The 72,089-nt window shown below is 37.5% G+C and overlaps 1 long non-coding RNA gene across 4 annotated transcripts; it reads left to right on the forward strand.

Annotated features, from left to right (window-relative positions):
• The first annotated feature begins 2,458 nt into the window (after positions 1-2,458).
• Positions 2,459-41,912, forward strand: LOC125326704. Of its 4 annotated transcripts, none has more exons than XR_007203953.1 (8): positions 2,459-2,868; positions 7,289-7,426; positions 12,842-12,921; positions 13,742-13,979; positions 29,539-29,647; positions 29,733-29,817; positions 32,700-32,893; positions 36,596-41,912. It is a non-coding gene; the product is annotated as an uncharacterized LOC125326704 (long non-coding RNA). The 4 variants fall into 4 exon arrangements; XR_007203952.1 differs by having other exon boundaries at positions 13,742-13,923; XR_007203954.1 differs by having other exon boundaries at positions 13,742-13,923; positions 38,218-41,912.
• The last annotated feature ends 30,177 nt before the right edge of the window (positions 41,913-72,089 follow it).

A 72,089-nucleotide genomic window follows, 5' to 3' on the forward strand; every position in this document is an offset into this window, starting at 1 on the left:
CAGTAGTGATCGATAGAGGAAATTTGTGAAGATCCTTCCAGTGTCCCTTAGGAAGCATCTCTTATTAGTCCATGCCGTAGGAAATGTTACAATCAAGATGTGACTGCCATAAAAATATGATGCCAGATCATTTACAGGCTTTTGGAAGATCTCAATATTAATTAAAAAAAAAAAAAAGGATAAAAAGTTCTTAAATAATATCTGTGTAATACAGATCCCCTCTCCATTCTGTAGCTTGTGAACATACGTAACACAGGAAATACATGAAACACATGTAAGATATAAACCCAAGAATTTATTAAAAATATTTTAACTGAAACATTAATACTCTACTGAAAGAATCATAATGAGTTCAGATATAATTAGAAGTGAACAGGGAAGAACATATCCATGCAGAATATATTTCAGAAATTTAGTTTGTACCCCTTTACCTGGTGCTATGCTCATCCTTCTCCAGCTCCTCTGAGCCATAATGTCGGGGGTTTCATGCTGGTAGACAGCAACAAGAAAGGAACACATGAAGGGAACACATGAGGTTCTTCACTATGATGCATATGATGTGCATGTCAAGGAATTGTTCTTCCTCCCTTTGGGATAATTTTCTGATATTCATTAACTTGCTTTTGCACCTACCTCTTTCTTCATTTGTCCACAGCTCTACATAACACCCAAATTTACTATATATGTTGCCTTGTACTTATATTGATATTTCTTTGTTCCCTTTGTTGTCCCTAAAGCCAGGTGTGTCCAGGTCTAGGTGTGCACGGGGAGTTGTTTACAGCCAAGGGATCTCCCATGCCTGCACTCTGTGCTGTGTTCTGTGTCCCCATGTCCCAAGGCTGACCTCTTGTGTTTCTCTGCACTACCTCAGTGCATCAGGGCCTTTAATATCCCACACTATGCAGAATAACTTGTTGCTGCTGGCTGCAGTTTTTGGACATTTGTACAGCTTGTGGGTAGCTGGAGGACAGCACTAACACAGTACAGTGTAGGTGTAGGAATAGAAAAGAAGCTGCATGCCTGAGGTAGATAGTGTGCATTTTTGTTACACATCTTCACAGCCTAGTGCTTGGGCGTCATCAGCCCATATACCAGGCAAAACTGCATTGAATGTTTGACAGATATTTTAATGGAGGGCAGCACAAAAAGGCTGAGGGGACCTGCTGTAGGCATTATACACATTGGTGAGTATAATATACGAGTCTGTAACCAAAGGGAGGGGAAAGCACGCACTCCGCTCCAGAGTACTCACACAAAAGAATTTACAGCACACAAAAGTGATCGTATACACCAAGACATTTATGTCAAGGCAAGATTTAATTTTGCAGTCTCAGTGATGTATACAAAGATTGAAAGAAGACTGAGAGAAAAGGATGAGCTTAGACTCGGTGTTTGAGTCATAAACATTAATACTGTGATTTACCAGTATCTGGTCTTTAAGGTTAGGTACTTAAGTACATGTTTTCTTGGTCTGTGTCTCTTAATTTTTTTTCACAATTTTTTTCCATCAGTGATTTAAGGACCTATACTGGCTTTGAAACCCCTACCATAGAGTGAAAACCAGAAATCTTTAAGAATACTTAAAAAATAACCTGAATGACTATTCATTTTAGAGACCACAGTGATTCTTGTAAGGTTTTAATCTCTTGTGTAACTAGGGATGGCATACACTATGAGTTCTTGTATTTGGATAATAAGGAATTATTTAAGGGTTAACAAAAATTGAAAGTAAAATTAATGATCTAATGTAGAATTATAGAAGATAGGAAACAATGCCTAAGCTCAAATTACTGTTTTGACTAAGGCAGATTCTAAAATCCTTCAAATTTGTGATCTCAAAGAAAGAAAACAAATTAAGAACCTATTCCACCTTTATTTTTAATCTGCTTATACCCTTAGGTATAATCTTCCTTGCGTTGTTTTGGTTTTAAATATTGATAGATATCCTAGTGATTTGGAATTAAATACTGCTGCTTAAAAAACCCCATAGCTTTGTCTTAGTCCAGATAGCGTTGCTGATATTAACATTGCATTCTTTATAAAGCTACATATTGATTTAGAAAAAGTGGAAGGAAGCAACACAAATTCCAATTCTTTCTTTCAGTCTTGAGCACTCCTTCTACCTGCTAAAGTCAACAAAAATGTTCCTCTTTACTTGCAGGAAGCTAAAGTGGAGTTAAGGCTGGAAAAACACGGAATGTTTTTGTGCAGCCTTTCTTTCATCTGTCACGTAAGTGATTGTGTCAGTGACACCTAAACAGGAAACTACATGCCCAGTAAACACCCACATTTTCTCAAAAGCATGAAACAGAAGAAATTTGTGTGAGAAGGCTCATGATCTTCAAAGAGCCTAATAAGAGAAAGGCTTCAAAAGTGCTTTTTCATTATGACTGCTCGAAACCTGAAAAACTCCAAAAATGCCTCGTCATTTTGTCTGCTTATCATTATACAGGCAATTTGGACCGTGGGTAGCCCGCCTAGAGGCCCATATAAAGGAAGGCGAAACGGGTGCAAGTCGGAGAGAAAAGCGAAGGGCAGAGTCCCTGACCTTTGCCTTCCCCCCCCTCCACCACCACCATCGCCCTGCTACGAGACACTCTGAGGCCTCCGGGAGCTGATACTGCCCGCCTGAGGAGAACCCCCCTGGTCCTGCACCCCGGACCGGAGTCACGGGTGAGTTGTAGATCCCCTACCCGTGCTGAGAGCACCGTGAGTGGGCCAAGGCTCGGCTGCAGCGAGCGGGCACCGCGCCTGACACTCGGAGGACGGGCGGCCGCATTGCAGCCAAAGTGCTCCCGAGATCGGAGAAGGCAGATCAGACGCTTCAAACGGCTTCGCTCCCCCCACCCCATCTCGGCGGCACTAAAGGTAGCACAGTGTGCTGGTGACCTATCCTATGCTTTTCAAGTAACCTCGGCTTTTTCTAACTTTTCTCTACTTTTCTCTTTCCTTCTCTTTTCCTCTTTCACTATTAAATAAAATACATCAATTTTTTGGCATCAACATTTAATCTCGTTAGGTTTTAATCTCGTTTCTGGGAATATTTTGAAGCTTCTAAGTTCTTTCTGGTTTATGCAGAGACTTAGCTTTCTTTGTTTTTCTGGGTTTAAACCGGATCGTAACAGATCTGTCACACTTTAAACTTCTGAACTGGTAATTGGAGTATTTCTGCTGCAGACAACCTCTTTTCCTAAGATTGTGAGTATTTGGGATGTTTGTTTAAAACTTTCTACTATATATTGCAAAATAGCTTCAATTGCAGAGTCAAAAGCTTTTGATTCTTTAATGTACTTCATTTTGTCTAGCTCTTTACAGTAATTCTGCTACTGTCTTTCTAAAACTGATGGTCAGTGCTTCAGGGCAAACATTTGTGGCCTCTTAGTTACATTGAGGCAACCAGAAGAGTTTGAGATAATTGGCTGAAAACATTATGACAAATGGGGCTGGTGATAGCTTCACTATCAGGTCGAGATTATCAGTATTTTGGGGCCAATTTAAAGTTAAGACAGTTGGAGATCTCCTGTATTAACGATCTGCATTTGGTTACAGACATTAATGAGAAATCTTTATCTATCAGGTGAAACTCGCAAACACATTTGCCCCTGCTGTTTGAAAACAGCAAGAAATGACTGATAAGAGTTGGGAGGAGTTTGCTGGCCTTTTGAATATGTGCTAATGGAACATTTATTTCATATTTGCCCTTTTTTCCCCAAAATATATTTATTTGCACTCTAGGAATAAACTTCTATGGTATCTGCATGGTACCTGCTATCTGCAACAGCTGCACTGTAACAAAGGTTTGTATCTTGAAATCAGAGAGGCCTTTGCAGCTTTCACTTGAGAAAAAGGCTCTGATTGAGCACTGACAAATTTTTTCTCTCTACATCAGTCATAGAGGGTGATATGCAATGGGGGTCTTTTTGGTCTTGTTAAAAAATTGTTGATTTTTTGCCAAAAGGTGGGGAATTAAATCAGGTAGTCTGGAAAGGACCATGTCATAGAATTGGAATTTTTGAGGTTAAAAAAACCCCTCTAAGATCATTGAACCCAACCATTAACCCAGCACTGCAAAGCCCACCACTAAGCCACGTCCCTAAGTGCCACATATCTATGTATTTTAAATATCATCGTGGATGGTGACTCCACCACATCCCTAGGCAGCCTCTTCCAATCCTTGACAACCCTTTCAATGATTAATTTTTTCTTAATATCTAATCTAAACCTATATGGTGCAATTTGAGGCTGTTTCCTCTCATTCTATCACTTCACAACTTTATTTTTAATTTGAAAATGTTTAATTATTTCTTATAAATAAGAAAATTATAGAAGTCCCATTTTAAAAGGGAAATACCCTTAACCAAAATAATTTTAATCAATTTACCCACAATGAAATAATGACATATTGGAGAACAGTATTTTGCTGCTTCAATGTGGTTTAACTTTATATTCAGATACTCCTTTACTTTCTATGTTGTTTAAAATACCTACCTTTTAACTGTTGCTCTTCTGTTACCTTTGCACTTTAAAACCCGATTCTGCTCAAATTGAACCAGCTCAAAGACCTGAGTTCTGCAGTTTTTACTGAGCACCTGAAATACTGGAAAGGAAAACTTAAGCTTGGACTGAGTATATGCTATTTAAGTTACTTAAATAGCTTAGGTTTATTAATAGCTTAGGTTTCCTCTCTCTTCTGCTATATTTAATCAAAAAAGTTTCTCATTAAAGTGTGACAGTGCTTTATATTGCCTGTACATAAAACCTCCATGGTTATTATACAAAAAGAAAAGGCAAATGACAGTTGGTGTCAACACTAAACAGCTTGGGGAAAACTATTTCCTCAATACGTATGTAATTTAATTGAAATGCAATATTTCATGAATATTAGAAAGTGAGGGTTTATTAAGAATGGCAAGGAAAGTGAAAGCATGACTGTTTAGAGTAACAAGCAGCACAAATTTATTCATTCAATACATCACTGAATTATTTAAAACTCAGCAAAGCACAAGGTCATGGAATAATTTTGGCAAGTACGCACTTTTGCGTGATGCATTTCCATAATTCCACTACATCTATAAAGTTAATCACAGCTTTGGCATGCAAGCCTGCTTCATGTACTAAGCTGAGCCAGAGAAAGGCTCTGAATTAAAACTTAGGAACAAACCAAACAACTGACACTACAAATGATTTGTGATAGTTGAAAGCAGATGTGAGCTCCATAATGCTAGCAATTCTTACAAATATTTCATTTACTAAATCCTATATTTACTTGCAATACACATTTACAAGTGAAAACCTGTCATTGGTCTGGAGACATATCCAAATTAGTATGCACACACACAGTTTGGTGTCACAAGTCTTCTTGCGGACGTAATCATTCTGTAACAAGTGAGAGCTGACAAGAGGTGTCCTTTGGACCATGGGGACGAGAGTGGTTGAGATATCCTTGGAAAAAATCCATGGAAATTTAGTCAATTTTCTATTGTGGGAATTAGTACTCACCTGTCCTGAGTGCAGACTGACTGCTAACAACTCCTGCAGACTACTAAACCAGAGGGGCTCAATGTATGCAATTTTCAGAATTGCATTGTCATTTCTATGCTCCCAGAATGACAATGATATGTGGGAATTGCATAAGGCTTAAGGCTTCTTCTCAGAGTGTATTTGAGATTCTAAGACAAAACTGAGGGTATTTTGAATTTTGCAATTGAGTTTTTGCCTTCAGGATTTTGCATCCTGTTTCCATCTGCCTCCATCAATTGATGAAGGCATGAGTTTGAGTATGATTTCAAGGACTCCCATAATCACGATCATGCAGTACTAGCTTGAAGACAGTCTGTTTTATATGGACTCTGATATATAGCTAATTTGTATCTAAGTAGCATTATAATTGTCTTGATAAATGTGTCTGAATTCTAGGAAGAGGATTTACTAATATAACAAAAAGCAATCTACACACAGTAATATCATTTTCCTCTGTGCATGTTTTGAAAGACCTCTATGCTAGCTTGGAGCTGCTGAATGTATTTGTTGTTTCCCCTACACTGCGTTCACAGACACACAGTAAGTTATGGATCAACCAGACTTTCAAAGAAGAACATGATTTTCATTTGAAGGCTTGGTGGACCTAATTTTAATTTTCAATAATTTGCTCAATTTATTTATTGTTCAGCTCAGCTTTTTACAAATTAGTCTTGAAATAGATGTAATTTATCTCAATAGACTCTAAGACAAGTGCAGAAGTGACATGAAAGATACAGCATCTAAATTTTGAATATTTGCAATATACTGAGCGTATTTTTTCAGCACCTTTTATCTTAATTGTTTGATTGTATTTAAAGAAGAATGAAATATTTAAAGTTGCAATTTTTAAAACAGTACCCTGGTTCTATACAGATTGTTTATTATTTGATTGACTTCCGAAGAATTCTCAGTTCTACTTTTCAAAAAGTAAGTATTTTAATCTTGGTACCCTGTTCTGCCCTTAAAGTGGCAGTCAGTGAGTTTCTGCTGAGGTAATGCATATAGGTAACTTATCCAATCACTTTACTGCCTTTAAGAGGAATTGCCTTATAAATAGTTTTGGACCTCTCTGATTAATAAGAAAAATCAATGAGATTTTTATTTTGTATGTAGATCCCAAAAACTGTATTGTATATAAAATTGCAAATGTTTTAATAGTTACAAATTGATAATCAAATCTGGAAATAATTAACATCTTTAGAAATTGCTGAAAGTTTCCTTTTGTTGTTAAATCTTGAAATAGTTTTCTTGCTGGAGAAGAAAACAGGTAAAATGCTAGAAAGTTAAGAAGAGCTTTAGAGTATTTATTGAAAATAATAAGCAGTCATTTCTTTCACATTTTTGCATGTATTTGCATGTATTGAACATTGTCACTCAAGAAAATAAATACATTAGTCAATAACTTTAAGTGTTTTGTGTGTTGACTTCATTATAAATTTCATATCACTATAAATTTGCCATTTATTCAAAACTGAAATAGAAACTGCTTGAGCACAGTGTCAAACGGCAAGAAGTTGCCATTTGATTTGGTGAATTTGTCCAGAGACAAGCTATTCATATTCATCAGTTTCTAACTAGTTCTACAGAGGACAAGTTGCAAAATGACTTATAACCCTGCAGATGATTATATTTGTGTAAGCAGAGAAGATACATACCAATGATCTAAAAGGCTTGCCTTAATATTTTAAGGATATTAAAGGATATTTAATATTTTAGGATATTTGATATTTCAAGGTGTTACCAGTTTTATCAGAAATTATATATTCAGTTCCAGGGCCCTATTTTCAGAAGCCAGCAGGACTGGATTTATTAGACCCTGCTGCACACAGAATGTCCTGAGTTGGATTCCCTTTGGATGAAGATTCACTGGGAGGTAACTCTTGTGGCCACATCAGTGTATGCACAGGTGGGGGAAAAAAAACCAGCAAAAAACATCTTTGCATTTTTAGTTTCTAATTTTAACATTTAGAACTAAGAAAAACAACCTGTACAATTGAAACTCGATATTGGCAGTCCAAAGAGTATTGTTGGAGCTCTAGCATGATTTTTAGTAGGAATTATTTGTGTCTTAGAAATGTCAAAAGTGCAACTGTGTCAGATCTTTGGAAGGGTTAAATGGATATAATCTTTTGTCTAAATCTGTGATCAGTTTATTGAAGATGATAGCTGAGCACCTTACGCATACAGTTCCATATCATGATAAAGAAGAATATTCGGTAAGATAATACCCATGTATTATATTATTTTTCTCCCTGTCAATCTAATCAAAACATCAGCACTTTTGAAAGGCTTGGCAGTGTTGTTCTAAGTACCACGGTCACAACAATTAGTATGTTTATTGTATCATATCATTCTGGTTTAAGACACATGAATAACAATTATAGAAAATTATTATTAAAAAAAAGTCACTATATAAAACCTCACTCAACGTTGGAAGACAAAGCTCAACAAAATTCTGTGGAACATAAAAAGAGTTAGTCTTGATTGATCCTTAACTGCATTACATGTGTGCCTTATTTGTCGGCATTTAAAAATACTGATTTGGAACTTTATGAGAGGACAGCAAACATCTTCTGTTAGCTTTCAGCCTAACAGTTTGTTGTTTCCTTTCTGTATTAATTTAGCTGTAAGTACAAAGAAACTGTCACTCTGATGTGACATTCTGACTTCAGATGTTAGAAAAACAGCAAATTATGTCTACCAAATATGCAGAGCGTTTAGATAATGCATAAGTTATGCATTATCTCAAGACAGGTTCTTTTAACTGTGTGGTTTCAATAGGAAATCTCACTGCAAAGACAGCTCTATAAGAATCTAATATATAAATCATGGTTATCTGATTTTATTTCCCCTTTTACTCATGAGTCTTGCAAGCCAGTTTGCAGGAAAGGGATCTTTCAGATAAAAGATCTGAAAAGGTTTTATTGTTTTTCTAAATTACTCTTCGGCTATGCTTAAGGGAGTTTGTCTTATCCTTAAGCAACTGGTTTGATGTTGTTCCCTGAAAGTTCTGCTAAAGTGGTTCTTGTGACCACTTTAGTGACCTAACAGATAATAGTGCTGGGGTTTTGAGATGCCTGTTCTTCTCACCCATAATTCAAGCAGTCTTAGGAGGAGCACAAACTGTGCTTTTAATGTATTTAGTGAAAGCCTCTTTTTAAAGGTGAATCACAAACAGTCCAGATACTCTATCTCAGATCATATCACCAGCAATTTATTTGTGTGTCTTCCTAACAGTAATTACCACTGTAGCAATTAACCCAGATAACCACCCTCCAGAATCAAAGCTGTGTTCTGTTAGCTCCATTTACCTGTTTTTCCAGGCTCTGCAGATCCCCAGATAAAAGAAAAACACAAAGAGAAAGAATAATAGGGCTGGTCTCAGAGGAGAAATCATCATTGTCCTTCAAAACCAGACTTTGGGTGACAAGGATGGTAGATTTTTCTACAGAGCTGTACCACCTGTGCTCAGGTACAGGCCCTCTGAGTGGGCTATTGATGGCACAGGTCTGAAAAACCTGTCACTACTTTGAACTGATAATGCTGGAACAGAAGCCCCTGTAGATTACTTTGATCTCAGACTCCTGGAAAATGAATTCCTTTGGGGAATGGAACTTGCTGCCTCCCTTGCCACAGAAGTGAAGTTTTTCCCCAGAAGGGTCATGTTTCTTAAGATTCGTTCACATGTTTTTACGGAGCCTTGCCCACAGAGCTGCCATTCCCATGGATAATGACCAAGGAGTACTTCTGGGAGTGAAGTTGTGAAATACTGGGAACTTCTGGGGAAACACAGCAGTTCTGTTACTGAATGATGGACAGGTCCATGGACTTCACTGTCTAATCTGAAGAATGTTCCTGTAAAGGCTTGTAAGCAACTTCACAACAGAACAAAGGTGTGATTTTAGAGTATTGAATGCAATGCAATCCTCAGTGTGCCTGTATATTAAATATGACATCTAGTGAATGCTGCTATATTTAGTTCTGCAACAAAATCCTACACATTAGTGAAAACAAGCAATAGATTAATAGATTTTATGGTTTTGTGCCAGCACAGAGTTGTTTTGCACATAGGTTTGCTGGACTCTATGATATTATTAAAAGCTGCTCATGTTAAATGCCTCTCCAGATATTCTGAAGCTACAGATATTTCTGTGAGATAAAATATTACAAGAACAAAACAGGGATAGAGGCTAGTCTTGCTTGTTAAAATGTTATGGAAGATTAAGCTGTGAAAATCCTTTCTGTGACCTTGCTTTATGAATAAAACACTGCTTATTCCACTGGTGGGTGAAATTAGAAAATGCAGAACAAAGTAAAATGACAGCTATCGGTCCTTATGAAGTTATGTCCCCGTTGCAAGCTCTGTGGGACAAATTGTAAACCATGTTATCCAAATGAAGACCATTTCAATTCTAATCACCACTATTAATATGCAAATTTTCTAAATAAAAATATTCCCACTACAGTAAAGTACACATTTACTTCGGAAAGTAACAGACATCCCATTTTTTAAAACTTATTTTTACCACTTGTACCTCAAAGGCCCTACATTATAGTCCTTACGCTTACTAGTAGTTTTAAAAATAGATTGATTTCTCCCTGAGCCTGTCAATGACACTGCTTTAGTCAGCAAGATTTTGGATTCCCATTAGTGCTCTATTTCCCTCCTTAGGGATCTATGACCTCCTTGGCACTTGCTGCTCTCTGTTTGTGGCTCCCCATTAGGCACTACATTGTGCTACCACTAGACCATGGTTCAAGTTTGGCTTATGATCATTTTACTCTCCATCATATGGATTTTATGTCATTACAAAGCATTAATGCTCTTAATATTTTCACCTTCTATATAGCTAAGCTAGTTCATTGTTCTGTGAATTTGTTTAGAGCTTGCTTCCTTGATGGGATTTGGGTATTCTCAAGAGCCAAATGGAAAGAAAGTGTATTTAAATGTCATGGGCACCCCAGTGGCTGCCACAATGCAGTGAAGGAATGTAAGGAAATGGAGTTATCTTTTACACCATTTTACCTGCAGCTCTGTTTATGGTGAATGGAGGTGATGGCATATCTGTATTTTAAGTGAGAGTATTGAACAGATGTATTACAACCTCATTATATGATATTCTAATAACCCTGTAATTGTTTTTAAAGGGACAATTGCCTTTCTTACTATTGTGTTACACAGAAAATTGAGACAAGCCACAGAGGAATTAGCTATTTTACTAAATACTGCTCTACGTGAAAATTCGCCACAAAAAACCCCAAAACTTTCAAAAAATACCCAAATTTTCTACTTTCTCTGCTCTATACAAACAAAAGTGAATCAGAGAGAACTAATCAAGGATATTGCTTCTCAAACAATCTGTCAATTTAATGTTTAACATAATAATATTTCATCAGAGACTGCGCTCCTGTTTTATTAGCATTAGCTACAATCTTGGAGTCTTAAAAATGTCTTAGGGTTTCTATGTCTGTGTCACCTAAGCATTTTACTTTGTTAATAAATTTAATAGCACTCCAAGCATGACATTTTTATTTTAGCTACAGTAAAGCTCTTCTGCAAAATCTGGGGGTTAAAGCTAATTGACCTTCTGTCTAGAACTATTCTTCAGCCCTTTCCTTTGTTAGAAAGGAAAATGGTGGTAAATACCTGGAAGATTCAACTGTAGGCTTGGGTAAATTTTCTAAATATCATTTCTTGAGGGCATTATAAAGTTATGCTGCCTAATGTAATGTAGATCAGTCAGCAAGATATTGTTGTTATCAATAATGGTGCCATCATATGCAGTATCTAAAAGATGTCTGATACACTTCCCACAGGAGTTAAAGAGGGCTATCAACAGTCATAGAAGAGAAAATATGATTTTTTTGTTGTTGTTGTTTTTTACACAATAGTTCTTGAAGATGTGCAAAAAGTGAAGATTTTTTAAAATTTGGCTTTTTATAAATTTAGATAATTTGTGAGATTACACAAACTACACAACAGCATTGAATTTGTGAAAACCTTTTTCTTCAACAACTTTCATCAACTTTGTCCCACAAATATGACAGTAACTGGAGGACCTGTAAGGGAGATTCAAGTGACTGTGAGAGTGGGTTTGAATCCTGAAGTGTTTCGGGCCAGATGTTACAAAACTGTGGCAGGGACTGAGCAATCTTTAAACTAGACCCATCTTCTAAGAAGTCTCTGAAAGCCCCTTTACCCTCAGTGTGTTCTCAAATATAAAACTGCATAGTAAGGAGTTAGTTTGGAACTATATAAAAGTCAACTTTACTAATAAAGTCTTCTCTGCACCTTTCTTCCTTTCTGTTCCCACATCTGAAGGTGTTCAGATGAACATGGTGAACAATGTTCACAGCATTGTTTTGTCTTCAAAGATTTTAACAGAGTAATAGAAAGATATTCATACAGATGCCAGAAAATTCCTTGCAGGTGCTGACATATGGATAGAATTTATCTCTCTGGGGTTTTTCACTAGGGGTCCTCATCCAAATACATACTCTCATCTAGAAATTACATTTTCAAATACTTATGGTTGCATCATTTTCAGGAAAAAGAAATAGTTATAAATCTCCATTGTACCTATAGGATTTTTTTACCAGTAATCACACCTTGGTGGCAGGAAGATAGAGACAAATATGTTATCAGTTATTATGTAAGTTACCAAAAGTCTTGAAGTAGAGAATTTCTTAGAGAAAATGCTTCAGCAGACTGGAAAATATATTTACTTCTCACTGGATTTTTGAAAATAATTTTGCCAATGGAATTTAGAACATAATAATAAGTTGATTCTTTTAACATTGAAAAAATATTTTATAGTATGAAATTAAAACCTCAGGAGGAAAAAAAGGGGATCTAAGCCATACTGGGATAAGACCATGCTTGATCTGGAGAACGTGCTTGAGGCATCCATCAGTTTGAGTCTTGCAGTGAGCTGGAGAAGTCAGCTGTATGCTGCTTCCTTCAATAGATCTGGTTAGCTGAATTCATGGCACACTGAGTCAGAACGAGCTCTCTTTCCTGCCCCCAAGAGGAAAGTTCAGAAGTTTGGCAAGCACTGTCTACCTAATACTAGAACAATACAATAACCTGTCTATGTAAATACTTAGTTGGAACTGGTATGAATAATATATAAACATAATTTCTTAAACTGGCTAACATGTATTATGAGCAGCAATTCCTTTTTTTCCTCCAGAACCACTTAGTGGGAGAAATGTCTGTGTGTTCACAAGCTTGACATGGTAAGAAGGATGTTTTAATTATTTTATTTTCATTTATTTTATCACCAAGTAAGAGTTGATGCCTTGTTTTTTTATGTTTCAGGGTTTTTTTTCATGAGCTGAAAAAGTGGGCAGCCTTTTTATATTATTGTACTGAGAGAAGGATCAAAAAGAAAGCAGTAGGTAAGGTCCTTGTTTAATATATGGCTGTAAAACACTGATTCCCTGTTAAATTCTGGCATTTGATAAGTATCATAATGGCTATTACTCATTAAAAATTATAATATTGCAGGAAAAATTAGTTCACTTAGCAGTTTTTAATAATACATTTGTAAATATGGATATTTTATAGTATCACTTAAATTCTTCTGAATTATCCAGAAGGTTCCAGGCTGTGTTGTGGAATTATCTCAAATTAAAAGATCTGAAAAGTTTCCAACTTACAAAGACAAAAAAAGTTGAAATGTTTTTTTCTCCGTTTATATCTGAATGAAAGTTGACTATTTCTATGTCATATACGTTATTCTACTTCTTAAATGATTGTATTTTCTACAGAAATGTTTTTGAAGTTAGAAGTACCAACCATGAGGTCCCTTGGCATCAATTAAAGCTATCTACTTGCTCTAGAATGTATGAAATGCACTAAAATTCATGTAGCTGTTCTTAGTGGGAGTTTGTAAAAAAGTAGATGTGACTGAGAAGAGTATTAGGTTTCTGTTGTGATATTTGATTAGGTGGAACTCTCTGTTCTTCTCCAAGAAATTGTACTCCTCCGTAAAGAAGAGACAATATCAGTAAATAATAGAAGTTGGAGAGAGAAACTGGGTGCTGTTTTGAGAGCATTTCTTGAGCTAGAAGAAGGGAAGGCAACCCTAGACAGAAGAGACTGTGTTAAACATTGGTGAAAGATGGTACCAGGTGTTTTCATGCCTCAACATGCAGGGGGGCTGAGGAGGATAAAAAAAGGTGTAAATGCCTTTGTTTGTCACTTCCTTATTACCAGATAAATTTCAGAAGCAGTCACCAACCCAGCTGAACTGTCACTTCAGCTCTGTACTTCAGGGGAGGGCTGCAAACATGAGGTGGTTGCCAGTCTGAGTGGAAGAGGAGCCAGTGGGAATTGGAGTGTCAGCACTCACAGGATCATCCTGCATTTGCTTCCCCTCATGGCCAGTAAAGTACTGTGTGAGTACCATAAACTCTTTCCTTGCAAGTTTCTGGTTTTGGAAGGAAGCTTTGAGGTAAGTGGAAAAACATCAATGAAGATATTTTGCTGCTGTCTGTCCTCAACAGGATTGTACCCCTGTGGAAGAAGATAAATTGGGGTGATAAATTCTGTGTCCTACAAGCTTCAGAGTGTAGAGTCTGTATCATACCAAATTAAGAAATACATTATAATTTCTTAATTTGAAAGCAGAAAGCCAATTTAACATAATATGCCAACCAGAGATAGCACGGGGAACCCATCAAAGCACTTCACAGAAAGCAAAGAAAAATAAATTTCCCTCCATGGCCAGTGTTTAAAATTATAAATCCAAAAGAAAAACATAGGAAAAAAAAAAAAGAGAGAACTAGTGAGACTTCAAAATCAGAAGAAAGAAAGAAGATTGAAAATAATTTGAGACTGCCTAAGGCAACCATTAAAAGCAATCAGACACAAAATATTTGTGGAAATGTGAAATATAACTTAAATTCACTGAGACAAATAGTTAAATTAATGTAATTGCTGAGGTAAGCATGAGAACACCATTTATAATTTGAAAATTCTTTGAGATCTTACTTTTAAATGAGTAAACTTCTCTAAACACAGAAGACGGTAAAAGTCATGTGTGATATGTATCATAACTCTATAAAATTACGACCAAAAACAATACAGAAGATACCAGTGAGGAAATTATGGAGAGAGCAATAGAAAATTACTTTTATTAAGTAAACATTTGTGTCTTTCTTAAGTCTTTGTGTAATTTTGTGAGGATCTGAATTATGCTAGCACAGATAACTTGTGAACTCGTACCTTGTAATCTGTACTCTTCAGTTATTACTAAACATAGTAAAAAGAAGGAATGATCAGTAGAGCTGTGAACAAAATTATTTGCCTGTCACACTAATTTTCCTCTACTTTAAAACTATTGCTAATCTGTGCCAGAGATGAAACAAAACTCTTTCAATTTTATCATTCAATAGTAGATAGCTATTTCCTTTTGAAATAGGACATTCTGGACTATAGGACACCTGATTCTGGGTCTTATTAAAGACAGTGGAAAATCTGAGCTGCTGCTCTGAAAGAGGAGAAACAGTCTTTTCAATATGAGTCCAGGTGCCCAGCATCTGAAAGCTCTCCACTTTTTTTTTCACCTTTTCCCAGGAAATACTCAGCTGTCAAAAGCATTAAGTCAACAAGAATCAACCAACATTTCACAGCAACAAGTAGTGGGGTGCTCTTATATGGTGGCAAATGTGAGATATTTCAAGTTAACAGAAAATTTTCTCATTACCCAGTTGATTTTTTTCTAGTGGAAAAATTACTGGGTTTGCAAGGAAATGCAATCCCATGTCTAGTTACGAATTTGAAGCTTAAACTCTCAGAAATATTTATCATGTGAAAAATGTCAGCTTTTTCAAAAAGACCCTAATGAATAGCAGCATAATCAAAATTGTGTGATAAGAAAGAGTGAAAATAACAGCTGCCTTTTAAAAAAGTGAGTAAAATGGGGATCTGGCAAATTCCTTTCAAATGACCCACTCTAGTGAAAACATAATTTCATCCTCACTTTAATTAGTCTAATCAAGATAATGGGTAATTAATCGCTTAAAACTGGATGGTGGATTGGAGAAAAGCAAGTAGAAATTCTAAATAACTGTTTACTATTCAAGCATTAGGATTATTAGGCCTCATTTTAGGCCTCTAGGATAAAAAATTCCCAACTAGTCCCACCCTACTCAAAGCAGTCCTTGATCTCCCAATTACATTTTCAATGGGGAAAGTTTCATTGAAGTTAATGATTCTACACATAGTTGAGTATCCCTATATTTATAAACTGAACGTTTCAATTTACAGAGAACTAGCCATTAAAATACAGCTTTGGTCATACTTCTACTATGATTATTATTCCCTCTTCTTGGCTTTTATGGTTTTTGGAAAAATTTACAGTTCAAAATGCTTCTAGTGAAATCCATTAATAACCTTTTGAACTCCAAAGTTTTCCTTACAGTAAATGCAATAAAACTTAAACATTCAGTACTTTGGAATAAAGCCAATATTCATTCAAAATAAAAACCTATAGAAATCACTTTCTTCTGATTACAGTACAGGACAAACAGATGTGCTTTGAAAGCAAGCAGTTATTTCCCGTCTCCTGGAGAATATTTGGCATATATGTTCAGTTCTGATGTCTGCTAGCCCATGGATCTGTCATGATATGAGATTGCATACCTTGCCATAGATACACAGATCCTGCCACTCAGGGCTCATTGGAAAGCTCCACCTCTATGTAGACAAACAAGTATCTACAAAGGAACTTTGTCTGTGTGAATATAATTGTATGATTACGTCCTAAAATGTTCTTCCCCTCCTGTAAAACTTGATTACCTGAAGTGCCTCTGAAAAAGGATGGAGATAGAAGGAAAAAAAAGGCAAAATCATTGTGTTGTCTTGCAAAAAAATCAGAAAGACTAGCTGAAACAAGGATGAGAGACTTCTTGCATTACACAGATGTTTCCTTTGAAAAACCTCAGCTCTTTATGGATTTCAGTCATAAGCAGATTGAAAGTCTAGCTCTGATTTTCTTCAGGAACATGTAAAATGTATAGTTAGCCAACCCAGAAAACAGCTTTTTTAAAAAAATCTTTTCAATTTGGTATGTTTACATTAAAATGTTAGTTTTATTCTATTGCAATTCATAAAGTTTCTTTAGAAAATCTGCACCATAAAGAGTAACCTTTTGCTTGTTGTTTCTTATCTGGTATAACTGGTCTTGGAGTAGCTGAAAGAGAAAATGTAATGGTAATTAAAGGATAGAACAAAAATTACCCTTTAAAAATATCATATCATCTGGAGTGGTTTAGACATAAGAAATTATATCTTTCTAGCCTAACTGAGCACCATACTGCAAGCTGGGTTTAGGATTTTATTAAAGCAGTGTGGATGCCACAGGGTAGGTACTTATGTTCAGTTCATGTGATACAGAAGTCCCTTTTAGACACCAACAGAACAGGTGAGTACAATTCCACAGATCCAGCATTATGTTTGCAAGCCTGTCAGCGTGGATGTTAATGCCATTTCAGTGCATCTGAGGAGTTTGTAATCCTCTTAATTGTTCTGGAAAATTTAGGGGTTCAGCCATTCTTTGTTTCATACTTGCATATCAAATATTTATGGAGTCCTGTTTTTGGAAGAGTGAAAATAACCAATACAGTGTTTGGACAATGCCTTTAATGACATGCTTTAACTTTTGGACAGTCCTGAATTGGTCAGGTCATCCTTGCAAGTTCCTTCCAACTGAAATATTCTGTTCTATTCTATTCTATTCTATTCTATTTTATTCTACTCTATTTGATGTCTGGTGATAATAAGGAAGTTCCAACCTGTCAAAGAACCCCATTTTGTTTCTCTGCATTATTACCTACCTATTCATGTGACATTTTTTCCAGAGGGTAAACTGAGACAATATGAGAAAAAGAGGCACTGGAGAGGCACTCAGGCTATTTTGTGACAGTGGGTCTTTGGATAGCTTAAGGTCTCTTAGGTTTGCTCTTTTTTCAACCCTGCCCTGTAAACAGCTCATTCTAACCCTGGGTGAGCTGGCACCCAGGTTGTGTGGTTGAACATGGACATGCCCTAAGTTTAAAACAAATTGGAGAAAATATTTCTATATTTCTGGGGTATTTTTCCATCAAACTGATTTTTTTTTTTTTTTTTCAGTCAGCATATCCCATTTACATTGTCCCTCTGTAAGTGCAATGAAGATATGATGCACTGGGAACTGCTCCATAAAGTATGCACGGAAATATGACCTTGAGGTTGTGAGGAAAGGCTGCAGAGCCAGCACACTCAGGTTTCCTCGCCTCTTCACCTCATAGTGACCCTTGGCCTCCAAGCTTGCCTACTTGGCTTCCTTCTGAGAGTCAGGCTGAATGATAAGGATGAAGGGTCAACAAGTCTATACTATCGCACCTACCTCCCAGGAAGCTCCTGAACCTGGCAGCTGTGAAATGCTCCCATTTTCTGCCATTAGCTCACACCCTGTAGACCAAGCATTCCACGGTCATAAAGGAAATCTCTGATAGAAATGGAAGTGGGTTGTAGGTTTTTCAGGTGAATAGTTTGTAACTGGTTGAGAAATTCTTTAGCAGAAGGGACTGTGAAGGGTCTGCAGATGCAATATAGCCAGCTTTACATCGCTGCCCAAGCCCATAGCTATGCTCTGAAAATCCCTGGCTGTCTGACTAAATTCTCTAAATTCTTTCAAAGCAATCAGAATACTCTAAATTGCTTTTTAGGAGCAGACCAACTCTTGCTAGTCTGAGATTCAGAATTTAATATCTTGGTGAGTTTCATTGTACTTAAAGGTCCCTGAATAGTCAGCCTATTTCTTCTCTTTCACTGATTTCTTTATTTCTAAGAACTTTTCTTAATTTCCTATGTGTTTCACTTTTTTGACTCTTTGCATTTATTTATAGTATTTTTTCTTTTATTTTCATCTGTGTGTTGTGGCTGTTACTTGTTATATGCATTGCTACGCATAAACATCCTTAACCTTTTGTACTAATGAAATGTAAACAAGCAGCAGGTATAATTCCTGACCAAAGTTTAACTATATTCATAAAAAAATAAAATTATGCAGGTCTATGTTAAACAGTATTCTTCTCAAGCTTATTCTTTTGAGTGACTATTTTCCGGGAAATTCTTTATTGATTGTTCCTTTTGTATCTATGCCTACCTCATACAGTATCTCACAATTTGAATAAATCTTCAAATGCAACCCCCCCAATGTAGAAAACTCTTTGGCAGCCATTCTCTGCTAACCTATTAAGTATATGTTAATATATAGAGAGATACATAAAAAATAAACCTCTAGTCTTAGAAAGTAGATTTAATGAAAGAAAACAAATTTATCTTCATTCAGATCATGCCATATGAGATCATAAATTGATCTGAAAGGGCTGCTGGCAGCCTGATCTTTAACTGTATTAGGTTTGTCTGCATTAGATCAAAATGGAAGCAGCTGGATCTGTGTCTGAAAGTCAGATTCCCATTCAGCTGCACAGAGACACAAAGTCTGTAGGAGTAAACGTTCCTATCAAAGATGAGATTATTAAGTGAACAATAGCAATTAAAAAAGCAGCCTCATGAAAACCTCCCCTCCTTATTGTATTTAGTGTCAAATCATCATGGTATTAATGTTGCTGATTATATCAGTGACATCCTGCCCTATGGTGTTATACTCTTCTGTATCTTGCTGAGTAATGGTTAAAATACCATCATAGAGTATAGTCTTCAAAAGGATTTTTGTTTATTAAAACTAAGAGAAAATGCAGTTTTTATTCTTATGCCAGCTCCAGAAAGTGGATTATCCTCTGCCACAGTCTGCCCTCTCCATTTACTGTCTCCAGTCACTAGATATTTTTCCTGACAAGAAAACCAAAAAACAAAAAACAAAAAACCCAGAATAATTTCCAAAATATGTCTGTTTCGTTTAATTTCCCCTATGTGTAATTCTTAGAAATCAGTCGAAAACGTTACACACAAAATAAAATGTAATGCTAGCAGTAAGGCAGATGAGATGAACCATGAGTTTAGGGAAGAAATGTGTGGAAAAGGTATTAGGGAAAAGAAAAGACAGGGTAGGATTCTGACTGTAGAACACTGAGAAAGAACAATAACATGGAACTTATGTATTCTGAGTTCCAGCCACCCTTGGAATCACAGCTGTTTGTTTTGGACACAGGTTTTGTACAGTAGCATAGTGAAGAAAGGATGATATTCCTGATGGCAGCAGCTGGTAATTGTTCCCAGATGACGGGATGCGCTGCAGTTTCTGCTACGCTAACAACTTAAACCAACTATATTGTATCTAGTGTTTCTGCTTTTTTAAGTTGCCATTTATGATGCTAGGCAAAATTAACACCGTTTTCAATCTCATTTGCCTAACTTATTAAAACCCTTTATTTTTTCTTTCCCCTCAGTTGTTGGGTGCCTTTGTCATTTTTATCCAGGTTCTTTTCCTTTAGCAAGTTTATGTCTGTCTTTCTTAATGCACTTGGAGCATATGCTTCAATTCTCTTTCCTACAGCCACTTTCTTTGTCTGACTCTAACTTCCATTGATACAGAGCAATTTTACAGATATAGATACAGAGTGCACTTTTTTCCATCTCTAAACCTGTATCTATGCAAATCAAGTATTTAGATGCTGTGGACTAGTTCCATACAAAGGACGATGACAATGAGACACTGCACCTACAAAATTTAATTTTAGGTGCCCAACTATTTCCTAAAATTTATGGTTGGAGCCCATACTCAGCTATCCACTACACAGGAAACTTGAGTAGAATTCAAGTCAAGCAGCTCACTGGAGAGCCTTTGAAGATAGTCGTAAGGAGGAGACACTCTCAAAGATAAAGTTCATTCTTGAGCATACAAAAGGTGCTTATCCCACTTTAACAATCACCCCAGTGAAATTCTTTGGTTTAATGTAAGGAATTATTTTTTCGTTATTTTCTACCTGGAAATCACAAAACAGATAAAAAATTTCCCCGTTGCTAGGCTTGAGCATCCCTTGGAGGTTGATTTTGAACAGACATTTAAATTCCAACTTAGGGAAGAAGGGGGACTAGAGAAGGAGATGGGGATGAAAAACATTAAATATACTCTCTTCATGTCAAATGGTTCAAACTGTAGTTAAAGGTAACTTGGGTTTGAAGATTTCTTGAGCCTTAGCCATGAGGTGGATATCAGGCTGCTCAGCAATACAGCAGGATATGTGTTATCCATATGAACATGGTTAGGGTTAGGGGTTAGGGTTAAGGGTTAGGATTAGGTTTAGGGTTAGGGTTAGGCTTATGGTTAGGGTTAGGGGTTAGAGTTAGGGTTAGGGGTTAGGGTTAGGCCTAGGGTTAGGGTTAGGGTTCAGGTTAGGGTTTAGGTTTATGGTTAGGGTTAGGGTGTTGGGTTATGGTTGTGGTTAGGGTCAGGCTTAGGATTTGGGTTTAGTGTTATGGTTAGGGTTAGGGTTAGAGGTTATGGTCGGATTAGGTTTAGTGTTTATTTTTATGGTTAGGCTTCGTGTTTTGGTTTACGGTTATGGTTACATTTAGGGTTAGAGTTTAGGGTTAGAGTTAGGCTGAGTGTTTGACTTTAGTTTTATGGTTAGAATTAGGGTTAGGGTTTACGTTTTGTGTTTGGGTTATGGAAATTTGAATCGTGTCATTTTTCCTGGAGGAACCTTTTACATTTGTAGAATTTTTAGAGCACCCAATGAAACATGATATCCCAATGGTTGGAAGTTGGACTAAATGATCATTGTATGTTCCTCCCAATTATTGCTTTCCATTCTGAAGTAGAAGCAGGTCTACAATGATCCATTCAATGACAGTGGAGTCCATGGGCAACATGGAATGGGTACCATGGAGTGTGATCTGTGTTTATCCACTTCCTTCAGTGTATCATTTAAATTAGCTTTTGGACGTTTTATTCATTTTTCTTTGTATGGTTTTTCCCCATAAAGCTGAAGTCCAGGGCTAGTTTGTATTTGTCTGTGAGTTAAATAATGATGAAAGCCAAACTTTTTATGAACTGCATTATGGAATATATACCATATATACATCGTATATATTGTACTTATTTTGTTCTTATACTGTTCTGCTAGAAGTCCAATGACAATTAGAGTTTTCGGTTCTATGGCTATAAAAAAGGAAAAGGAAGTAAACCAGAAGCGTATTACTTTTCTCAGTGTTAAGCAATTGTTTGAAGTCAGATGTGTAAATTTTTTATCTTCACCTTAAAAGGTTCTTTATGATGTGGACTTTAAGACACCAGAGGTAAACAGTTTACCTGTTCTCAATTTATAAAATAAGTGATTTTGTAAATTGAACCTGGAAATAACAGATTGGCCATTCAGCCTTGGTTTTCAAGAAAAAGCCTCAGAAATCCCACAATTCTACAGTGCAGATTTGTTAATATGTAGAGACCTTCAGAGTGGTCCTTTGGCCTTTTTGTAAGGTGTAATGCCTGATAAGTTAAAACTAAAAAAGGCTTTTGGGATCTCAATTCTGATTTTCTTCACGTTAAATACTGGAATTATAAGCATTCCTATTTCTACATTAGTAAACAGCCCAGAATACCTGTGTAGGGTGATCTGAACAAACCCAGATCTGCTAAATTGCTGTTCCTGACATAGTTATAGCCTGTGCCAGTGGCCATTGCCTCAGGGGCCATGCAGAGGTTAGTGTTTGGCTTGGGCCAAGGACCATTTGTAGCAAGTAGCTCAAATACAACTACCTTGTTTCAGAAGCTAAGAGAACTGTTTGTGAGGTATAGAACAAATATGGTGTGGAAAAGTGATTAGGGGTAAAGCTGGAGAAAACCAGGAAGTTACATTCACATTAGCAGAAGATTTAACAGTAAGGAAGTTACAGGGTGAAAATGGTTGCTGCTCCCTGGGTGAAATGCAGTTGCTGCTCCCTGGATGGGACTTGGTCAGCATGTCCCACTTCCCACACACAACACATGCTAAGGGGAACTAAAAGGAGAATGGAGCAGAGTTGACACACCACAGCCAGGCTCTGTTGAAATCCTTGCAAGAAGGGGAACTCAGTGGTACCTTGTAGCTGATAAGCCTCATAGCAGCTTGTGACCGAGGGGAAGAAAAGATGTCTTGCTGCTAAACCAGCAACCATGGTGAGATCACAGAGGTAGTGCTGTGCACACCTCCATCCCAAAGGCTGCCTCAGGTGTAATGCTGACATTAGCCACCTCTGAGGTACCCCCCACTGAACATGATGGATGACCGGAGTTACTCAAACTCCACTTAAACATAAAACGTAGTATAAAAGTAAGTTAGTGTGAGTCCTTCAAGGGTGCTGGCACTTGCCGGCAGCAGGGAACACACTTGGCTATGGAGACCTGGGAGGGGATCTCCCTTATGCTGTTGGCATGTGTCCCTCAACCAGCCAGTCCAAGCATCCTTTAACCCACTGGAATAGTCAGTGAAGGGTCCCCATGGTGGGATGCTGACAGACTGGTTGGGCACAAGGGTCTTGGCTTTCCTGGGGCACTGACAGGCTAATAAAACACAAAGGGTTTGAGAAAATCTCCCCTTTTCACATGACACCAACTTTCCTATCCCACCTCATCTACAGCTATTCCCTCTACTACCACTAAATTCAAGGAGAGTCTATAGAAATAATAAAACTCTTCCTGATAGTGGAATTCTCTTTAAGAGCATGCACGAAGTAAGTCAGAGAAAGGCCAAAGCATGAAATTAAATAAAACTACCAGGGCACACAAAAGATAATAAATAATGCTATGAGTGTATTAGCAGTAAAAGGAAAACTGAGGAAAGTGTTGTCTGCTGCTAAGTGGCCTAGGAAAGCTCTCTGAAAAATAATGACAACAGAACTAATAAATGGTTTCATTTGAGTTTTCTCTAGTGTATGCAGTTGGACATTGTCAATATAAATAACACAATTATTATTAACCACAAATATTTTCTATCAGACTAAAGAAAGATGGATTTGGATACTTGAACAAATTGTGTTTTGAATGGGCTAAATGAGATAAAATTGACTCAAAAGTTTCCAAAGTATGGTTGAAAGAATCTCAGAGGCTGACTGATTATCTCTAAAAAAGTAACAGGAGAGGTTCCAGAAAAATGGAAAAAAAATCTTTTATGCTTAAATGAACCACAAGGAAATTATAGTGCTGTCAGTATAATAAAATTTATGAGAATAATTAAACTCCTTATCAGCACCAAGGAAGAAAAAAGTGTTGTGAGTAAGACCTAGCAAGGAATATCTAGAAGAAATCAAGTTAAACTTACTATATTTTAAGGGAAACTTCCCATGTTATATGGCTAGATAAAATAAATAGATGCTTTATAAGTGATTTTTTTAACCACGTCTTGTTGACTGTTCACGAAATGACGTGCCATGAATTTCTAGACAAAGCATTGAAATGAACCTGTATAATCCCTGTTTAAAGCAATTACACTACTTCCTTCAGCAAATATATCCTTTCACTTTTGTGGGGGTTATTTGGTTGTCTTTGGCAATAGCTGATGAGCAAAGCAGAGTATTGTTGAAATTGGATATAAAAGATTAATCATGATTTTGGACATCCAACGTTATTAACTTGCTTTATAATGGTGTGTAGGAAATACATGAGATTAATTTGTCCAATAGTTTTAGATATTTCTGCAGAATTGTGAATATTAAAAGCTTTTTCAAGACAGACATCCTTATTGTAAAAACCAAGGCTTCAGAAGAAAACCCCCATGTTGCTCACGATTAAAGTGTTTTTAATAGTTCATCTAGTTGCTTAGTGATATGTGAGTTTTGATGTAGTTGGACTAACATGAAGGTCTTTACCACAGAATTTGATGAACGTCAAGGTTTCAGTGTCTTAGGTTACAATGTAAGACATAACCAAAAGTATGTATTCTATTACTGTCTTCATAAGCTTTTAAAACCAGGTGGGGCAGTGTTCTTCATCTCTTCCATGACTGATAACTCCCTCCGGGATGATATCTCTGCCAATGGGCCATCCAGCCTCACTGCATGACTCATGAAATTTTATCATCCCATTGTGAAATGCTCCGCCCAGGGGGAGGAACCAAGCATTCCTACTTGGATATAATCTGAGGTTTGGAACACCACAAGCAGAACAACCTGCGGGATTCCCAGAGAAGAGCTCCATAGTCACCACTAGACCTCCAGAAAAGGACCAGACTTTACTACAGGATCACCGCTTCAACAGAATCACATTTATTGCTCCAACAGGACTGCAGCCACCACGCTGACCAACAGGGTGTCATGTTGTATCCTGGCTCTGTCAGTTTAAGCCAGTGTTTCTGTACTATTGCCTTTATCTTAATTTTCCTATTAAGTTGTAATTCTGACTTGGGATCTCCCACTGGTTTGCTTTCAAATTAGTACATTCTGTTACCAGGCTAAATAATTGAGGAGGAAGTACTGTTGTAAAAAAAGTGATGTTGTTAAGGCATCATTACATGGTATCTACTTGATTTTTTTCCAGAAGTTCATAGCAATTTTTTCAGGAAGCCAGAGCAAAAAGGGGATTCATAGTCCTGGTTATTCAAAAGTGTCCTCTCATTGAAATTATAATCACATGGAAAAAAAACTGAAAGAATGTGACACAATTTCTCACAAAAACCTTAGGACCAAAATTTTGATTTAACCTGTGTTAAGTCCTTCATCCTATAAATCACAGTGCCCTTTTCTCTTCCTAGACTAACAGAAGATGAAACTGCTGTATTTTTAGTTAATATAATCTGTAGGGACTGTTATTAACCAGGCACCTTAGATATAGAACCCCTTTTAAATGCTGGTGGTCTGGGTAATAGACGTGTTGTTAAAGATGAAATGGTCTCCTTAGGAAGTGAGAGTCTTGTATTAAAGTCTTGAAGTCAGGTGTTACACTCAAATCCTGTTTGTGATACTGAGATTTATCCAGTTCTGGATTACTGGGTCTATAAAAGGCAGAAATGGTGTTGGGAAGAGCTCGAACAGGAGAAATACTAGGCTTGCTTTCTTTAATGAAAGTTACCCTCTGTAGATCAGTTGTCAAAAGTTGCTTAAACCAGCCACTGTAATACTTCAGAAGATGGGGACTTAGCTTTTCCTCAATGTCATCTTCCTAATCTAGTGAAAAGTGATAAACAAGCCTTGTTTCTTTAAAATACTCCTTTGATGGATCCATATCTATTTTGATTTAAATGTATACAGAATAATACTACACAAAATAAATTTCAAATAAATATTTTATAATTATTTTAGGAAATATCGATGTAAGGGACATTCTTATTGTATTTATGTCCGTTCAGATGGAAAAAGATTCATACAATGTCATTGAATCCAGTACAACCCAGACATTTAATTTGCATTTTAAGAACGAAGTAAATAATACTATTTCATTACTGAATCAATGTATTCAGCAATTTACATTTGATTTTTATAAAAAAAAATCAAATCTGAAGCTCAGCATAAATACAGCAGACTTCTTACTAATGAGTGATTTGACAACTTTATTGTAGACAACAATGGTATCAGATACAGAATATAAATGTCAATTCATTGAAAACTTTAATTTCTGAAAGAAATTTCTGATGAGTCCAACGTGTTCAATCAGGTGCAATCCCGTATGTATCCAAATGTTGATATTTCTGGCAGTCACCATAAGATAGCATTATAACTATCAAAAGTTGCAAATATTTTGTACATAAATTAAAGATTGTGGATAAAAACTGAAGATTTCTTTTTACAGTCTACCTGCTTTTATAATAAATTACACAGCTTTTCAGGTGGGGACATATAACAGTGCTGTGCTAGCAGTATTCTGTTCTTGATTATTCTTTCCTGACAAATTATCTATCTTAAGTAAAATCTGATGAAGCAGTATGCGAAGAGTTAATTTTATGACAGTGAATGAAATAGTAATTTGAGGATACAGGAAGAAGGATAAATAAGGAAAAGGCTTTCTGCTAAAAACCAAAAAAATCCCAAAGCAAAAACTCCTTTGCAACAAACCTACCATCTTATGGGTATGTAATGTGAAAGGATCTTAAAGAAATATGGTGCAGTTTGTGAAATGAAAGTTTCATGACAATGAAGTCAATTGTTCCTTGCTTCTTTGATGTTTGGTGTCTCAAAGTTAAGCATACCTAATAAAAAAAGGTTCCTTTTTGATTTAATAAATTGATAAAAGCAATGCAATAATTCTTCAAAGCATTAGGCCTTAGAAAAGTCAAAATTCTCCTAAGGTACCGAGAAAACCAGTCAAACAGCATGTAGCTTATTGCCTTGCCTTGACATTGCATTAATCTCCCAGCATCCTGTATAAAATAGTAATCCAGATAATGTCTTTCAAATGTTTCTCTGACATTTTAAAAATTAAGCTGGAAAACAATCAGTTTTGTTGCTGTTAAGCAACAAATGCTTTAATTGATTACCTTCTTTGCTAAACAGAAAATAAAATTCTGCCAAGTCCAAAACTCTGGTCAAAAGTAAACACAAAATATGTAATTGATTGTTGCTCAGCAAGTGTTTTAAAAATAAAATGATCTTCAAAATGTCTTCAAAATGGGAACAAGAATTAAAACATACAATTGAGTGGAAAGACCAACATGACACACTGTATTATGCTGTTACCAGTGTTATATACCATTATTCAAGCTGTAAATTCCCACAGGATGGAAAAGACACATTTAGAGCAAGACTCTGAACAACTCCATTTGGGCTTGTCAGCCCAATATACACAATCTGATTTTACTGTGCATATAAGACCTTAGAAAATACACAGCCTTCATCTACTTAGTTTTGATCATTTGTGTTTCTAATTTGAATCCCATTGTTATTTTCAGAGATGGCTATTTATTTACTTACTGACCCTGTAAAATTTTATTATTTTTAGTAAAAGAAATAGATATCCAAATAGTTGGCTGCAGATAAATTAATTTTATAATATTTATGCATTTTAAAAAATATATAGTACCTTTATTTATTAGGAAAGGGAAAATGAGGAATTATACTTTTGATAAGGTAGTATTTATTCTGGTTGCTAAAATTATTTTGGCCAATAAGTGAAAAATTAAATTCTAATAATAGGATAATTTCATCATGTTTGTTGATGAATTTTGACGTAAGTATAATTGAGTGGATTGTGCAAGTAGTAAGAGTTCGATATGTATCATTCCTGAAGATAGGTATGAAAGGCCTAATTAAGGTGATTTGGCTACCCTGATCTACTCATCTTCTATAACCAAGTTTGAATGCTGGAACCATAATGAAGGACATTTTGTGGAGATTTTTGGTTTGTTTTGTTTTTTATTTTGTATTATTTGTTTGGTTTTTTTTTTAAGGATAGCTTTGTCTATTGGTTTCAGATAAAATAAACCTTTGTGAATGCGTCAGAGTGATAAACAGGAGAAAAAGCAAATGGAAGCAACTAGTGGTATTTGGATCCAATCTTATGCAAATCACATCTGACATTTAATAAATCACTACTTCTAAAAAATCTTTTCCTAGAATTGGGGAATATTCTGTAGGTGCACCATCTCACAAGAAATTCTCATTTCTCTATCTGCCCAGGTTTCCAATGTGACTGGATCTCTTTTATATAGTTTTTTCATCTTCAATAATGATTATAGAGCTTTGCAGCCTGGTATCAACTATAAATGTCACAAATATGCTATTCGTTTCTTATTACAGAACTTTAAATGTTAAAACAAATTTTGATATCCTCACACAAATGGCAAGACCTTTTTCCCTGTTTCAGGTTTTAGCAGTACATCCTTTTAGCTGGTTTTCAAACTACATGATTGTGTTCCTGATTAATACAATTTGAATTAATCATCAGTCATTGCAAAATTTCTGCATCGTATCATTATAAAGAAATCTTCCTGTTAAAGAGCAGACTGCAAGAAATAAATGTTCAGATGCAAAGTTTGTGTTTGAAGACTGGGTAGCACTTCACATTGCCATTCTGATAGTCACTCCAAGATTTAAAACTGCCTCCAGTATATTGTGTGCTTTTGGCTTTAAAAACCTCTGAAAACTGTATTCTACTCACTTTCGAGTTAGTTTTAATTACATTAATATTTAACTTACAAACTGTATTATATGACTGACATGAACTGCTTCTTGATTTCACTTAAATAAAACCAGGTGTTTTAGAGCCTTCAGTTATTCAGAGTACAAATCTGTTGTCACATAATCTTTATCATTATGGAAAAAACCAGGTTATTCCTGAACAGGAAACAGTACAGAAATTTGAAAGGAAATATATAGTACTTATGTTGTAACAGTGTTTTCAAAGCCATATTGCAGGCGTAAAAAGCAGGTGAGCAAGTATTCTGGTATCTTTTAAGTGATGGGGAGGCTGAGTTGTAAAAAGATTAAGGGAAGTGCTTAAGGCTATTCAGAGAATTATTAAAAAAACCAGGATTATCTCTCTAAATGCTCTGGCTTTTAGACCAGTCTTTTTCCGCCTTGTTCACACTGCTCATGAAGAGAATCAGATTAGGTTAAGAGATTAATTAACAGCATCTTAAGTCTTCTGTTATTTTCTTCCATGCAGTGTAAATTCAAAATCACTCAATATGATCATATTGAATCTAACTGCAGTTCAGCTATCCTTAGCAATTCCTACATTATCTTCTTCTCTATGTATCTCACATGGATTAGCATGGAATTTGTTTAGCAGGAGTCAAAATAACAAGAGTTTGGTTTTTTTGAGGATATGGTGGTTTTTCTTGAGGACATGACTGCTAAGGATTTCACTGTGATAATTATTGTATTTTACAAGAACTTTCTAAACTGCTCATGACTGTTGAAGTTTGAAAGCTGCATCTGCCCTTTTCCTGGAATAGAAACATTAAATATCTTAGTAATATTTAACTACTTGGAGGAGATTCAAGATGTCTTTTGGGTATTAATTTTGTCCAAAGCCACAAGACCTAAATTTATGTCTACCTTGACACAGGTAGGTGTATAATTACATAGGGGTCTTTATGTCCCCTGTATTATTTCTCTAATATTTGGGATATTTACCAAGCCCTCTTTTCCAGCCTTTTGAACCAGGAGAGATGTGGGTGTTCAAATACAATATCTGAAGAGATTCAGCATATGCTGTCTGTTCCTTTAGGAAAATCTCCTACCTCAGCAGTGTCTGTTAATGTAAGTAGTAATCTTGGGGTACAGAACTGTTAAGGGGCACAAGTTGTGAACTGAAGTTAATTCAGGTGTGGACTTTGTGTTTTAGGTGCTTGTTGGAGTTGGATTTGTTCCTGGTGAGACTGAGTTCACCCCAGTCCAAATCTGGGTTCTCCTTCTGCCAGATCAAACAGGTAGGTAGCTTTCATTCTGTAATGTTTCTCCCAGTCCTTCTGCTTTGCTGCTGAGGGTAGATTCACTGTGCAAGAATCTGGGTGTATTTTAGAGTGGAGAATTCATAAAGGATGAATCATGCTGGTTATTGGAAGAGCAGGTGGGTGAGGGATGCAGGGCGGGGAATAGGCTTTGTGTATATTTTGTACCTCAAAAAGCACTATAGGCTTCTTTTCATGTAATGTGCAGCACCACTGTGTTCGTCTTGACACCACTGTTCACACAGTCAGTCATCTGCTGACTATGCTTGGAGAACAGATGTGCCACAGTCTTTTGTTTTCTAAGCTATATGATCTACTCAGTTTGTCTGGAGCTAGCAGTGCTGTGCCAGGAATCAACATTAGGCTTGATCCTTAGTTAATATATGAAATACTGTTCTGAAACAAGTGGAAAAAACAATATGCTGTTGGCATTTGAAGGTGCTAGAAATATAGAAAGTATTGTAAATACCAGGCACATTTGAGAAATAGCTTTGACAATATTTAACAACAAGATATTTAACAATTCCTTTGCTAAATATCTGCTTCTGTTAAAAGCTTAATCTGAATTTTGAGCACCACAGAGTAGAATAACTGTGGCTTTCATTTTTTCATCCCACAAAGTAATAATTTTTTTTATCTTGAAAAGTATAAGACAATTTAAAACGAAGACGTTATCACTTTCTGTGTTACTGGAAAAATAACAGCCACTAAAAAGTGAGCTGATCCCCTTTTTACCTCCCTTTTTTGCAATAAGATCACATTTTTGTGGTGATACAAAAAAAATCTACAATATATTAGAAGTTCTGATACTAGTCATGAATTCTTGAATGCTCCTCTGTAAGATCCAATTGTCAGCTGTTGAGGAGCATTCTAAGTCACAAGCAAAAGCTTTGTCAATGTCCCATTATTAAAAAAGGTAACAAAAACTGGTGATGAACCACAATTTTTCCTCCTCAGGAATATCCTTGTTGAAAACCACATTGTTTATGGGAAGCTGTGGGGTGTGAGTAAACTTTGTTTACTTTCAAATGGAGCATCAGGAGTCTGACCAAATGTGATGTAGTTGGGAAGAAAAAATAGTATATATTTCATAAGTCATTGTCATATACACTTAAAAATCAGAAGACTGAAAAGCTCTTTGTGTTACACTTGTCCCTTTGCAAATCTACCCACAGAAATGGTACTGTCTCATCAGTATCTTTGAAATGTCAGCCAACTTCCGGACTCTTTTCTTGTCTAAGGCCCATTGCTTTTCAGATCACAAATGAAAATCTTACATAACCCTTTTATTTCTTTACTCCTACTCAATTTATTATTATTATTATATCCAGAAAATTATATTAAAAAAATTAACGTCACAAAGTCAAGCATTCAAATTAGAAAACATTAAAATTAAAATTCCCTATGCAGCCTTCATTTGGCTCACTTGGACATATGTGCTGTAATGGTTTCTAATTACATCACACAGAATATTTTTTTCATATGGGATCCCTGGCTCCGTCAGTCAGAGATGGTACTTCCTTAATTAGAAGTATTCAGTATTTTGTTCTCTTGTCCTTGTTCAGTGTGTGGACAAGTCTTATTGGATTCAAACTAATCAGACTGCACTCTTTAAGCAGAAATTATTGATTTTTCTGTGCTATTTTCTAAATGGAACTCATTAATATAATGTCAGACATTACTTTATATTCACAAAATCCTCATAAGGTTAAGGGATTTATTATCTTCATTTTACATATGGGTAATGGCCATGCAGAGAAATTAAGCTTAAGTATATTCACTAGATTTGGGTGTCCAGTTTGGGGTGTCTGTAACCTCTTATTCTTCAGTGTGCTTGGCATAGTGTAATTCAGTACAAACTCAGGATATGGACCCTGCTGAATTCTCTATTTCTTCTAAACAGTTATGAATTTGACTTGCTGTCTGTAGTGGAAAAACCTCCAAAACAAATATTAAAAACTAGCCTTTAAAAAGTCATTACAAATTTTGTAATAAAACTTTTTCACGGGACTGCCAAGGAAAAGGCTAACTTCTAATCCAGATCCGCAGTGCAGATACAGCTGCCTTATTTTTACCTCTGAAGGTCCTTCTTCCCTTTCCAACATATTCAACAAAAAGTAAATAGAGAGTATAAAGATATATATATGAATATGCAATGTGGAATAAGACAGTGGGAATAAGAGTGATTCTCTGAAGAATGGGATATCAGTTGACAACAGCAAGTAGTTTAATAACAGACATGGGCAATGAGATTAAATTTTACTTAGGGACATTATCTCAGTTTTACTGTCACTTTAAAATTAATTTTCTGCAGATCTTTGAGTAAGCTTATATGTATGATTGGGAAAGAAGGCTTTATTTATGTTTATTGGCTATATTAATATCAAATAACTGTGTAATATATACATTTAGGACATATATTCAAACAAGGAACAGTAAAGTATTCCCTCATATCTCACAACCATCTCATCAACACTACTGGAGTCTTTAAATCCCTAAACCTCTGATCTTTGAACTATCAGAGCAGATGTCGAGCTGGCAGCTTCATCCTCTGAGTGTATCAATACTTTGGCAGTCATAAACTGTAGATTTTGGATGAATTCACATATCTTCCCTGATGCTGGAGGACACTGGAGTAACAGGTTTCACTTGGGAATCTGGAGGGATTCTCACTGTAATCAGAAGCTTACAGCTTATTTGATACTGACTTCATCATTCCCCCTGCTTCTCCTTAGTCTGAATGCCAGCTTTCTTCTCCTACAGCCTACCTCAGTTCTCACCCATCAGTTCCCTGCTCCTTTCTTTTCTCTTTTACAGGATTACTTCACATAGATCCCATTTATCTTTGTGTTCCTTTCCAGGATCAAATTTTTGATTCTTTACAGCTGAAGTGAACGACATCTTCCATTGTGATGTTTGGATGCCAGAGGACAGTGTCAGCACAAGAACACGACCGACCTTTTATTCCTTTGCTAGGTGTGGGATGTGGAAATGTCTATTTCAGTAAGATTATTTTATTGAGGACCTTGTCAGATGGGATAATAAGGAAAAACAGGTAAGCCATAGACAAAGTGACACAAACCTGATGGACTAACACAGAGACAAAACCAAGAAACAAGCCTTGTCAGTTACACTAATTGATGGGCTATCAGGAAACTGCATGCAGGGTATTGCAGCCAACAAGGACGGAAACCTGAGGGTTCAAAATGGGGAGGAGAGGAGCTCAGCAGGACTAGGCAGACTGATGAGGAAAAAGGCAAGGGAAGGGAATGGGGAGAAACAAAGGCGAAAAGTGGGATGAGAGGGCTGGTCCCATATAAATAGGGCCAGTCACTGTGCTTATTTGACTAAGACTGGTGCCTGATCACCACAGTCTGTCTGTCCTATCTTTTGTTAATCCTTTCCTAACTAGTTCTCTGCATAGTCTCACTGCCTATCCCACGTGTGAGCACTGCAAGAACTGGGTGCCATCCAGTGGTGGGGAGTAGCTGTGAATGAGATCTGAGCTGGTGGGTCCGTGCTCAGATTTGCTATAGGTGGAACCTGCGAGTGGGAAAGCAGCAGCTGCCATGTCCCACAGCCTGGGAGTACACTGCACTGGGCTCCAGAGGCTGGGCAAAGGAGAAAGGCCTGGGCCAGGGCTGCTCTAACATCCCTTAACAGACAGGTTTTCATTTGACAGAAGTAATTCCAAAGATTAAATTGGGCAGCATATAATTTTCAAGCATTATAATCATAATCCAATCTGACGCTTGGTGCAACTATAATGAAAAGGGTCTTTTTTTAAATGAGCAGGGCTAATGATCCCATTTTTTAGTAGCAAAGCTTTTTGTACTATTTATTTCCTAGGTTATAGTATCTATACATGATAATCTTTTCTTAAAAGTATGGTCATGAATAAGATGATGAGAAATTTTGAGACAAAATGAATATGTGGCATCCTTCATCTTATTTAAATAAGCCTTGGCTCAAATTCTTATTTAAGATCATAATATGGCAGAAAATTTCTGTTGCACTTATCCAGGCATGGATGAAATTAGAATTTATAAATACCAGTTGTTTCAGGCTGTGCTGGATTATGCATAGTGTTCTTTGCTGTATATCACTACAGCAGAAAAAGATAGCAGAATAATTTCGTTACAGCTATTGAAAACAATAGGTAAACTCTCTGCCTCCCACATGCTTTCATACATAGAGTTTTCCCCATTGTAACACTTACTCAAAATATTATGGTTTAATATAAAGTTGTCATGTTGTTTTTTTGGGTTTTTCATTTTTGTTTTTGGGTTTTGGGTTTTTTTTGTTTGTTTGTGGTTTTTTTCCCAATAAGCAGTGAAAATGATCTCTACAGTGACTGGTAGCTCAAGTACTAAGGTTGTTTGAGAAAATTGAATTGTGCTGAGGGGCAACTGTGCTTATAAAGTGTTTACTGCATGTAAACAAACAGAAGACTATGCATATTCCCTCAGCAAAAGCCACTTACAGAGAGCAGAGAATGTCAGTAAGTAGGCATGAGGTGGCTGTAGCGAATAGTGCAGAGAGAGGAGGAAAGGCAGATGTTACAATGCAATGACACTGCACCGAAGACCAGTGTGTAACATTAAAATAAGCCGTTTTCCTGTTACAGCTGGCTATGCACAGCATAGTGTACACTTGGAATATATAATGCTCTAGCATCTGCTTCTCTGTAAAGCTTTCATTTTCTTTTTCAGACAGCTATAATCTCAAATCTTTTGTTTGATAACTCCGATGTGCTTGATGGGAGAAAAAAGGCTGCAGTGTTGTCACAATCTCTAAGTCAATTTCTTTAGCAGTGAAAGAGACCCCAGAAATTTTGTACAGTACACTGCAATGAAAACACAAAAAGCGTTTGCTTTTCTGCCTTCTGCACTCCAGTAATTTTCTTTTCTTGATGCAAGATGGAGTGCAGGTGACAAGGACTAGTCTAAAATGCAAAAAGAAAGGTATTTCTTTTACTGTTGGAGAAAGTCACAAAAGAATGAACATTTTCAGAGCTGGACTTTATTGTTTCGTTCATATCTTTGCACTTTAAGGCATATAAATCTCTTCATGAGATGTGAATGAAAACTGGTTTTCACAGATGCTGTTTTGTAACAGAAACCTTGTTTCTTTGGGTTTTTTTTCAAAATTGTTTGCTGGCCAATATTTTTAAAAATTTTAAGCATTCTAACATTTAAGTATACTCTTTTACTATATATGTATATGATTGTTGTTCCAGAAAAAGATTTTTAATATATTAACAGATAGTAGAGAAATCAAAAATTAAGGATGCAATTTAATACAGTTTCCACGCCTGCAGGTTTGACCCCAATGAATAAACAGTGAAGCTTATTTAGTTTTCTGTGGTTTCCAACAGTCCTTCCAGGCTATGGCAGCTTAGTCTTTTTAATAATGTTACTTTGCCTTTGGATAAAAGCCTGCTGCATCCACTGATTCCACAAATGAATGTACAAATATTAAAAGGGGAAAATGGATTTATACCTGAATATTGGATGGATCTAATTACACGAGAGAATCAAAAAACCCCACTTCTCCAGAATACAGAGCTCTAAAATCCATGCATAACTATTTATCCATTTTGAAAAAGTAAACCAATTAGGTCACTGGCATATTCACATACAATGTGATTGAAGGTCACAGCCTTTTGTAGACATAAATGACCTATTGAAATGTTCAGGCTTTTTACTTCCTTTTGCCAGGTTGTCTATACACACCAGTGATCACTCCCTTTGATTTCTCCCTCTTCAAATCCTTTGCATGCAATCTTTTCATCGCCAGATTTTTGAGGGAATCCTTGCAGCCTTCCCCACCATCTCCTTTGCTGAATTTTCCTCAGTCCGTTCAGAATACCAGATATTTCCTCCCTGCTTTGTGTGTAGTTCTCCCATCTCCACCCAATGTTCAGTGTTTTTTTCTCTGTAACTTTTTAAAGAACACATGCCAATGTGCTAATTCTGTAAGGCTTCAATTTACCTGCAATCCTGATTCTTTTTTCATAATTACTTATTTATTCTCCTTGCTTATTCCACCCAGTGCAGAAACAAGACTAAAAAACACTGCCGTGTGATGCCTGAATGTGCAAAACATGTTTTTTTGTGTTGCTGTGCTGTAGGATACAGCGGTGAACTCCAGGGTCAAAAGCTCAGTAAACCAAATATAAGTGTAAGACGACAGACATTCCTTCCCATGGAGGAAAGTCTGGGATTTCCTGTGAAGCAGTTAGAAAAAAGTAGGGCACAACACCTAAATAGCAAGTAGCCCAAAGTAATTTTATTTCTGTTATCTTGCTAGTCAGTGTTTTCAAAGAGGGTAATACTTGCTGTCAACAAAACAACAGTTTTGAGAACAGTACTCCATTGTATTTTCCCTGTCTTGAACAATATGTTTACTTCTATCCTCTAGCTATCCTTTCTCATTTTGTCAGGTAGAATAGGAAAACTGAAACCTCACTGAGAAAAAACAAAACAAAAAACCCGAAAAACCAAACCAAACAAAACACCGAACAAACAACACCCCCCAAAAAAACCCCACCAAAAAACCAAGAAACAAACAAACTGAACAAAAAAATGAACCAATCCAAACCAGCAAAGAAGTTATTAACTCAGGCTAAGATAGGTTATTGTCTCATATTTCCTGCAGAGACATGTTACAAACCAAAGATGAATCAATCCTGAGCTGCAAAAGTATTGTTCTACCTTCCGCAATTTCTACAGATCTGTTTCTTATTCCCTTTCAGGAATACTTTTAGTTGTTTTTGCTGAGCAATACTATAACATCTGAAATTAGACTTGAAAAACATTAGACTGTAGGCCACGTGGAAGAAAACTGATTGAAATCAGCTCACAGGAGGAGAGGTTTCATTCCATATGTGTTCATTCCAACACGACGATGTGATTCAGCAGGTGACTAGAGCTGTATGGAAGATAAGAGTAGGTAGTCAGAAATATGAAGGAATCCAGAAAAAAACCAGCAACTGAAGCAAAACTGAACATAAAAGGGGGTGGGGATGTTGAGGAGACAGAGAAAAAAGGGGTATTTGAGAGTCTGAATTATTAATAATAAAAATGTTATGATTCTAAGACTTCAGTGCTTTATTAAATTTAACAGATGAACATTAGGGAAAAGGCTAAGCCTTCAGGAATCAGGAGGAACTTGCGTAGCAGAGAATTTCACAACTTCTTTATCACAGACTGGATAAGAAGGATTATCTTTGCTGCAATAAGTTTATTTTTCATTTCTGACTCCTAAATTTCTTAAAGGAAAATCAGAATAAAAACAATTCTGGAACAACTGTTGCCAGCCTGAATAAGACTTACTGGATAAGCAAAGTAGATGTTGTTTAGTCACCATGTAGTAAAAGGAACCTTCCTCTTACCAGCTATGCAAAAGATTTTCTCTGTGCCAGGTGAACTGGACTCATTAACAGGCAGAAAAAATATAAGACTTCTGAAAATGCTTAATTGAAAGTGCAATAGTAGACTTTAGTTTACCTATTTTTCCAGAAAGCTTTATGTATGCATATTATGTGTTAAGAAGACAAAACAAGAAAATACACTAGAAAAGATACATTTGCATTTTAACTCCCTAAAGGCACTAATTTAGACCACAGTAGGGTGGTTTCGTACCTGATTTAGTCATGGAACTAGTTTACTCTGCTGTTGACTACATGATGCTGTAATTACTCTTCACCTCACTTCTCTTTGATCTACATAAGATATGTGCATTGTTTATGAACTATTTTTCTAACATATGGTTATAATTATTTTCTGTATTTAAGTCAGTGTATTTTTTATCATTAATAAAATTGAGAAATATATTGATGACCGAAGCCTCTAAAAACGTGCTAGAATTAAGGGTCTTATTTCATGGATGAATAATGAAGAATTATCTATTGTGGTCATGATTCCAAATTTAATCATTGTCTATACCTGAAATACGGTATTAACAGGACAATTAATGCAAGTACTCAATTTCATCACATACTAGAAAAGTCACCATAAACTTATTTCAAATTCTTAGAGTCTCTGAGTTTTTCTACCTTAGATAACGGATCTGGTCAGCTTAGATGTTTTCCTACTAATTTTTCTTAGATGTTTTCCTATTAATTTTGGTATAACTCCACTCCCTGAGATGCTTTCCAGATAAAGAATCCTAGCTGAAAGTCATCAGAGACTTGGGCCTGACTTTTACCCAGGAAGGCATTGTTCTGTGAAAGCAGATGATCATTGTCATTTGTACTCATCCCCTGCTACCTTTTCTAAAGAAACTATGAAAGCATCAGGATCAGACTCTCACTTGGTAATGCCAGACAAAGTGCTTTTCTGGTTTCAGTCTAATTAACCAATCACTGAATTTCAGAGAATGGGAAGAATCTCCTGATGAACAGAAATTATGAAGGACTGCAGCATCCCTTTCCCACTGCCAGTCTACATAAGGTAGTGAAAAAACTGCAGATATCTGTACCTGTGTGAGGCCAGATGTAAGGTTTTTATATTATGCAATCCATCCACGAAAACTGGTGGGCTTCCATTTGGTGAACTCCTTGATGGTCAAGATTTCTTCTTCTATGTTGCCTTTAACTCTTCTGCTGTTTGTCATTCAGCTACACTGTAAAATAATGAGACAATATTATAGGTGAGCAATACGAAAAAAGCAAAATGATCCAAATTCATGAAATTCCCTTTATATTGGCAAAGATCTGAGGATGCAGATAGCAAGAAAGAGTGATCACCAGAGATGAGAAATGGTTGAGGCGTTCCTTCAAATAAGATAGAAAATGTCTCTAACTATGTAAGGTCTCCTTCTCAGGAGTCTGGCAAAGGATGATAAAAGAAATTTCCAGCAAAGACAGTGGACTTTGTCATATTTGATTGTAAAAATGTAGGACGACTTGCATTATTACTTCACTATCCCTGAAAATTAGTTTTTTTACTTGGCTGTGTAAAGTCATTTTGGTAGAAGATGAGGTTGCTGCTTCAGTGCTCAAGCTGTGGTCCATAAGAAGAGAAAGAGATGTACAATGATGTTACACAGAAGAAAAACAGTGCTTGACATTATTTTTCTATTTGTAGCTGAAGCATATTCTAGTACATAGTAAATGATTGTCTTAGATGTAATTCATAATATTGTCATTGATTCTAACTTTTACCTGTTTATTGTTATTTCTCAACTTCATTTATACTGTTGCTATTACTGTTTTCTTTCTCACATGCTGTATCTTTTGATAAATGAGAGGACAGGCTTCTTGGGGCACTAGCCATATTTTTCTGAATGCTCTCTGTGATGAAGTAAGTCCTGCTTTGGTCTCAATCAAATATTGCTCACACTCTAAAGAGAAAAAAAGTGGCTTCAAAATGAATTGTGACCCCTGAAAGAGCTGGAAGTAAAGGTCTCATCCTGCATTTGTTGCAGATGTTTCACTGTCTATTTATTTTGTGTCTAAAAATGGTGTATGGGGGAACTCATTTCAGTCAAAATAAAAGGAATTTAATGTCTTCCATTCTGTTTGTAATGAGGCATCCAAAGGCTTAAAATCTCACCATTTGAATCAAGTTAGCTATTCCTTATTTATTTACCTCTACCATCATTAATACCAATATCTGATTTTATACTCTTTAAACAAATGAGAAAAGCCTCCCTGGTTTAGACCTAATACATGCCCCCAGTGCAAAATGTACTTGTCTGTCCTCCTGCTTTTTTCCTTCGCTGGAAACACCAGATTGTATTTACTCAGCTGAGTCTCTTATGCCAATAAACAGCAGTCATGCTGACACCGCACCACAGGTCACCAGGGATCCAGTTTCTTGAATGTATTTAAATATTCTGTTGCCTGATCAAAATACTGATGTTGTCAAAATTGAAATATGGATGTGCATGTTCTGCAGCTCTTGGTTATCATGGGATGTTTCACATGAAATGAAAAGCAGAGCAGAGTTAGTCATGTGAGAATCTCTCCTGCTTTCTCTCTATGCCTCACTGCTTCTTGTCTCCATCTATGAAAGCTATACATAGCCTTTGAACACCCAGAGAAGTGTGCTCAAATAATAAAAGATAAACTCTAAAATTAATATATGGAAACAATCAGCAAGTATGAAAACTTAATTTCATTAAGCGTAGATTTAGATATGATATGTTGGATTTTTAAAAAATTTTTACATATAGACAAATACCGATTTTTTTTTTTTTTTTTTTTTAATAGAGGAAGTATAAAAGGCATTAAAATTAGGCATCTATTAGAATGCTGTAAGGCACAGTATAAAAAAAATCTACATGTCATTACAAAAAAAAATCCACTCAACGCTTATCTTTACTTAATTTGTCTATAATGCCAAACATGCTAGAGAACTGAGTAGATGAGAAATTGTCAAGGCTTGAGGTTATAGAAAAAATAGGGGGCATGAAAATTTAGGAAATACTTTTGGCAGGAGATGTAGAATGATTTTTAAAAGAAGGAAAAGATAGTTCTACTAAAAAAAAGGAAAAGAGGGGATCTACTCAAAGGTTGTATTTGACCAATAATTTAAAATTGTTTGGTTTGTTTGCATGTTGTAATGCTATTTATATGCAATTCAGGATCTGCAAGAAGAGGACTTTGAGATAAAGAGCTAAGTTTCACTTTGAAAATAATGAAAGCGAATACTCAAAAATGTGTTTGAAAGTGTAAAATGGATACTTGATATTTCATATTTTCCATGTCCCTTTTTAAACTGTGACATCCTGTATCTGTGACATGACATACACCAGTTGAAGCTTATCCAGGAGTTTCCATACTTTAATTTTAGATACCAAGAAATGAATTAATTTTTTCCTCTACTTCATGAGTTGAATGAAATTAAAAACCAGTTATGCAGCTTCTGAAATTAGTAGGGGTAGACACACTTGCTTTCACACAGAGAGTCATAATGAAAAGCAAAGAAATTTCATATTGTGAATGAGATTCAACCTGTTACATTTAATTGAAATATATTTCAATGGCATAGCTAGCAAAATTTTCAAACAGTGCCAGTTCAGTTTCATACTATTGACTATTTATAGCCATCATCACAAATTAATTTAATATTTTCTGACAAATAATGATGGATAAAGTTTTACATATACTTTAGAAGAAATATATAATTTTTAAGTAAATGTGGAGGATTTAATGTGAAATACTAAATATCAGGGCTAAATAAAATGGTATGGTTTTGCTTGATTACACTGTAAAGCTCAGTGGTTTGTTGGTATTGTATCCTTTCGTTTTTCATGTTTGGGTTTTTTTTTTAATTTTCAATTTATTGGCCTAATAGCTTCCCTTAGTACCTAGCAGAGTCTGTACAAAGTTCTAGAGCATAAACTGAACATCATTATTTTCTCCTCATGTATCATACCAAATATTACATTTCACACTCCTATTTCTCCATATGCAGCCCATGGTAATGAAGTCTGATCCTGACAAGCTATTTCCTGTGAATTCCTTTGTTTTTCAAAAGCAGAGGTTATAGATTACCTGTTAATAAGTAGAAACCTCTGTGATAAATGTTATTAAATACTATGAAATATAAAATCAAGAAGGGTGAGGCTGAAGAAAATACTCCAAAGAGGTATCTTACTGTGATTCGAATGTGGTATGAAGGAAACTCCTGATAACAAAGTGCAGCTATGTCAGCTTTATAGATTTTTATGTTAAGATCTTCTTTGCTTATTTTATGTACTTAATTTTCTTTGTGTTTTCTGAGTTCCAGAGATGAGCCTATAGAATGCTCTTTTATTCACATTATCCAAAAATATTATAGGAGCAAATGTGATCAAATTGCCAGTACTAGAAATTCACATCATACATGTACGAAATTTGATTATGTGACTCCACCACATCTTTCTGTTTGTCACTGACTCGCCTTTTATCCAATAACTATCTAAAATACCTTGCCTATAAGGAAGCTTATAAAGCAGTATATGACCATGGCTTCTGCAGGTTTCATGAAAAGAATAATTGTATATTCCTCTTTCATTTAAATAAATAATTAATAATACATTTCTGGGTATTTTGTAACTTAAATAATCACTATAAATTCAAATTTGTATGCAGGTCTTTTAAAAATTAAATAGCCAACTTTGAGCATATTTTCTTTGAATTTTAATGTTATTTCTCTCTGACAAATATTTTCATTTAACAGGATCGCATTACTAGTTTTGTTTATTTTCTTTTCCCTTTGCTCTCCCACACTGACTGCCCACAATTGTAAAAAATTAATAAAAATAAAAATAATAAAAAAATAGTCAAATGGCCTTGTATAAACTTCTTTGGAACAATCTTAAAGTAAGATCTTTTTTCTGCTATTTTAATTTGGAAGTGAGCCTTTTTCCTTCTTAATTTAATTCCATAAACTCAGTTGCACTAAAGGTTTGTCATAATGGGTTTTTAAATACCCATTGTCAGGATGCCCTGTGGCAATCCAGTTGTGATTCTAAACGGCATCCAGCTGGACAGGAATGGCTGCATCAAGATGTACACCAGAATAAATTTTTTTTTTTTTTGGCTTTGAACTAAAAATCCAGTATTAATTTCATGAGTGACTCTCATCTGCATTCCATTTTCTTTTATGTAGGTTTTTGGAGGCTGTCTCTGGAAAAGCCATAGCCAAAGGAGGTGTGCTGACTTGGTACTTGAAAACCTCAAAGAGATGGAAAAAATGTCAGAGGGAGAAGATTAAGGCTTTAAATTCTCAATAAGTTATAATTCCTATAGGAGCAAAAATTCTGCCCTTGGTTTATTCCTGACAAATTGAAAAAAGTAAAAATAGTTTTTTGAGACATTTCTTCCCTTCACTATCTCTGTGTTTTGTCTGGTACTAGTGACACAGTTGCTTCTATGTGTAATAGCTCTTCCAACCTGGAATAAGCATGTTGGTAGCATTACCATTCTGTAGAATGCCTTCTTGTTGATTTAAGCATGGAAAGACTGGAAAGGGGCCATTTGAGTTCACAGGTGGTTATATCATGGATTCAAACAGCCTCACATGGTGAAAAGCCAAAAGAAAAGTAGTGTTACGATCCCTTTGAGAATCTTCAGTTTAAAAAAATTCCTATCTACAGAAACACAATTATGCCACCCACACTTTTAAGTTGTGGAGGAATAAAGAGTTTATTGGTTCATTAACTCAAATTAGTGTTTTATCCCAGGATTTTCCAGATTTCTTCATTCAAATAATTTAAACATGGAATATGAACATGTCCCTATATTCAGAGCAGAAGGAAAGGAATTAATGAGCATACTGAATATTTTGTGAGGAGGTTTCCAAACCCATTCTGGACCATAAATTTGATGGCTGTTTATAAAACATGATTAACAATATGAGAACCAGAGAGGCTACTGTAACATGAGATTAATCCTCATTTTCACTTTTAATGGGGTTTGATAATTGATTGTTGTTGCTTTGCTTTTCTGATTGCACAGATGAGACTTTGATTGGCTCAGATGAACAAATCATGATAAATATCATTGCTGTGTGGGCAGTAAAGCTGTTGCTTATATTGCTGAAAGTGCAGATTTCTGTTTTATCAAATGCACAGCTGCAAGCAATAGCCCCATCCTATAATGCATGGTAACATAGTTGTTGAAAGGAAAGAGATGATAATTATCAGGAATCTCTCCAGCTACACAAATAAAACATCATATTCAGATTTAATATGTAACAATACTGATATCCCTGGGAAAAGTACACATGAGCATATTGCAGACTTATACCCTGTCCTTTTTTATTGCAATAAAACTTGTGGACTGTGCATGTAAGCTAACTTCAAAGTGCTGTATTGATGCCTTAGGTTTTAATTTTTATATTTTTCAAGTCCTGTACTGCCTAGTGTGTTACTCTGAAATTTCTTGTGGCCTGTTAGCTGCTGTTCTCTCATAATGGTTAGACATAACAAACCTCTCTAGGTTTCCACATCAAGGACACCAGGCCCCAAAATGTGTAAACTAAAAGCCTTTGAGAGGGGGGGAAAACTTGGGGAAATTACATCATTAACTGAGTTTATAATTGGAGAATTAACCCTGATATGCAAATGAACCAAACTTATAAGAGTGTGAAGGACTTGTGACCCGGAGTCCATCTTGGGTGTAGCCTTTGGCCTGCCCAAGGTGTACATTTGAAGGCCCTTCAAATAAATACCTCCCTTTATTCCCTTATTCTTGTCTAGTCTCTGTTTTTAGGTGGCCATCCCAGGCATCAGTACAGAAATTACTTCAGAAATTTTTACTAAGTAATACTCTAAAATGCATTGGAAAGGGCAAGTAATTACCCTTTGCTAGTGCAAACCTGATTTTCTGACATTTGGTGCAAGTTGAGATCCTGCAATAAAAGACTATCATATACAAAAAATAGTTATGCTTAGCTATGGATACCTTTAAGTACACTTACTGGGGTAGCTTTAAGCACAGTTACTGGAGTTTTTTAGTAGTTTTGTCTTCAGTGTTGTCATTGTTTCCACTGACGAGCCCTTTGTTCCTGTGGTCCTAGTTTTTCACATGCTGAAAATTCTTTGGGCTGATTCTCAAACCACTTTCAGAATTAAACCTGTCCTATGAAACAAACAAAGAAAAAAACCCACTACCTTGATTCTTTAAAATTCACAGTTAATAACTGTAGAAAGAAAGATTTTGAAGACTTTTCCTTTTTGGATTTTCCCTAGTCATTAGACCATCAAATACATTTTTATTTCTTATATTTTCTTTTTTCATCCTTTTCATTGCTATGCCCAGATTTAATTTTGTTTTTCAGTCAAATTTAAATGTAATTTTTTCTTTCCATACACCCAATAGTGCTTTTATCAGTAGTTAGTGTCATCTTAAAGTACCTCCATTTATTTTTTTCTGCACTTTTTTTCACACAGAAATTTTATTTTCTCCCTCTCCATTCTGTTTTGTTGGGTTTTTTTTTTTTTTTTTTGTTTGGTTTGGTTTGTTTTTTTTTTTCTTTTTGTTCATAAGCTACACTGAATAAACTGCTTTGACTTTCAAATGTCACATTCTCATATTCTTTACAGCTTAGTCACTTCCTTGGGACAATTTTGAGATCAGTGCATTCTGCTAAGGACCAAAGGAAAATTTGAACATATGGTAACACTCTTAAACTATGCAGATAATTCACTAACCTACTGTTTCTACCAACAATCGCTTGCTTTTCTCACTTACTTCTATTATATACATATATATACACATTATGTATTCTTGTTACTTTCCAAATGCATCCGTATGTGAAGTAATAAGCATTACTTTCTCATGAGTAAAAACATACAAGCCATTGTCCTGTATTGAAGTCTAGAGTAAATTTTTCTTTATGTTTATCCAATATTTTAGCATGAGCTTAAATACTTCAAGTGTAAAATGGAAAAGGTTATTGAGCAATTATCATCAACTGTGGTTTTTATTCAGTCATAAAATCTGAAGAAAGGATATGAAGCTTGAACAATTAATAAGCTACCCCATAGAAATGGGCTCAATATTGGGTTGAAGGTGTATTTTAAATAATCATCAATCATTCTTTCTCTCTTCATGAAGAACCCAGATATTCTTAATTCAGCATAGAAAAGTTGCTTATCTGTTATATTAAAAAAAAAACATTTTTATTTCGGGCCAAATTTTTTACAGTTAAATAGCTTTGACCTTATATATGACTGCAAATATTTTCCATAAAACAAAATTGCATTTTAGTAATAGACCTCTGATCAAACACAAACTGTGTTGTATGAGAAAAAAGTCTTTGATCTTTAAAGTAAAGAATAACAATACAAATCGCACATTCAATAAAAATAATTCCTTGATTTGGAGAGTGATTTGGAGAGTGAACAAATTGAATCTATGATAAACAGCTCACTAAGCAAAGAAAAGAATTGACTTTCCAGAAAATATGTTTAGAATTTAAAATAATGGCACAGGTAAAAACTCACTATATTTTCTATTGCTGGACTATTAAAAAACTACCTTTAACATAAAGTAATAGCCATTTCTCTTTTAGGTAGATATGTATTAGATGATGAATAAATTAATGTTTATTATTTTACTTGCTGCATTATATATGATTTTGTGCTTGTCATGGACACTGCCAGTAAAGAAAGTACAAAACACAATAGTCTTGTATGTAAATAGCCTACTGCTCCAGCTGATAATGACAAATAACGTATTGATAAACATACAGGTTCTGAGCATATTTATTAAAATGGATACCTTTTAATGGGCATGCCATTTTCAGTGTTTAGATAGTGACACTGCAAAGAGTAAGATAAAGTACATAAGAAATACACACTTTCTATAAATTATGTTCCCAAGGCTGCATTTTGAAAGAGGCATAGTAGAAAATAAAGATGAAGAGATCTTGGTTATGATGAATTATTCATGTTGTAGCAACATGACAATATTTATTCTCAGTAATGCACTTGTACCTCTGGAGAGCTGAAATGCATCAAAGCTTGTTTATTGTTGATTCATAATCAGAAAAAATACGAAATATTCTATCATCAAAATTATGGAAAATTTCTTCTAAAAAGAAGGGATTTTTTTTTTTTAATATGAAATTCCATTGAAAAATCAGGCTTATGACAAAACAAAATACTAATCACAACCTACTTCTGGTTAGGGCTATTAAAATTAAGTTTCTCTGTTCTGAATACAAATATATAGCATGTTCTACTTCTCTGAGCAAGAAAAAAATTTTTAATTCTATGTGTACTAAAAATATATAATTTTTTTACTAATAGAACTTCTATAAAATCTGACAATTTTATGAGATCAGGCCCACTACAGTTGACACAGGTATGCTTGCTAATGCAAAAGAGCTGTTGGATGAAGAGCCGTGATTATGAGAAGGAAATAGCTGTGTGTGTTTTGCACTTCTTTAGTGACTTTCAGGATCTGTGGCTGCCTTTCTTGGCTGGCGACATGGAGAATGGCTTTCTCCAAACAGCAGAGGAGCTGCCTGCTGTTTGCACTGACAGCAGTAGAGTTTCCTGCCTTTACAGAGGAGTAAGCTGAAACTAGGAATACAGTCCATACTGTCTGCTCCCCAGCTTCCCTCAAAGTTTTCCTTCTTGACTGTCACCTGCACTGTTCTTGTGAGATGCCACATTTCTGCTGGGTAAGCAATTTGCTCACAGTTCTAAATAGAGGTGTCTAAGCACCAAGATTAGGGGCTTGTGGTTGATTGATCCATTTCACCCCATCAAGATATATCATGTAGTAGGTCAAATGTTTAGAATCTTGATAACTCAGAAAAGTGGAAGTTCTTATCAAAAATTTGAAGGCGAGAAAAACATTAATAATTTGGCATGGTTGACCTAGCAAGGAGGATTGATTGTTTACTGTATGCAAATGTAAATGGGGTTGCTCACTGAGAAAGGGAAAGAACCAAATAAGATATATAGGAAGTGGTAGGGAGGTGATTCCGGTCATCCAGCACAGCTTCACCAAGGGCAAGTCCTGCCTGACCAACACAGTGGGCCTCCATGTTGGGGTGACTCCATAAGTGGACAAAGGAAGGGCTAATCTGGACTTCTGTAAAGCCTGTGACACAGTCCCCCACAATATCACCCTTCTCTCTAAACTGGAGGGAGATGGATTTGATGGGTAGTAGATGGATTCTATGATTCTATGAATAGTTATAAATGGTTCATTAATAAAAATAACTAAATTAGAATGCCCTTAGCATCTTGCTAAAACTTCCTAGGAGGTAAAAGCTGGAAATACAAGAATTTACAGGAAATACATGGAGCTGGAATCTTTCACTGGAAATAAAGGAAGCAAAAGGCAAATAATAAGAGGTTTCTAAGACAGGGATTCATAGTTTTCTGAAGGCAATTTTGTGACATATGCATCTGATGTGACCGAATAACTCAAAGAATCCATTTCTGTTCAAGATGCTTTAGTTCTTCTGTGCTCCTTGCTGTAAGGGTGAATGAGTTAACCTCCACCCCAAATCTACCAGCGAGGAAATAATTTTCCAAGGCAGTGTAAAGTCCTAGAACTGAATATAAGAATTTTGGGTTGGAAGGAAGCTAGGAGATATAAAAATGAACTTTCCCAAGGGAAAGTGCAGGGATTAGTTCCTCATGGATGCAGCAAAAGCATGTTTGACAATAAAGTCCTCCAGAACAGAAGACTGTTTAGCTGAGGGCTTCTAAGGGATTTCTCATGGCCCTGACCATCTCCATCCTGCAGTATGTCTTAGCACCATTGTTTGTGTGAGTGCACTGTGAGCCAGCTTGGGAAATCGATTCAGCTGAACACATGGGGAGGTTGGGGGTGCAGTGCTGAAGAGTGTCAGTGTTGGAGGGGGAAGATGACAGTTTTCATCCAGAAATAACTTCTCAAGCTGTCATCCTATGAAGTCACAGTGGCATTTGTGGTGACAAAAAGGTGATGATGGGTATGTGTAGCTGAGGGTCCTGCATCAGCTGGATAAACTAAAATCTGTCTAAATTGCTAGGGGAAAAAGGCAATGAGAAAAAGCTGCAGCAGGGTGAGTGATAGCTCCTGTCCTTCTCACTGCTACCAACAGAGTTGTATTTGGTCTGCTGCACAGTACCTGACAAGTACTGAGTCCCTCACTGCAGTCTCTTTTGGCCACCTATACTTCTGTTCAAAGTCCTCCTCAAGAACTAAGCATATTCAAGCTTGTACTGGGACTACCAGGTTAAAACTATATTGTTGAATTTTGTGGAATACAAAAATCTTACAATGAAAGAACTTGAGCATTTCACAAGTTTGTATGTGAGGTTTCTTTAAAAAAACCCCACATTTGAAAAGCTTTTTAAGGCAACCGAGGAAAAAATTTCAGTATGTGTTGTGTCTCTTTCTTTATGAAGTTAATGAACTAGGCCATTGGCTCAGCAACACACACTCTCAAGACTTCAAGCACACAAACAGGCCTTTCTTCAAGGCATATGGACAAGACTTTGCAGCATCAGAATGTACCAAATACTAAGTAATCATTACTAGAACACTACAGAATTGAAATTAGCATGTTGAAGGAAGGAGATTAAATCAATACACATTTGCTCAGTAGAAATCTGGTGCTCAAAACATTTCTTGTATTGTTTGGTACTTTTTGTTCTAATCTTCTCCTGAATTGACAAAACTAAAGTAAGCTGTTAGAAGGTTTTAGTGAAATTTGACCAGTATGTGGGTTTGAAGTTGTCAGTGCAATGTAAGCAGCAAAACCATGACCAAATTGGCATTGAAATAATGAAACAGAAAACATTAAGTTTGAAAGCCATTGAACTATAGTTTTCATAATTTACAACAAGCTGATGCCTATACCAGCAGGACTCCTGAGTTCCTAATTAAAAAAAAAAAAAAAAAGAAATCTAATGTTTCTGCTTCATCTGTATCACCAATAAAGCCTTGATTTCAGGAAAATTGCTATATAACATTGCAGGAACTCATGCCTTCTGATCAACGAATCAATATGATTATGCAGAAGCATCTTATTGTTTAAAACACCCCTGTGTTCACATGTCTCACAACTTTGACATAATACCTTACTCATACACTTTGCTTACTTATACATTCTACCTACTTACACATAACACACTACTTACACATCTTCCTTACTTATACTTTTTACAACTTCTACATAACACAGTACTTACACATTTTACTTACTCATACACATTCTACCTACTTTTACATACTACTCATACATTTTACAACTTCTACATAATACAGTACATATACTATGGCAGTACAAGTGGCTCCAGGCACTCTGTCTCCTGAGGAGAACTCAGACAGCCAGCTGTGGTGGTCAGCAACCCAAGTTTAGCATGTAACTTTGCAGTCATGGTGAGAACCCATGAGTCCCTTGTTCTGCTTTGTGCATGTTTTCCCCTGATTGGTTAATATTTTGTCCTCCCTGTTTCATGTATGAAGTTATGTATAGTCATTTCTCTTCTTTATTAGTTCTAGAAAGTTCTTTATTCCTCGATGCCCCATTGGATCCTTCCCTGAGTCCCTCCTATGTGTTGTTCCTAGTGGTTCCCTTCCTGTCAATCCCACCTGCTTGTCTCTATCCCAGTGGCTGAGATCCCTTTCCCCACCTATTCTGTACCCAGTATAAGATCCCTGGACCCTCCTACCAATATGTCTCTTCGTCCCTGCCCTTTCACGGGAATAAATCTACATGGAACAGTTTTAGTTTTGCAGCTTCTTCTTTCCCAATTTAGCGCAGTTTACCTTTCAGTCCTTGGTGAATTCCTGAGGGCTCTAACAGGTGGGGCTCCTGATCCACGCAAGCAGCATCGAGATGATGACTACAACAAAACCCACCCAGTGATCAGCAGCCGACTTAGTCCAGGAAATCCAAACAACAAGCCAGCAAAGGACAAAAAACAGATCTAAACCTGTCCCCCCTCTCTCCTCGAACCTTCAGACTGGAGCTTAAAAACTCTCCAGGGGCTGATGTGCTGCAGCTGAAGGCGGAAGGCCAGGTGAAGCTGGTGAGGGTAATTCCAGCCTGGTCCCACTCTGAGGGCTCTGGTAAAAATAACTAAAAATGGTTTGGCTTGGGCACACTATCAAGGTTCAAATACTTTACAATATAACATGAAATCTGCACAGTCATTTCAATAGTATATATGTAATATGTATAATATGTGGAAATCATATGCATTTATCATGTAATATGAGAGCAAGTGAGACAATTTTTAAGGTGTTGAGCATTTATAAATTTTAAAATGTCTGGGGGAGAAAAAAGAAGGGATAGCCACATCAAAATTCAATTAGATATATTTTCTCTCAGAATTTGAATGAAACACAATTGGCTTATTGTGGATTATTTTTGGGGGTGTTTTATTATTATTATTATCATTATTATTAAACCAATACCCCAAGTCACCATTGAACATGGAGCAAGAGAACAGGAGAAGATGAAATTTAATTTAGTGCTGTACTCAAAAGAGTTCTTAATGGATTAAAAGGATACTGAAAATTTTGTCCAAAAATCAATAAATTGACTTAAGAGCAGAGATTGGAAATATTTTAACGTACACCTTTGCACAGACACACACATAAATGGTGTTGAAATGATAGAGGAATCTATTATGTGAGCTTTTCTCCTGTGCTTATTAATAGTATTAAGGTCAGAATATTAAACAGAATGCTTAAATGCACTGTCTTACTGATTAAATTAGATTGAGAAGACAGACAGACATAAGAATACAATTGCAAGAAAGCAACTGATGTATCTAAACCCATAGGTAAAGTTGTAAAAAAAACTTAATCAAATTTACCAAAAAAAAAAAAATTAGAATGAAAGATGGGGAGGGCTGTCTGTAGTGATAGCATATATTAACCAGAAATAAGCAAATAAGCATTGTTTCTTTGCATATCAGTGCCAAGAATGTAAGTCATGTGGGCTCATATCCTGAGGATATCTCAAATGAATTAAATGAAGAAAGCAATGTGGTATAACTTTGCATCTAAATGAGGCTGATGGAAATAATGTAAATGTTGGTCTTACATACCAAATACAAAGAACAGCTTTTCTAAAGAAGAACTTAAATAACTACACCACCACCCCACCCAACCCCCCAGTTATGAAGCATGTCAGTGTATCTCTGGACTACAGGTGTTCTGAAACCTTCTGAGCTTGGCAATCAGAATACTCTCCGATTTAAAATCTTGAACACTTAAACATCAGGAAGACGTTTATGTGGTTCATAAAAAGAGTACATGATAGATAAGAAGTGTTTGTCACGTAAACAAAAGACAACAATAACATGTACTCTGAAATACACTACTAGAAAGGGATGTTTTAAAATGAGAAAAAGAATTTAGAAATCCAAGAAGTAATTATTTTTTCCTGGGCAAAACAACTTTTGTTTGAAAAATCACTTTTATAAAAGGAAATTATTATCTACTTAGTACAAATTAGCAGGGATGGAGTAAGCTTTGTGTTTTTCTACAATCTCACTTCTGCAACGTAGCACTCTTACAATAGCTTTCAATTGCATTGATATTTTTGAGGCTGCTGTTGTCTCACTTAAGCTGTTGTATTTCTGTCCTTCATGGAATTTGTGCTTCCAGGGGAAAGGAGTGTCAAAATGGTTTTGATTAAGGGGACTAGAAAACAACCATGTTAAATCTCAATTATGCTTACATTTTGTTTTGTGTTTTTTTCTCTTCCTGTGCTGTTACTAAATAAGAAAAATACTAATGTGACTAGGAATATCAGTATTCTTTTACTTACATTCTCAGAGTATTACCACCTCTTTTAGAAATTTTTGTCTAATGAGGTGGAACAAAAAGAATGGTTTTCTTGGAAGATAAATCTCAAGGAGGGCCCTGTAAATAGATAGCTTCCTGTGACTCTAAATCAAATTCGTGGTTAGGCTTTCCAAACCTATTTAAAGAATAACCAGCAATCATAGAAACCACATTCTGCAACTAAAGTGTTTAATTTGCAATCTGGAACTAGATGTTCTTCTAACAGTTGAAAAAATATCGAAGTATTCCTTTGGTAAATCTGCCAAACATTTAAAATTGTGTGAAATTTCATATTTATGGGTTTTTGAGTTCTTTATTGTTTCTCCATCTGTTTTCTGTGGTTCTACTGGATTTCAATGACAAGTGAATAAAACTGTGAAAACCTGTGAAATAATTGTTTTTCCACAGCTGGCATTTGGAGAATTTCAAATTGTAATGTGATTGAGTTCCACACTACCCCCATTACTGTTGTTATACATGATTTCTCAGAGCCCTGGTCTCTTCACAGACATTGTTACCTGAAGAGTTGCGCAGAAATTAATCTTGTGGTGGAACATCCAACACTCCATTTGAATGCTTAACTTTAAAAGAGAGGCAGCTGTTCTAGGAAACGAGAAATGCCTGAAAATTGATGTCTTCTGAGGACATGGAGCATTTGGGGCACAACTGAGTATTTATATAGCTTGATTTTTGAGAAATAGATATTTTTTGAGATGGAACCAGTTTATATTTTGTATTTAAAAAGAAACAAACCAGACAGCCAGGTTATTTATTTATGTATTTAAAATGTGGTTGGCATTAAATAATGGAATTTAAATTGCATGTAGTAATACAATTTATAATAAATTTGCTTATCCTACCACAGACTCCTTACTCATAGCACTTGATCCATACTCCACCTGTAAAACCCTGATGGGCATCTTCATGACCATTTGCTTGTAGTGGCTGATGAAATTTGGGGACGAGAGAGTCAGAGGACCAATCTTGAACCACCCTGTAGCAACAGAGTCAAAGATGGTAGGAGGAGAAGGAAGGAAAGGGAAAGATAATAGAACTGCAAAATTTTTGTCACATTTGAAAACACCATGAAGACTGGTCATACCTTTATGGAGAGTAGTAATTGGGTAGTGGGGCAGGGATTCTGTGAAAAAAATTAGAAGAGCAAATTATGATGCTCTCTTACATTACGTGAAACCCCTCTGCCACTGTAAAATCACTACAGAAGCACAGTACTTCAAAAACAAAGCTTGTCCATTGTACAGTTAATATTTGAAAAGTTGTCTGAGCAGGTTGAACTGAATCCTACATTATGCAAGTTATATTTTCAAGAGAAAATAAGGAGTTAATGGTAATACCTCTTACAAGGGATTTATTTTCTGAATAAACTAAGGGTTATGAGGTTTTTGAAAGCACATAGTGAAAGTTCATGTGGGCAACTCTGTGAGAATAAGAGCCAGTGGTCTCTGAATTTTACACTTTAGCAAAGTAACTTTTTTTTTCCCTCAGTTACCCATCTGCAATCTACACTGTCAGTGTATCCAGTCTACTATAAAATTAAATGAACAGGGGGTTTTAATTATTATTAAAAGATAAGGTAAGAATTATGGTCTCTATTTCAAAGGACACTTATCTAGGGGTTTTTTTCCACACCATCATGAATTGAAAACAAAAAATTGCTCACAAAATATGAAAAAATCCAACTGTGTAGTTCTTAGGAATTTTATTTCTATACATTCTTACTTATGCTGTTATCAAATAGATTACTTTTACTAAAGCTTTTTTTTCTAGGATTAAGAAAGGAGAGAAGGCCTGGGTCCCTTAGTGAGTAATTTTGTTCACAGTATAAAATTGGCATTTAATTTTGTCTTGCAGCTTGAGAGATCTCTGACAAGAAACATTTGATTAGCCAGTTATTGCACAAATGCAAACAAATCATAGTCTCTAATGTCTTACTGCACAAATTAAATCACGAAGGATTACCATTTACCTGGTGAAAAAGAGCAGTTTGAATCTCAAACTTCTGTTCTTTGTAGCATAGTTTGTCTGAAAAGTCATGTAAGGTAAACTTTTTGTATTTTTTTTTTTTTGCTCACATTCCTAAACTCCTCCTAGCCCTGCAGCTTTTCCCTAGAAAATTTTTGTTAGATATTTCTTTATGGCAGAGATTATATGTTTGTAGTGTAGTTAGTATAATAGAATCCTATGCTTAATGGAGCCTAGGTATTGGTGGCTGTCAAGATGTAAAGGAAACAATGTAGTTTTAATATTTTATTTAAAAAACACCAGTGAGAATTTACATCATCTTTGTGTGGGTTCTCGACCCCCAGATGGGGGAGAAAGTCCTTGCCAGGAGTAAGAGACGAATGGGACTTTTGGATCTTCTCGGTCTTCAGATTGTTTATTATATCTTATCAGTAATTTACATGCCGGCAACACAGCATGAAGCAGAGCAAGTACCAAAAGACACAATGCAGGAAACTCAAGGCCCTTTTAAAGGTAAATCACCCAATTGTCACCAAGAACGTACATTATTTTTACCTTTCTACCAATGCCTAATGAACTATCTATTCACATAGCCCTGTACTGCGGCATTTCCTAACCAATCATTCTGTGCTACCAACACTGCAGGAAATGGAGTAGGTGAAGAAGAAGGAAGAGACCTGAAAAACCACAGAAGTCCTCCATCTTGTCTTCATCTACTTACCATACTAACAAACCTAAAACTCTAAATTTTTCACCCCATAGCAAACTATATATTATACTACCACCTAACTCACACTCTTGTAGATTATAATTCATCCCAAAACCTTGGCAGCCCTCTCCATGGATGAAGGTTAAAAACAGTGTTTCCCTGGGAGGATGGGCCCTTCAGGACAGGCGGAGAAACATTCCCTGCACTTTGGGTTCCAACAATCTCTAAACAGCCACAAGTACTAGAAACTGAAAAGATGCACCATGGAATGAGTAGAATGAGGGGATTTATATATTTATAAAAAAAGAAAACATAACCTGAAAAAACCCCAGGCTGTTCTAGCACAGTCTCAGAATCTTCTCTGTGAAATTAAGAGAATGAAATGACTGAACAGCAAAGAGGAACCTTAAGGAAAGCAAAAGTATTATCAAACTTATACTATTCATGGTACTGTGTGTTATACTGATAAAATTTGTTGGTTTTTTCAGTGTAAGCAGCTCAGGCAAAGAAAACCAGCCTCTGTAAGCTTACCAAATAAGAAGTTCCAATCAATGCAAATTAAATTGCAGTTCTTTTTAATTTTAAAGTATCTGGGTTAGTTACATGCATGGCTAATAACGGGGAGAAGGAGGAGGGATGCCATGTCTCAGCACAATATGGAAATTGGTTCCTTGGCCATTACATCTGAGTCAATCAAGACAAATTAACTAATCAAATGCACTGGATATTTCTTGATTAGATGAACTCAAACTTGATATTAAATTTCAAAGTGTGCATTATTGTTTCTATCTCTTCTATTGGTTATTTTAAATTTACTTAGAACTCTGTTTAAAACAAAGGTGAGTACTATGTCTCAAGAGTGAAAACCTGGCACGTAAAATGCCCAAAGTCAGACAAGAGTTAGATAAAAACTTGCTTTTCATTAAATGTTCCTAAAAGGGGGGAAAATCTTTTGCATCCACAGAGTGAGGCAAGAAATGTGAAATAGGGATGAGTGATGGAATGCTCGGACCTTATCAGTGAACAGCTCTCAGATTTCCTTCATAGAATCACAGAATATGCTGATTTGCAAGGGACCCACAAGGATCATCAAGTCCAGCTACTGGCTCTGCACAGGACACCAAGTGTCACACCATGTGCCTGAGAGTGTTATCCAAATGCTTCTTGAACTCTGTCTTGGTGCTGCGACACTTCCCTGGGGAGCCTGTTCCAGTGCCTGACCACCCTCTGGGTTAAGAACCTGTACCTGATAACCAACCTCAACCTTTCCTGACACAATGTCAGACCACTTCCTTGAGTCCTTTCACTGGTCAGGAGAGTGAAGAGATCAATGCCTGCCCCTCCACTTCCCCTTGTGAGGATGTGGAAGACCACAATGAGATCTCCCCTCAGTCTTCTCCAGGCTGGACAGACCAAGTGACCTCAGCCACTCCTCACACGGCTTCCCCTCAAGGCCCTTCACCATCCTTGTGGCCTCCTTTGGACACTCTAATTGCTTAATTTCTTTGTTATATTGAGGAGCGCAAAATTCAAGATACACTAATGTATTGTAGGAGCCACATTAAAAAGTCAGAGTTCCTTCTATCAGACTACAACTTTATAACTAACTGGAGCATGAGAAAGTATTTTTTGACTGACATAGGAGGTTTTAACATTTTTAAACCATATCTGTAAATGGTGATAGTGCAACCCTTAAGGAGGATTCTCTGTTGCCCATCAGCTACTGAAGCATGTTTTCAAGTCTTTGTCTATAGTTTTGTAAAATAAATTCAGAAATTAGTTTTTCAATAACCCAAAGATTTAGCCACTGTGATTTTAGTTAAGAAGTGATATAGATTGCAGATATCAGATCTATCAGAAACCAGATAGGCAATTTTTTTAAATCTTTACCCATGCCCAAGGATCTCTGCATCATTATCCTCTTCATCCTTCAGCAAATGCATTCTTTGCAACACTGTTTTTTTAAAAGTTTTTCTTAAAACTGGTAAAACTGGTTGAGCACAAGTATATCCCTATAATGTTATATTCTGCCACAGATACCGTTTAAAAGCATTACCTTGTTGTCAATGTTACAGTTAACTAAGTAAAGAAGTACCTCACTGCATTGTTCTTAGATTAATTTTAGAAACATTTTTTTCTAAAGAACAGACACTTTAGATGCATTTGAAAACACAGCTAAAAACTGTCACTGAGAGAAAGTAGAGCAAAGATGCTGACGCCTGACTTTGCTTATGAGAAAACAGGAGCAAGTTAAGTTATTACTTACAAAATTGTACTTCTATTAAAGTCAACAGTGACTTAACACCACTTTTGATAATTTTGTACATAGAAACTTGAAAAATTAAAATTCAGTAGATGATTACTATGGAAGCTCTCTTGTAGTCATGGCTCCCACCAAAAAAACCAAAAACCCGATCCCTACAGAAATTATTAAGTTGCTTTATTTCAGGACTTAAAAATCTAAGAACCATAAGGCCTGTGAAAATCTGGGGGAGAGGTGGAGGCTGAGCAAGTGGCTGCATGGTGTTTAATTTCTATCTGGGCTTAAACCACAGCAAACTTTTTAAAAAGACACAGTACTAAAACAAAATTTTGCAAAGAAAACAAAGAAAACCAAAAAAAATCCACCCAAAAACCCCAAACAACGCTTGTGCAGAGGATGTAACAATACAAGAACTCCTGTCATTTATTTCTGCTAAGGAAAGATATTATGTTGTCTTCAAAATCTAATCTGGATAAGGTGTTCATGTGATGAGAATGTAATTGTGATATTGCTAAAAAATACTCTCTGAATCAGAAGTGTCCAGAAAACAAATTTCACTGCAAGTTTCACTGCAGTTTTCAATGTTCTTGTTAAAAAGAAACCTTTCCAATCTTCCTGTGTTCAATGTAGATTAAGTATTTCTGTGGTTTTCTTGGTTTTTTCAGCTCCAGTGGCTCCCTCTGTGTTGTTCTTCAGTCTCCATACCGACTTGCAGAGCAGCAGTGAAGACTGCTCTCCTTTCTCTCTGCATCCTGGGAAGTGGGTCTGTTCTCTTTCTCCTTTTCAATATGATGCTGGGAATTTCCCCTCCACGCTGTGCCTCTGTAAATTTCCAGTTTCATTCCACACAGTTAAATCCCAGTCACTCACAGAGAAAGGCTCTGGTCTCGTCCAGTTGTTTGTGACTGACATCCATTTTTACCCCTCAAAGATGGCCTGTGTCACTCTGTGCAATGGTGGGTCATCTACTGCTTAAACCCAGGGCAAATGTCAGGCTGTAATGTAACACATAGCAGCCTCTGAAATTTTCTTGGTCTCTTCTTAGAATTTCCAAGGTCCTCTTTTGTTGAAAATATTATGACCTTCTCTCAAAGTTGTCTTTTGCAGTTCTTGGAGCAAAAGGAACTTTAAATATGGTGTTTCAAGCAACCTTGATAAAAGTCTTATGAACTGGTTGAGGATAAAAATTTAGGACGTTTTAAGTTCTCTTAATTTCTATAATCAAGATAAAAAAAGGTCTGAGGAATCAGAAGATGGAGAAATAAAGACTAATAGAACAGAAACCTCTTAAACATACATTCACAGCTTTTTTCTACCACTTACCCTTTAGAAACTTTTTCTTAGATGGTATTTCAATCAATTCAGTGTTGAAATACTAAAACTTAGACCTTACAAATTATAAGAAATTTGTCGGGTATCGTTTAATTTTATGAAGTTTTTTATATATCCACAAAGTACTAATGCTGTGGACATAGAAGGAGTAGAAGGAACTATGTATGGTCATAGGAGGAGAAATTTTTATCAGCTTTTAACTATTTAGTGTGCTAGTGTGTCTGATACTTCTGGAACCGGTCCTGAGTGATAGTTTCATTCCTGCTCTCAAGACAGCAATTAATTACAGCAGTCTGACAATCCTGAAACTAATGCACACAGTATGCTTGATATTTAGACAGAAATTCCACCTCATGTCTATGTATAAATATAATGAAGATCCCATTGCTGTTTGAAGAAATTTATTTTCTAGATTATACATGTAATATTTCAATGATGCAAGGAAAAAAAAAAGCTAAGTTTGAGTACTGCTTAAAAATGAAGACTGTAGTATTTAGTGGTCACAAATGTTTTATTTGATTCTATCTTGTTTCTTTGGTTGTGTATTTCTCTCATATATATAGAAAAATCTAAAAAGATTTTGAGAAAAACCCCTAACTGTTTACCTTGTTAAAAGAAATAAGGAAGTCTTTCTGTACCTTAACTGAGTTGTTCATTACAACAGAAACAATTAGTTAATTTTTTTTTTGGTCTTAGGTATAATCTTCATAGGTGGCATAGACAATAACACTAGAATAGAAGGAGTGTGAAACTGCTTAAAGAAGTGTGTCACAGTACCTCACATTAGCTAATTTGATGGTCTAAAATAAGAGGTAAGTTCACTATATGCTGGACTGGCTTTAAAAAGGGTTACATTTAAAGATTAGCTTCTTAGGTTCAGATCTTAATATCTTCAAATGACTTGATGAAGATAGATGTTCAAGCACTGATTTACATTGATCACAAAAGAAGTAATAATTTGAGAGCTGCTTTGTATTCAGCTGGTTTGTAATTAAGCATATCTATGCATACATTATCCATAGAGAAACTTCCCTAGTTTCAGTTTTTTATATATATAAAAATTTGTAAAAAGTATAAAATTCATATATGTGCATACAGGTGTACAAACTTATACACATATAACATCTATAAAATTATAAATATGAAAATGAAGTATAGATTTAGGAGACTAATTTGAGCTTTTTAAATTATGGTCTGTGCTTTCAAGATTAAAAATAACTCTGATATGGGGATGTAAAGGAAAGAATGTCTGTAATACGTTATTTTTGCATTGAAGTGAGCAAAGAGGGGAGAGAGTGTTTGTATTCAGATCTTTGTAAAACACGTTCTTATCCCTGTGTTATAAGGGTATCTCTGACATCCATTCTATAGATCCGAGGTCTAGAAGACCTTTATTGCATTGTGATGGAGGCATAGAAAAATAGTGACAGGTATATACCTTAGAAAAATGGACAATAAATAACAGTTTTTTACTCTGACTTTCACTGGTCAAAATAAAGTGGAGTAACTTATGCCTTACTCCCTTGTTGAGCTCTTTCTGCTGCGCTTTATCTGTCTCAAATCAGCCTTCACTCATAGAAAAAGGCTCTAATTTAATTTGAGAAAAATGATACCTTCATCAGACTGATTGTATACTCATCCTTGTTTAATTCCTTATTTCATGTTTATGAGAGGGTGAAATAAAAAAAGTAGATATTTATTGTTTAGCAGAAGAACATTCCCCCCCCCCCCAATAAGTCAAGATAATTATGATTAACCCAATATCCTGAAGAACTCGGCATTCTAAGGGTCTTGTGTGTTTGAAGATAGGGAGGGTGGTGGATTGTTTAAAGGGTAAAAAAACCCTAGATTAAACAGTAACACATTAATCATGATAGACACTCACAGAATGCGTTCCTAAGAGATACATTTGATTTTGCTGAAAGTGAGATCTTATTGCTTGTGTCACAGTCATTACAAAGGGAATTCAACTCATTCTTCTAGAATGAAGCATCACTTTCTAAAATAATTATTAGTAAGGTATAGCACTAAGATACAATACTTCTTCAGGGCTTGCTTCAAAGGGATTAAATGAGGAAGATTTACATTACATGCATAGAGAGCAGGGATGTGAAACAATGCCATAACGTAAAGAGGGATTTTTTTCTTCTATCTGATAAATAAGCGTGTCAATTAAATAAAATAATTAAGAGGAATAATTACGCCAAATATGTCTTACATGTCAACAGTGCCAAGTGAGTAAGAAGAAAACTGCTTTTAGGAAAGACAAGCCTGATTTGTATCTACTGCTGAGAGATTAGGTAATTCTTTATGGAAACACTATACGTAAGTTACAGTCAGGTGATGGTTTACAGGTAGCCTGGTAGAGAAGGCAACAAAACCTGCTGTGTTCATAGAGCAATCCAGCAAAGAAAGTAAATTAACCTTGTGGCCCCAAAACTCACTTTTGGCGCAATGCTCTTTTTTCCGTGGTGAACTCTAGAAGACAACAGAGTGTTACTTCCTCTTCACCTGCTGAGTTTAGTGGGTTAGTGAATATATAGAAAGGCAGAAGGGAAGATTAATTATGCCACTACACTGCTCTTAGCCTTGTGCTCCTCTTTTGTTTGGGCAAATACATATAAAGTTGTCCCCTAAAACAGAGCTAAAAAGTGATAAAACCCAGCTAAAATGGGGACACCTCCTCCCTCCGCACCCTCCCATTTTCTTGCATCAGTGTGGTTTTTTTTCTTTTTTGAACAAGCTATGATTTTTCATTTCTTTTTGAGTTAAGAAAAAGTCTGGTCTCAAGACTCAAAACTTTTAATTTCACTTTCTAAGTAGTTGATCATAATTGATTTACCCTTCCTAGGTGGGAATCTCCTGCCATTACACACTACTTCACGAATGGGTGAAGGTAATCTAAAAGTGGACGTCTCAAAGAACATTGTAATGAGAAAAGGAAGGAAGTGAAAGAATTATTTTTCCTAATTTTTAATTATTCAAAGAACTTGAAACTGGGAATTTTTTTCTTATGTTCTTTATTTTTTTCTAAGCTTTACAATACCTCCTTATTAAAAAAAAGGGACCATTTAACTACTATGAAATAGTCTTTAAAGTACATTCTGTCCAACATACGAAGATAAGAAGCAAACCTGGTCTCTAAATCAAGCACAGGAAAGTCCTTGTAGTCTTGTGGTGTTTGCGAGTCTCTTTCTCTGACATCTGGTCTGCTCTAAAACTCATTGGAAAAGCAAAGTACATGGAAAAGTACAGTGAACTGCCCAGAAGAGCTGTCAAAAGTCTAGCAATATATATGAAGCAGAATATATTCCAGAGATTCTCCTTTCTATTATGAGCAAAACAAAGGGAAAAAGACTCAGGTCTACATCTTTCTTTTTTTTTTTACTCTTCAAAGCATGACCTTGAGAATTTTCCTGCTTTTTCTTACTCCCCATTTTCTTACATGCAGGTATCATGAAAAGGCTTGAACTTTAAGAATATTACAAATTTTAGCCAAATATGTTTTGCCAAAGGAAAGATTTTGGAAGCTTGCCTAGGAAGTGTAACTATTGAGTCATTTTTGAAGGTCAGCTCTGAATTTTTTGTACTCCTTTCAGACTTTCTTAGTGCTGTAGTTATTGTTGCATAAACAGGCTAATATGTGATGGAATTCCAGGAAGGGAGACTGTCTGTTATCTTGCATACTGATTTAGGAAATGTCTTAGATGTCCTGGTTATAGCTATTGCTGTTGAAATACTGTTTTGAGAAGGCAAAGGTCAACCTGAAACTGAAGAGAAGGAAATATTAAGTCAAATTAGGTGGATAGGATATTCTGCTGAGGTCGATAAACAAGTCCATGAGACATTTACTGGACTATAGTCCTACAATACAGGAAGGAAGCTCACAAATTAGAAATCATTCAGAAGGGGGGAAAAAAGCCATCAGAATGATCAGACAATCAGAATTTCTGATGGCACAGGTTAAGAGTTTAATTCTTTTGCTCTACTTTGTCTGTCCAAAGTTATTTTGGAAAGTAATCTAGTAATAGTGTATTAGCATGAGCATGAGGGAAAAAGACTTTTGAGTACAGATAGCTGTTTATTCTGAAGAAAAAGACCATAGCAAAATCAAGCGACTGAAAACCAATACTTCTCTGGTTAAACTAGAAGTACTATTAAAGTTTTTTCCAGTGATGGTAATAGATCGCAAAGTGAACTCCCCAATACGCAGAATCCTAATCTGGAAAGTGTATCTTTCTAGAAGTTGTAAATTCAATCAAAATTTTGATGCAATGTTTATTTTACATGAACTATGAAGAAGCTCATTATTTGTTTTAATTGTCCCTATGACAACTAGAACATACAAATCTTTATATGAAATATAATACCATGATTCGGTGCCTATCTAGTTCATACAATGCATGGAGATGAGTTACATTAATTAAGGTCAATTATGAAGATAAAATTAAGAACAAGTGAAACAACTCCAAAGCCCAGTGTATTAATCAACAACTTGACAGTATCTATATTCATCTGTATATGATGCTACAAACATAAGTGGAAAAAATATTGTAACACTCCGGGGACTTAGTACAGCTGGATAACATTTACAGTACTGTGGAAAACCAGATTTGAGTGGGACTTTTGAACTAATACTGAACCTTTGGACTTGGGGACATGAACAAGCAATGAAAGCAGGCAAAAGGGATAGCTCAGGAAAGAAAAAATTAAGAAAAGGTGATCAAATTCTAGAAAAGTTTCCAGCCTTTAGATTACAAGGCAGGAGTAGAAAAAAATAGCATATTGTTTATTTGTGTGCTTGAAAAATAGGAAGGAAACTGATGTATTACCCAGAAAAATATTTTCTGTTGGCTTCTCTTTCTTACCATTGTTTAAGATGATGAATTCAACACACACAGTTGCTTTAGTCAAGCAATTTGATGATACTTCTGAAAATAGGGAAGCCGTTTGTGATAACCTGCACAAGCTCTCAGGATGAAGGTGAAATTAGTATTTTATATTACATATTTATGTAACCCTTATCAGGTGGAAAGTATGAAACCAGGAAACTACTGGTCATTTTTAACACATCTGCATAACTAATATTTGCAACCCAAAGTGTCATATTTTCTTTTTAAAAATTTCCTTTGAAATATTACTACATTGAATATTGAATTCTCACTTTATGCAAAGTTAATTTTCCATGCTAAAATTTATTTTGTATTTATTAAAAAAAAAAAAATCTGTTTAGGTAATTATACTCCAAAAATTAAGACAGATAAAGAAAGCCACTTAGGATTGAAATTTTGAATAAAGAAGTACTGTGATACAAACGAGTACAAAGATGCAACATAAACACAGCATATCCAGAAAGATCCGTCATCCTCTCAACAAAAAGAATTTTATTTTGATGTGGGTAAATTTCTACAGAGGTAATCTTTGTATAACTGTATGGTGAGAAAAGCCATAGAATAATGCCAACTCTTTGGAATAACCACCCCTCCAAAAATATATTAAATGGAATAAGTAATTCTTTCTGAATTGAACAGGAATTAATATAAGCTTTATTTTGTCCCTCTGGGTAATAGTTTTTTAATGGAATTTTTTGGAGAATGCAGACTATGATTCCAGCTGAGGATTAGTCAGGCATATTTTAACTGCACGAAATTTTAGTAGAGGTAGCCTTGAGATTATATTCTTTATTTTACATTTGAGGAACAATGCTGGTTCCTTAAAGATGAAAGGAGAGTGGGAAGACATAGGGAGAAAAAAACAGCCCCACCACAAAGGCTCAGAATGTTTCTTTGTCTGTTGCAGACTCATAATTTGACCTTTTTAATACTGAGGGAAGAGACCTACAGCAAACCAGCACACGATATAGTTGTAGAGGTGTGTTGGGGTTTTAGTTTAGTCTTAGGTTTTCCTGTTAAAGGAATTTTCTCCCATATGCATGTTGCTAGGGGACAAATAGCTGTACTTAAGAAAGACAAAAAGGGGAGTGGGGCGGGCCTGGCTACTCTTTTGTCTACACCTGGGTGTGGGGACAGTTCGCTCTGAGCGTCCGGAGAGAGAAGCTGCAGAGAAAGGAGCTGCTGCTGCTTTCTTTTTGGCCGTTCTTTCTTCCTGCTGGAAACAACGCCGGGACCCCAAAAGCCGCTTTCCCTGCCCTGCTGGAGACCGGGCTGTGGCTGCCCTGCCCCGCTGCTGCTTCGAGCTTTCGCTACGCTGTAGCCCTGCTCACCCTGCCTGCCTGGGCCTCCGTGGTTTTTTCCCATCTGGATACATCTCGTCTGCCACCCGGGATTTGCGTTCGTCCCTGCCATTCCAGCCTGCCGTTCCTGAGAGTCCGGGATCGGCTGCCCAGCGGTTTGTGAAGCCTTTGTTCCATCCTTCCCGGGATCCCAGGGCACCAGAGCCGCGGGTTTCCCGAGCTCGCTCCGGAGCGCCCCCTGCAGCCGCGGGGGAACCATCGCACCTGCCCTGCTCACCGGGAGCCGCCAGCGCCCCTGCCGGCTGCGAGCGGAACTGCACCCGAGGGGAAAGGGCCCGACAGCCGAGAAGGCTGGCACTGGGTTTGTGATTGCTGTTACTGCCATAGTTGTTGTTGTTTTGTTTGACCGGTTATATACATATATATATAGAGTAAAGAACTGTTATTCCTATTTCCCACATCTTTGCCTAAAGGCCCTTGATTTCAAAATATAATAACTTGGAGGGAAAAGGGGTTATATCTGCCACTTCAAGGGGGCCTCTGCCTTCCTTAGCAGACACCTGTCTTTCAAAACCGAGACAGATCATGGCGCCCAATGTGGGGCCTGAGGGCATTAAGAGATAGAGGTGAAAAAGGAATAACAGTTCCTCGATAACTTTATTTTGTGTGCTGGATATTGGAACCTTGTTAGGCAGCACTATGTGGTCTAGTTTACCCTGGTTTGGGTGGCATGTAGCCGTGGCTATATTCTTCCCCTTTGCAGCTCCTTACTTGAATATGGGTCCTCTGACTAAGGCTACCATTGCTGTTATCCAGCTTGCGTTATGGATCGAGAAGGTGAGGAATTCATGGGTTTTTAACTTCCTCCGGAATGTGGGCACATGGATAAACAGCTATCACACACTGAGCACATGTTTTTGGGATTATGTTAACAATGGTACCTTCTGTGAGGAAATGACACCAGGGGAAGTTTTCTCCCAACCCCTCAACCAGTTCTTTGGGCCCACCCCATCAATTTTTGAAGGGTTTAAATTCCCTCTGAATACTAACCATCTGCTGCTGATAGGCCTACTCTATTTAGCATTCAAGGATAAGTTGAGATTGGCTTGGATATCTACCCGGACACCAGCCCCAGAGACTAGAGATCCTGCCCCAGAACCTGACATGGCCCCAGAGAGTAGAGTTCCTACCCCAGAGCCTGATCCTGCCCCAGAGCCTGACACGGCCCCAGACACTAGAGATCCCGCCCCACAGACTGATACTGCCCAACAGTCCACCTCAGAAATGGACTACCCAAACTGGGTGGGGGTACTGGCAAAAGGGATGCAGGAGATGTGCCAAGAGATGGGTCAGGTGCGCCAGGGGATATGCCAGGAGATGGGTCAGGTGCGCCAGGAGATATGCCAATTGCTAAGGGAATACACCTCGTCAGCTAGTGAAAAACCCTCTCCCTGCCCCAAAGAGGGTGAGTCCGATGGTGCAGCAGTGGAACCCACGGATGTTAAAACCGTCCAGGCTTCAGCTGAACCACAAGGACAACCACAGCCAGCAGAAGTCGCCCCTGTGCAAAGGAGGAAGTGTAAGACCAAATCAGTACGACCAGTTAATGATGATGGGCAACCAGGGCCCTCACAACCAGCAGGAGAGCCAGAGCCAGAAGTCATCACTGAGTCCCTGTCGCACGACAGTCTCCGTGCTATGCGAAACGACATTGTGCGAAGGGGGCGTGAGCCTTATACCACCTGGCTGCTTCGGGTTTGGGACCTTATGGGCACAAGTGTGCAACTGGATAGTGGTGAGGCAAGGTATCTGGGATCGTTGACCCAGGACCCAGGTGTGGACCAGATATTTGTGAGGGAGCCAGGGCCTCTCTCTCTCTGGGAACGGCTCTTAATGAGTGTGAGAGAAAGGTTCATTCACAAAGAAAGAATGCAGGAGTATCATCATAGAATGCAGTGGAAGACACTCGAGCAAGGGATCCAACAGCTAAGAGAGGTGGCAATATTAGAGGTACTCTTTGGGAAGGATGGACAGCATGATAATGACCCTGGTAAGGTCAGGTGCACAGGACAGATGATGTGGAACCTGGCAAGGCTAGGGCCATCGCAATACACCACCTTCATTGCAACGATTGATGCTGACAATACCCGAGAAACAGTGGGCTCTGTTGCCAACAGGCTCAGGCATTATGACAGCATGATCAATGGCCCACTGAAAGCTCATGTCTCTGCTGTGGTCCAGGACCTCAAAGAGGAGATGAAGGAGAAGATGGAGGAGATGAGGGAGGAGATGAGGAGGGTCAGTGTGGCACCAGTGCGAGTCACAGGCCCCCAAGTCAGAGCCCGTCGTCCCCCTGCTAGAGAGAGAGGGTACACCCCACGAGCTGAGCTGTGGTTTTTCCTGTGTGAGCATGGGGAAGACATGAGAAGGTGGGATGGGAAACCCACCTCTGCCCTGGCAGCGCGGGTGCGTGAACTCAAGGAGGGAGGCACTAACCAGGGGGGTTCCGCTAAGGTGAAGGTAGCCTCAGCCTCCCGTGACCGAGCTGCCAGGTATTACAGAAGGGAGGATGATATGTCGGATCCCCTTGAAGGTACCTCGAGCATGTACGCCCAGGGAAAGAATGATAACCAGGGCTAGAGGGGCCCTGCCTCTAGCCAGGAAGAGGCACGGGAGAACCGAGTTTTCTGGACGGTGTGGATCCGATGGCCTGGCACATCAGAGCCACAAAAATATGATGCATTGGTTGATACTGGGGTACAATGTACTTTAATGCCATCGGGACATATGGGGGCAGAACCTGTATCCATCGCTGGGGTGACCGGGGGATCACAGCAGTTGACCCTTTTGGAAGCTGAGGTGAGCCTGACTGGGAAGGAGTGGCAAAAGCATCCGATTGTGACCGGCCCAGAGGCCCCGTGTATTCTGGGCATAGACTTCCTCCGGAATGGCTACTACAAAGACCCAAAAGGACTCAGGTGGGCATTTGGGATTGCTGCTGTGGAGGCAGAGGGCATTAGGCAGTTGAACACCCTTCCTGGACTATCTGAGAATCCTTCTGCAGTTGGGCTCCTGAAAGTGGAAGAGCAACGAGTGCCAATTGCCACCTCGACAGTGCACCGCCGGCAGTATCGGACAAATCGAGATGCTGTGATCCCCATCCACAAGACGATCCGCGAGCTGGAGAGTCAAGGGGTGGTCAACAAGACCCACTCACCCTTCAACAGCTCCATCTGGCCTGTGCGCAAGTCTGACGGGGAATGGAGATTGACTGTGGACTATCGTGCCCTGAATGAAGTGACTCCACCGTTGAGCGCTGCCGTGCCAGACATGTTGGAGCTCCAGTACGAGCTGGAGTCCAAAGCAGCGAAGTGGTACGCCACTATTGACATTGCCAATGCATTCTTCTCCATTCCTCTGGCAGCAGACTGCAGGCCTCAGTTTGCCTTCACCTGGAGGGGCGTGCAGTACACCTGGAATTGACTGCCCCAGGGGTGGAAGCACAGTCCCACCATCTGTCATGGACTGATCCAGACTGCACTAGAAAAGAGTGAGGCTCCAGAACATCTGCAGTACATTGATGACATCATTGTGTGGGGGAACACTGCAACCGAAGTGTTTGAGAGAGAGAATAATTCAAATTCTCCTGCAAGCTGGTTTTGCCATCAAGAAGAGCAAGGTCAAGGGACCTGCCCGAGAGATCCAGTTCCTGGGAGTAAAGTGGCAAGATGGACGACGTCAGATTCCCACTGAGGTCATCAATAAGATCACAGCAATGTCTCCGCCGACCAACAAGAAGGAAACACAAGCTTTCCTAGGTGCTATATGTTTCTGGAGGATGCACATTCCCGAGTACAGCCAGATCGTGAGTCCTCTCTACCTGGTTACCCGCAAGAAGAATGATTTCCACTGGGGCCCTGAACAGCAGCAAGCCTTCGCCCAGATCAAACAGGAAATTGCTCACGCCGTAGCCCTTGGCCCAGTCAGGACAGGACCAGAGGTGAAGAATGTGCTCTACTCTGCAGCCGGGAACAATGGTCTGTCCTGGAGCCTCTGGCAGAAGGTGCCTGGTGAGACTCGGGGCCGACCACTGGGATTCTGGAGCCGAAGCTACAGAGGATCTGAAGCCAACTACACTCCCACTGAGAAGGAAATCCTGGCAGCTTATGAAGGAGTCCAAGCTGCCTCAGAAGTAATCGGCACTGAGGCACAACTCCTCCTGGCACCCCGACTACCGGTGCTGGGGTGGATGTTCAGAGGAAAGGTTCCCTCCACGCATCATGCCACCGACGCTACTTGGAGCAAATGGATTGCCCTCATCACGCAGCGCGCCCGAATTGGAAACCCAAGTCTCCCTGGGATCTTGGAAATAATTACAAACTGGCCGGAAGGTGAGACTTTTGGGTTATCTTCTGAAGAAGAAGAGGAGCAGGTGACACGTGCCGAAGAAGCCCCACCATATAACGAGCTACCAGAGAGTGAAAGACAATACGCCCTCTTCACTGATGGTTCCTGCCGAATTGTAGGCGCTAGCCGGAAATGGAAAGCCGCTGTATGGAGCCCCACACGACAAGTTGCACAGGCCACTGAAGGAGAAGGTGGATCGAGCCAATTTGCTGAGCTCAAAGCTGTCCAATTAGCTCTGGACATAGCTGAAAGAGAGAAGTGGCCAAAGCTCTACCTCTACACCGATTCATGGATGGTAGCCAATGCTCTGTGGGGTTGGCTGGAAAGGTGGAATAAGGCAAACTGGCAGCGCAGAGGAAAACCAATCTGGGCTGCTGAAGAGTGGAAAGACATTGCCACTCGGGTAGAGAAGCTATCCGTGAAGGTCCGTCATGTAGATGCTCACATCCCCAAGAGCCGGGCTAATGAAGAACATCGTAACAACAAACAGGTAGATCAGGCTGCGAAAATAGAGGTGTCCCAGATAGACTTGGATTGGCAACATAAAGGAGAACTGTTCCTAGCTCGATGGGCCCATGATGCCTCAGGCCATCAGGGCAGAGATGCCACCTATAAGTGGGCACGAGACCGAGGGGTGGATCTAACCATGGACAGTATCTCCCAGGTGATCCATGATTGTGAGACATGCGCTGCGATCAAGCAGGCCAAGCGGGTGAAGCCTCTGTGGTATGGCGGGCGATGGTCCAAATACAAGTATGGGGAGGCCTGGCAGATTGATTACATCACACTGCCTCAAACCCACCAAGGCAAGCGCTATGTGCTCACAATGGTAGAAGCCACCACTGGGTGGCTGGAGACCTACCCTGTGCCTCATGCTACTGCCCGGAACACCATCCTGGGCCTGGAAAAGCAAGTCCTTTGGAGGCATGGCACCCCTGAGAGAATCGAGTCTGACAATGGGACTCATTTCAAGAACAGCCTTATAAACACCTGGGCTAGAGAACATGGCATTGAGTGGGTGTACCACATCCCTTACCATGCACCAGCAGCTGGGAAGGTTGAGCGGTGTAATGGACTGCTTAAAACCACCTTGAAGGCACTGGGTGGGGGGACTTTCAAAAACTGGGAGATGCATTTAGCAAGAGCCACCTGGTTAGTTAACACTCGAGGTTCCACCAGCCGAGCAGGCCCTGCCCAATCCGAACCCCTACAAACAACAGATGGAGATAAGGTTCCAGTGGTGCACATGAGAGGTATGCTTGGAAAAACTGTTTGGGTAAAGTCTGCCTTGAGCAAAGACAAACCCATCCGTGGGGTTGTTTTTGCTCAGGGACCAGGTTGCACCTGGTGGGTGATGCAAAAGGATGGAGAGACCCGATGCTTACCTCAAGAGGACCTTGTTTTAGGGTGAACTACCCATGGCTCTGCACTTGTATCAATATCAGCATGTATATTTGTATATAATTTGGGTAATGCATAGATTTATATGGTTAAAAAAAAAAAGTTAAGTTTCATGTAAAATGTTAGTATGGGAAAAAATTCGGGGTGGATAATGTTGGGGTTTTAGTTTAGTCTTAGGTTTTCCTGTTAAAGGAATTTTCTCCCATATGCATGTTGCTAGGGGACAAATAGCTGTACTTAAGAAAGACAAAAAGGGGAGTGGGGCGGGCCTGGCTACTCTTTTGTCTACACCTGGGTGTGGGGACAGTTCGCTCTGAGCGTCCGGAGAGAGAAGCTGCAGAGAAAGGAGCTGCTGCTGCTTTCTTTTTGGCCGTTCTTTCTTCCTGCTGGAAGCAACGCCGGGACCCCAAAAGCCGCTTTTCCCTGCCCTGCTGGAGACCGAGCTGTGGCTGTCCTGCTCCGCTGCTGCTTCGAGCTTTCGCTACGCTGTAGCCCTGCTCACCCTGCCTGCCTGGGCCTCCGTGGTTTTTTCCCATCTGGATACATCTCGTCTGCCACCCGGGATTTGCGTTCGTCCCTGCCATTCCAGCCTGCTGTTCCTGAGAGTCCGGGATCGGCTGCCCAGCGGTTTGTGAAGCCTTTGTTCCATCCTTCCCGGGATCCCAGGGCACCAGAGCCGCGGGTTTCCCGAGCTCGCTCCGGAGCGCCCCCTGCAGCCGCGGGGGAACCATCGCACCTGCCCTGCTCACCGGGAGCCGCCAGCGCCCCTGCCGGCTGCGAGCGGAACTGCACCCGAGGGGAAAGGGCCCGACAGCCGAGAAGGCTGGCACTGGGTTTGTGATTGCTGTTACTGCCATAGTTGTTGTTGTTTTGTTTGACCGGTTATATACATATATATATAGAGTAAAGAACTGTTATTCCTATTTCCCACATCTTTGCCTAAAGGCCCTTGATTTCAAAATATAATAACTTGGAGGGAAAAGGGGTTATATCTGCCACTTCAAGGGGGCCTCTGCCTTCCTTAGCAGACACCTGTCTTTCAAAACCGAGACAAGGTGTCAGGATTTGTTTTGCTTGAGTAATTTCTTCTATCACTGCTTCTATATCTGTAGACTCACAGTTGTGTAAAAAAAGAAAAAAATCTCAATCCTATCTGATGAAACCAGATAACTAAAAAAATGGCTAAAAAAATAAACTAAGATAGAAAAGTAAGGAGTTTTCAGGGAAAAGGGAAAAAATTAATATGTGAATGTTGCAGCAGTGGTGGTTGCATTTGTTCTCAGCCTGGTAGAGGTTGTTACCAGACCATAAAAATAGTGACTTCTCTTTTGTTTTCAAACCTCCCACTCATTGGGAATATCAATATATTTTTGCTCTATCAATAAGCAATGAAGAAAATGTGATATATTTGGGGTTTAATTATTCCATGTACTTTCAGAAGTGTCAGAACAGACACATCCTTTCCCTTGCCAGTACCATCTTTGATTTGCTTTTAAATGTATTTTGCAAGAGGCATTCATGTCCAGATCTGGAACAGTAGGTAGAATTATGCCATATATTACCTTTTCATTACTCTTTTGTACTGGCTGTTGCAGATGATCTGAGCAACACAGAAATTAATCAGAATTATCCTGTTTGAGAAACTGGGTGGTGATAAACACAGAAAGCCACGGTGATTGTAGAAGAGCTCTTGCAGATACAACTGGAAGAT

This window comes from Corvus hawaiiensis, chromosome 5 (assembly GCF_020740725.1).
Source record: "Corvus hawaiiensis isolate bCorHaw1 chromosome 5, bCorHaw1.pri.cur, whole genome shotgun sequence".
NCBI classification, from domain to species: Eukaryota; Metazoa; Chordata; class Aves; order Passeriformes; family Corvidae; genus Corvus; species Corvus hawaiiensis.